At 47.4% G+C, this 72,089-nt stretch overlaps 1 protein-coding gene and 1 pseudogene across 1 annotated transcript; one reads left to right on the top strand and one right to left on the bottom strand.

Moving 5' to 3' along the window:
• Positions 1–14,222: 14,222 nt before the first annotated feature.
• LOC143986494 (transforming protein RhoA-like) lies at positions 14,223–39,676 on the bottom strand. Its single transcript, XM_077484836.1, has 5 exons — positions 39,512–39,676; positions 29,103–29,260; positions 18,419–18,539; positions 16,977–17,107; positions 14,223–15,453 (listed from the first exon to the last, which is right to left on the bottom strand). Exons 2-5 carry the CDS (start codon positions 29,256–29,258, stop codon positions 15,280–15,282), a joined length of 582 nt encoding a protein of 193 aa, XP_077340962.1. The 5' UTR covers positions 29,259–29,260; positions 39,512–39,676; the 3' UTR covers positions 14,223–15,279.
• A 2,412-nt stretch (positions 39,677–42,088) lies between these two features.
• LOC143986521 (U2 spliceosomal RNA) lies at positions 42,089–42,269 on the top strand (annotated as a pseudogene).
• The last annotated feature ends 29,820 nt before the right edge of the window (positions 42,270–72,089 follow it).

Below are 72,089 nucleotides of genomic sequence, written 5' to 3'. Positions count from 1 at the left end.
TAGACACTTTGTGTGCACTTATTGTGTAAACGTCACACTATAGATATAATAAAAAATTGTGATGGATAAAAACTGCTCCCCTCGAAGGGTAGACAATACTAACTTAAAGTGGTTGTAAACCCTTTACAACCACTTTTTAGTACAGGTAAGCCTATAAGACTTACCTGTAGCTACCCCAGTTTAGGAGATATCCCCTTTATCAGCTGAGCGTTACCAGCGGCTCCCACATGCAAAGGAGCGGGAGTGATGTTACCAGCCAATCACAGCGCCGGAGTCTATAATACCCAGAACTCCGGGAGACATGTCGCCGGGTTCCAGGACTGCTGCGGGGGCTTCGATCCAAGGTAAGTATATCATAATGAGCTAGTATGCTATGCTGAATCCTGAGCCAGGGACAACTCAATCTTCGGTGAAAGAAGAATTTTTCTATTCAGACATTGTGGGAAATTTAGGAGTGGAAATTAGAAGAGGGCGGTGTTCTTAAAAAAAAAAAAAAGAACATGGCTAAACGCACATTAAAGCCAATGCAAAGCGCAGCTAAAAGCGTGTTTTTTTATGCCACTTTCTCCTGGTGTCAGTACTTGCTTTGAAGCTCATTTATTTTATTTTTTAACACCCTGTGTGCATGAGGGCTTAGACCTCATTCACACCTGAGCGTTTTGTAGCTTGAAGCCTGAAGCTACAAAACGCTGGAGGGGAAAAAATGTATTATTCTCAATAGAGATGGTTCACATCTCCACTCCATGTCGCCTGAAGCCGAACGCCTGAAACTCGAACAAGTTCCGGACCCTTTTTTGTCGCTCAAATTGAGCGGATTTGGGCGTTTTTCTTCTTTTAACATTGGTGACCTTTTGCCCTGCACAAAATCGCGGTAAAAAACGCCGCGAAACGCAGTAAAAAACGCCGCAAAATTGCGCGTTTTTCTGCTTGAAAACTCTACGCTCAGGTGTGAATGCAGCCTTAGGCCTCTTAGTCCTGCTTAGTCCGTGTTTCAGCGGACAATCCGCTCGTGTGTGGGCTTCAGCTGACTTTTTCAGCGGACAGTCTGACGGACTTAGTCTTTCGGAATTTCCGTAATTTTGTCCGTCCAAACTTGGTTTCAGCGGACAGTCCGCTCGTGTGTAGGCAAGTTGGACGGACTAAGTATGGCGCATGCTCAGAAAGGATTTACACGGCCGAAGGTTGCATTGCAGTGTATTGGACGTCGTATTTCTAGTCCCGTCGTACGTGCTGTACACGTCATCGCGCAAGCTTTCAGCGGACTGTCTGTTCATCGTGTGTGGTCAAGTCCGTTCATTCAAAAGTTGAACGGACTGTCTGTTGGATTGTCTGATGAACTTAGTTGGGCAGACAATCCGCCCGTGTGTACGCGGCCTTAGGCTCCATGCACACTGAAGCTCAAAAAAGCTTTTTCTGCACGCCAGATTGCTGGCAGAAAACGCTGGTTGAAAAACTTGCTTTTTTTTTTTTTTTTTTTTTTTAATCTTTATTTAGTTTTCTTTTATCTTTTTTTCCCCTTACAAATAGAATAAGACAAAAGGTACAATGGAAATACATTCAATCCATATCTCATTCTTTTCTTAAAATCTTTTTCATACATACAAAATAGACATTTCCTTTCCCTCGTCCACCCCCCCCCCCCCTCCCTGCCTTGCAGTGGGTTTGGAGAAATATCCTCCCTAGCCAACCCTATATTTATCTTACCCCGACTTATTTTACTATTTCTTCAACATACCTCCATGATTTTTTGAACTTTATCCATGCTGCCCATTTATCCTTACGCCCCTCATCAGCTACCCATTCTTCCTCCTCTCCCTCTGAACATTCTATATTCTGTATTTCATTTACCCTAAGTATCCAGTCCCGTATCTTAGGACTGTCCGTCTCCCCCCATTTTTTAGGGATTAGACTTTTTGCGGAACTGAGCAGTATGGGGATTAAAGAGGACGTATATTGTCTCACAGGGCTCTCGGTCCCGTGAAACAATACAGACCAGGGGTCTTCTGCTATGTCTTTATTTGTAACAACTTTTATTAGCTCTAACACCCCCTTCCAATACTTTTTAATTTTCGGGCAGTCCCACCAGATGTGAGCCATGGTTCCTATTGTCTTACACCCCCGCCAACACTCTGGGGATTGCGCGGTTACGAATTTACCTAGTTTGTCTGGGGTCGCATACCACCTTGCGAGGCACTTATAATTTAGTTCCGTCAACTTGTGGTTAACCGTCGCACTGTGTGTTAGTTTCATTATTTTCTCCATTGTCTGTATACAACATCGAGTCCCCAACTCTCTTTCCCATTTTTTAATGTAGGGTGGACCCTCCCAACCTTCTGCCGCAGATAGAATTTTGTATATTCGACCTATGTTGTTTTTTGATTTCTCTCTACGGCAAAGCCGCTCGAGAGGCCTATAATCTTCCTCGCCTCTAATTGGATGGGGCAGTTTTAATATAAAGTGTCTTAACTGAAGGTACCTCCAAGTGTCTATACTCATAAGTTCCGTGCTCATTCTCAGTGCTTGAAACGTGTTTATTTTACCTCTGTAAATAATATCTTTTACTTGTGCATTGTTATTTATTATCCAGTTTCCCCCCACCTCCTGTTTCCCCGGCATAAAAAAATCATTGTCTTTTAAAAAAATCAAAGGTGAATTATAACTCCATTTATTTTGTGCATGTGTTCTGTCCCATAATCTAAGAGCAATCCGTGTTATTTCGTGTGTGTTTGGCCCTATTGTCCTGTATTGGGGGGGGTTCCAGATGATACGTCCTAACTGTGCTTGACTCAGTGCCTTTTCTACTTTTACCCACCTTTTATTATTTCCCTCTTTTCCCCATTCCACCACTCGAGTGAGTACTACCGCATTATAGTATTTTTTAAAATCCGGAACGGCAAGGCCCCCCTCTTTTTTTTCTCTGCTCAGTACCGCAAAGGCTATCCTTGGTTTTTTATGTTGCCAAATATACCCTGAAATTAACCCCTTCAACATCCTGAAGAAAACTGGGGGGAGCGATATGGGCAGCATTTGAAACTTATATAGAATCTTTGGGGTCAAAACCATTTTGACTGCATTGATCCGCCCTAACCAGGAGAGGTGGCTGATTGTAATTTTTTTTAGTTCTCTTTTTATTTCCTCTAGTAGGGGGATGTAATTGTTAACATATATTTTCCTGATGGTGTTGGAGAGGTAGACTCCCAGGTATTTGATCTCCTTTCGCCATGGGAACCTAAATTCCTCCTGGAGTCTAATCTTTTCCTGTCCTGCAATGTTGATATTTAAGACTTCGGACTTGTTGAGGTTTATTTTTAAATTCGAGACTTCCCCATATTTTTCCAGTAGCCTCAACAAGTTCGGAATCGTGATCCTTGGGTTGGAGATATAGAACAGCACATCATCCGCGTAAGCTGCGAGTTTGTGCTCTTCCTCTCCGACCGTGATCCCTTTTATGTCTGGGTTCTCTCGGATAGAGGCCAATAAAGGTTCCATAGACAAGACAAATAAAAGAGGGGACAACGGACACCCCTGTCTGGTGCCGTTCTCCATTTGAAAGAGGGAGGAAGACACCCCATTCACTTTTACTGACGCCTGAGGGTGATTGTACAGCACCTTGATCCATTGGATCAGTCTTGGTCCTAGACCCATCACCTTCAGAGTTTCAAACATGAATCCCCAGTCTACCCTGTCGAATGCTTTTTCGGCATCTATCGACAGGAGTAGTCCTGGGGACCCATTCATTTTTAAGGCCTGTAGCAGGAGCAGCGAGCGTACTCCGTTGTCCCGACCTTCCCTCTCAGGGATAAATCCGACCTGGTCCGGGTGCACCAGGTCGGACATCCTGTCCTTCAGCCTCGATGCTAAGACCTTGGCGAATAATTTGGTGTCAGCGTTTAATAAGGCTATTGGCCTATAACTAGAGCACAGCGTGCTATCCTTACCTTCCTTTAACAATACCGTAATAGAAGCCCGCAGGGCCTCACCTCCCATCGCACAGTCTTTACCTAAGCCATTCATATGCTTACAAAGCTTGGGGACCAGCGTCTCTTTGTATTTTTTCAAATATGAAATCGTGAAACCGTCTGGTCCCGGGCTTTTCCCAGAGGCGGTATCTTTCAACGCCTTGTAAATCTCTTCTTCTGTAATGGGTCTGTCTAAATTATTTCTATCGTTCTCGTCTAAGGTCGGTAATTTCACTTTGTTCAGAAATTCCTTAATTTTTCCTTTTTTCCCTACATCTTTTGCCCCTTTCTGGCTTATGTTATACAGAGCTTCGTAGTATTGCTTAAACACTTCCGATATCTCCCTGGATGTGTGGGTCATCTTACCATCCTTATCTTGAATTTTATCTATAAAATTGTTCCCACTCTTCCTTTTCAGCTGCCTAGCTAGATGTCTACTTATTTTATTTCCCTGATAGTACCTCTCTCTGGTTCTCCTATCCAATGTCCTTTTTGAGTCCTGTTCCATCATATCTTTAAGTTCATCTCGTTTAGTCACCAGTGGGTGGAAATATTTCTGCTGTTGCCCCCCTGTTTTTTTATGGGCCTGTTCTAATTTATAAACCTCTTCTTTTAGACTTTCAATTTTTTCTAGTCTTTCTTTTTTTTTCCTTGTGCCCATGGAGATGAGGATACCTCTAATATATACTTTATGTGCCTCCCATAGAGTGGCACCCGAAATTTCTTCTGTATCATTAACAGAGAAATAAAATTCAATTTCCCTTAGTACTGCCTCCGCAATTTTCTCGTCCTGCAATAGGCTCTCGTTCAGGCGCCACGTGAACGGTGGCCTCTGCATTTCGAGTATCCTCATCCTCACCGACACCGGAGCATGATCTGACAGTGTAACTATTCCAATCTTGGATTCTGTTACGAGATCCAACAACCTGTGGTCGACTAGTATATGGTCCAACCGGGAGTACGTCCCGTGTACGTGGGAAAAGAAGGTGTAATCTTTTTTTTTTTCGTGCTGTAACCTCCATACATCCATCATTTGGTGTTGTTTCAGCCATAGTTTAATCATCTTCCGTACCTTCATATTTAACCCCCTAGCACAAGACGTACTATCCCAAGATGGATCCATACAAAAGTTGAAATCTCCTGCAAGGACCACATCCCCTATCTTAAATTCCTCTAACTTCCCCAGCACTGTCTTCAAATATCTTATAGGGTTTTTGTTGGGGCAATATACATTTGCTAGGGTGAGGATCTTGTCCCCTAATTTTCCCTTTACAAACATATAACGGCCGTCAGGGTCTGTCTTCCTGTCAATCACTGTAAACTTTAAGCCTTTCTCAAACCCGATTGCCACACCCTTAGCCCTTTTTATCGGTGAGTCCCCATATAGCCAGTTTGGATAGTTAGCCGAATATAGTTTAATATTTGAGTCTTGCGACAAGTGAGTCTCCTGTAAAAATACCACCTCTGCTCTGTACAGCTGAAGTTCCTTTAACAATTTGTGCCTCTTACCCACAGAATTCAGACCCTTTACGTTATACGACAAGAAATTTACATCTAACATTTAAATTTTTCAGATAAGATAAAAAAAAGAACAAGGCGTGATCTATAACACCTTGGTTGACTCTGCAAGACACCTCCCTCCCCCCCTAACCTCCCCCCATCCCTACCTTCCCTCATCCCTCCCTCCCAACCTCCCCCCCTCCCACCCCCTGGCCAATTCCTGGCCTCTTTTCTGCAGCTGAGGATCTCCTCCATTCTGCAGACTTCTCCCGCTAGGGTGTGACTCCGACTGAGGCCCCCCGTGTCTGGGTCCCCCCTGCCTCCTTCCCCTAAGAAGGCAGGGGGTCCCCCCGCAGATGGGGTATGATATCCCGGGGTCCCAAATGATCCTTCCGCCACCCTCACCTCCCACCCCTCTCACCCCCTCCCCCCTTCCACCCCGCAAGAAAAATAACCATCCAAAAGTCATACTCCCCCGTCACAAACCCCCGTGTCCATCCACTAGGGAACTTTGATATTCGTTGGTACTGGGATCCCTAGATTATTGCAAAAAACCTCCAACTCATCGAGGAATTTTAATCTGAATGTTCGTCCATCTCTTTGGACCAATAGGGCCGCAGGAAATCCCCAGCTGTATCTGATATTTGCCGCTCTCAATAGTTCTAATAAAGGTTTTAAGAGTCTCCTTCGGGCCAGTGTACCTGCCGACAGGTCAGAGAAAATCTGTATAGAGACCCCTTCATATATTAACGGGGGCGACCCCTTAAGCCTGTTCCATATCTTAATTTTATCGTCATAGTGGCTGAATTTGATGATTACGTCTCTCGGGACCTCTTCCCTCAGACCTAGGGGTTTCCTCACCCTATGTACCCGTTCGATCTTTAAGACCTCTCCTATTGCTCTTCCCAAAATGGGGTTGAAAATTTTTCCCATCTTAGCCTCTAGATCTTCTCCCTGTTGTTCCGGCAATGCTCTGACCCTCAGATTTTGTCGTCTATTCTGGTTTTCTTGTTCATCCAGTTTATACAAAGTGTCCCGCTGATCTATTTGCATTTTCTTTACTTGCGTTTGCAGTTCTAATATTTCGTGGGCCTGTTTTCCTGTTAATTCCTCTGCCTCTTCCACTCTCCTCAGTAAGTGGCCCATGTCCATCCTGACATTTGAAATTTCAACTTTGATGGTGTTTTCAAGTTTGGCGAACATTTCCAACATTTCGCTTTTAGTGGGGATTTGGGCGATGTCCCTCTGCCCCCGCGAATTACCATCTATTTCTGGGTCCGTATCCTCCCCTGAATTAGCTCCCGGGGCCCCTGCTATCTTGGATCCTTCTCTCTTTTTCTCCTTTGCTCCCTGCTGTTTTTTTTCTATACCGGGGCTTTTTAGACTGGTTTCCTTCAAGTATTTCTGAATCGTGCTTGTATTCAGATTCTCTTTTGGATCGTTCACCTTTTGATTTCTTCCCCTCATGTTCACCCCTTTTGTCCTTTGCCTCCCCAGGTTTATTAGGGCCAAAAAAACAACACACAAAAAAGAAAAGCAACAATTCTTTGTACAGTCTCTCCTTAGTTGTGGTACCTGTCCTGCGCTGAAGGCTCCAGCCTCAGACCGTTTTCACCTGCTCTATGATTTTAAGCAGGGTAAACTCTCCCATATAGCTTTTGCTGCGATTTCACACGCTTTCAAGATGAAAATTGCAGTGCGATTCCACGGCAAGGGCCACACGTTTAACCCGCTCAGCCTTCCGACACTTGACCACTGTGCTTTGTGCTCAGAGCCGCTGCATCAATTTTTAGGTATATTACCTCTTACACATCCTTTATGGTTACATTCCGTTTGATCCTGTTTTACATCTTGGTCTTTAATATGTATCCTCTGACATCAGTTCACCAGCCCATGTTCCGTGGGCACTCAACAGGTTTAGACAGTCAGGGAGAGGATCATGTAAAATTCCACGAATGTTCAGCAACTAAAAATCAGGGTGAATAATAATCAGAAAAATAAATACCTGGAGAGGCAGGGGGGTCTTGTCCGGAAGGCAGTAAGCAGCAAATGTCTACTTAGGGCTCCGCTGTCTTCCAGTGCTTCAGGGTGAACTTGAGGCTTTGGTTTAATTTACCTTTCCTTCTATTCCTGGAGCATGACTGCTCTCGTTTCCTCTTACAGCACGCACTTTGCGGGGAGGTGAAGGGGGAAATCGGCGTTAAGGCTCCGCCACACTATAATTGTACTCTTCTGCTCATACCCGCCGTATGCGTCGAGATGCGGGAGGGATTAGGTGGTACGGGCCGGGCGGCTTCATGCATGGAGCTCGGCGTCCTTTCCCCTCGCGCTGCTCCAGCTGATCATTAGGACCGCCCCCATCTGCTCACGCTGGCGCCGTCATCGGGTCCCTCCCCTCTCTCACGGACAACGCTCCATCCCCGACCCGCCCAATTCCACTTGAAAAACTTGCTTTTAACAACGTTTTGTACTATCGTTTATGAGCGTTTATTAGCGTTAGCGTTTATGGGCGTTTTCAATAAAAATACACAGAGGACACTCCAATAATCCCACAGTGCATTCCAAACTTCCACAATGCATTGAAAAAATAGAATGCTGAACACTAATTAACGCGTGTTTATGAGCGTTTGTCGTTTTTTGGCGGTGAAAAACGGCACTTTGAACGCGAATTTCTGGCGTTCAGAAAAAAGCCCATAAACTCCACTGCTCATTAAAGCTGAAAAACGTCCATGTGTGCATGGACACATAGGCTGACATAGAGTGGAGTTTATGGGCTTTTTAAAAAAAAACACCCAAACTCCAATAAACTGCAGTTTATGAGCTCCAGTGTGCATGGAGCCTTAGTGTGTTCAAGGATTGAACCAACATGTCCAATGACGACAGGACGTTGTGTTGTACAGTACTATTCTATCTGCAGGTCATCTAGATAACACACAATGGTGAAGATCTGGGGTGCAGAAGACGGGCTGAATGGAAGTGCAAAACAAAGGAATAGCTGATGTTGATGTGCTGGAAAAATGGAAATGCAGGTCTGCGTCCTTACTGTCCACAGACTCCACAAAGTCACTGTGAAGAAGGGAGGCTATGACAGGGCCCAAAATTAAGACATTTAAAATGTACCATTAACTTTTGTAGTCAAATTTGAGAAAACCCCAATTTATGTTTGTTAGTTTAAAAATATATATCTTACCTTTTAGGCATTTCTTAGAAGGGTGTCATAGAGACTGCAAGGATTTTTGAACTACGTCTGTACTCATTAACATGCAATGCAAGGAGCCTAGCCTCTAAACCAGCCTCTAAACCAGCCTCTCTCAACCTTTTGAGGAACCCTTGAAATAACTTTCCACTCTCAGGAAATCCCTGCTAATAATTACTATATCTTATCTACAGCTCATTACAAGTACATTTACATTAGCTTGATGGTCAATAGCAAGAATTTGCCTTAAATTTGCGGTCAACAGAACATCTAAAAAAAAAAAAATAAAAAAAAAAAATAAATAAAGGTAAGCTGAATTTTTTATATTTTTAGGTTATGCAATTATAACAAACATAATGCAAAGCGTTCTCTTGATTTGGCTGTGAAAGTGCAAAATACATGTTGAGACTTGAGATTCAAAACTGAGCAGATGCCCCTCTATGGTTTGGAAATTGAACAGGTTGGAGGAAAAGCCCTGGAGCCATTCTACCACAAAGACTGAGGCAATGACACCCTCTAGGGCCGCATAGAAATCTGTTAATCTGTGCGATGACACAAGCAGGTTGACAGGAACAAATCGTGAAGAGGCTGGAAGTGAATTTCTAGCTTGTTGCTCCTGGAAACCACCTGCAAGCTAACAGACGCCCCCCTCCCCCCCCACTTTATAAAGTAGGAGGCCATCTTATGTTGAAAACGTATCTGAGAGTTTGGGCGATTTGGAAGTCCGGGGCTTGTGTTCTGCTTGGGATTCAGACTTGAGCACCAGATCTATGATCCTAGGATAGTATAATGATCAGGTCCCCTCCTATCGAAGAGAGCAGGAGTTCTAGATAAGGACCCCATCAATACGTGGTGGGAGGCTCTAAAGACAGGTGAATTCTTCACTAAGATGGTCAACGCTTTGTCAAGACGGGATAATGCCATATCCACAGAGGGGCAGGCCACTTTTTTTTTTTTTTTTTTTTAACAAACTCCTCCACAAAGGGGTATGATAGATGCTTTGGAGGGAAAAACAACTTGTCCGGGTTCTATAAAGGAAGACTGAGGACAGCGAGTGCACTGGAAGGGTCTTGGTTTAAGGGAGCCTATACTGGGGACAGCACTGGCAGAGGTTTCAGGCTAATCCTCAAGTTATAAAGTGGTGCATACTACTACATTAATATTGCATGATGGACCACAGGTTGGACTTGAATCTTTTTTCAACCTCACCCACTATATATATATATTTATTCTTATTTCTTCTAATTTCAGAGTGATGGCAGAAGACTTAAAGTGGTTGTAAACCCTTACAAACCACTTTGACCTACAGGTAAGCCTAGATTAAGGCCTAGATTAAGGCTTACCTGTAGGTCCAAGAAATATCTCCTAAACCTATATGGTTTAGGAGATATTTGCCCGAAAACGGGCACCGCTGTCTACGGCGCATGCGCCGTAGACAGCGGCGCGCAGGCGCACTGAGCGCGGCATTTCCAAGAATGGAGCTGCCGCGCGTGTCGACTCCCGTGCTCATGCGCAGGAGTGACGTCATCGCGGGTTCGCCGAATGACAGCGGCGGAGCTGCGAGACGCCACCAGCAAGATGGATGCGGCGGACTACAGGGGACAGCGGCGACTTCGCTGGCTCCTGTGTCAGGTAAGTGACACATAATGGGCTACTATGTGATGCGATGCGATGCATAGTAGTCCATTATGCTTTGCCTTTGCAGGGAATGAAAGAGGAAGTAACACCCATCAGGGTTTACTTCCTCTTTAAGAGACTTTTCATCAGACAGCGTCTTGATGGCTGAGGGCTCGAAAGGCGGATCAGACAAATATTCTGCTGGGAAAGGTGTTGAAGTGTGCTTATGTGGTCAAAGATAGCAATGAAATGTGCTATTTAGCTCACAAAATCCTGCATTACTGAGAAAAAGCTGTAAGGTGAACTTACACAGGACCCCCCCCCCCCCCCCCACCACCACCACTGACCTGCAGCGTGGCGATCTCCCGGTCTGAGGCCCGCTATCGCTGCCTCACCGGGGCTTAGAAATCACCTTGGCTTAATCTCTAAAACGTCCCCCCCGTTAGGAGAGACGTTTGAGCATTCTAATTGGTCAGTACCGTCACATGGGTGGCGCCAACCAATCGGATTCCTGCGTAGCCCGTCCTGTCAGCAGGGAAGAAGTAGAGAGAATGCCAAGGGGATTTCGAAGCACTGATCCAGTGAGGTGGTGATAGTGGGGCTCAGAACGGGAGAGCGCCACGCTGCAGGTCAGCAGGATGGGGTCCTGTATAAGTTTACCTTATAAATTCCTCTGTAAAGGTGAACTTACACTTTAAACAGAATAGGAACTCGCTTTTGTTGAGAAAAATACATTCCCCTCTGGGTGATCTGTGGACAATGCAAAGATTGTAAGAAGCGGTTACAGATTCCTACCTTTTGTTGCTCTGAGGAAAGATCCTTTTGTCCCTCTGTGTTTTCGGACGGGTTCTGAATGGGAGTGACCAATTGATTTTTATCAGCTGGTGCATTTGGACTACTTTGATAAGAAACGCTGCAGTGTCAATTTCTCTTTAGATGTGATTAACCCTTAGGAATAAAGGTAATCAACAATGAGGTTTTTATTGCAGAGGATGACTTGTACCGTAGTGTAGAGTTCTTCACACAAATAGGAAATTACATTTCTGGAGGCATTCCGTACAACTGCACCGCCTCCACGAGCTATAGAGCCATAGAGCGCCATAGAGCCTTAGAGCCATAGAACCATAGTGCCATAGAGCCTTAGAGCCATAGAACCATAGTGCCATAGAGCCTTAGAGCCATAGAGCCTTAGAGCCATAGAACCATAGTGCCATAGAGCCTTAGAGCCATAGAACCACAGAGCCATAGAACCATAGAACCACAGAGCCATAGTGCCATAGAGCATCGACTTCAGGAAATGACTGCAAGTGCAGTTTGAAAAGGAAAGATCGTTTGAAATAACATTAAAATTACAATATGGCTTGCATAGCCATTTTATATGATACATTCATTTTTTTTTAAATTGCTGTTTTTTTTCTATGAAAGTGGAGTATAAGGGCCCTTTCACACTGTTCAGTTTTTTTGATGCATTTTTGGTTTTTAAGAAGTGGAACAAAAATGCATGAAAAATGTGTTTTTGAATCACATGTCCATATTTCGCAGGTGTATGATTGGAGTCGGGCACCCAGAAAACACGCACTAAAATGTGTTTTTTTGGTGTGTGTTTTTTTTTTTATTGTTTATTGATTTTATGAAAACAGACAAAACGTTGGGTGTGTCTGTTGGACACATCCACAGGCCAACTGCTGTCTAACAAACAACAACTAACTAGTCCAACTCCCCCCCCCCCCCATCCCAAGAGTCACAGCCCGACCGGACTTCATGTACCACGTACATCTCTCCTTACCCATATATTAGGGGTCTGGATCACACAATAAGAATTAAGGAATAAGGTACCTGTCAGAATGGCCTCCCGACCTATGTTCTTGTTATCTGAAGTAGGGCTGAAACAACGATTAATCGATATTATCGATAATAATCGATAATGAAAATCGTTGTCAACGATTTTCATTATCGATTAGTTGGTCCGCACCATGTGATCCGCAGAGCGGGCCGCGGCCTTAGGAAAGACCGCGGCTTTGGCCTAGCTTCGGAGCTGGCGGCCATCTTGGTACACCCGGCGGCGGCGAGCTGCTCGCTGATGTCACCTCCAGCGCGGCGTTCAGCCTGTGTCAGCCCAAGTGAATGAATTCTGGAGGAGTCACAGAGTTCTTCTGTCCCCGCACATCCCCCGTCTTCTTCTGTCCCCGCACATCCCCCGTCCTCTTCCTCTGTCCCCGCACATCCCCCGTCCTCTTCCTCTGTCCCCGTACATCCCCCGTCCTCTTCCTCTGTCCCCGCACATCCCCCGTCCTCTTCCTCTGTCCCCGCACATCCCCCGTCCTCTTCCTCTGTCCCCGCACATCCCCCGTCCTCTTCCTCTGTCCCCGCACATCCCCCGTCCTCTTCTTCTGTCCCCGCACATGCGTGCATCCATCTCCCCGCTTCAGGGTGCCCTTCGCTTCATTTGGAGGAGTCGGCCGAGTCACGTGTGGCGGGGACTTCTTCTGTCCCCGCACATCCCCCGTCCCCTTCCTCTGTCCCCGCACATCCCCCGTCCTCTTCCTCTGTCCCCGCACATCCCCCGTCCTCTTCCTCTGTCCCCGCACATCCCCCGTCCTCTTCCTCTGTCCCCGCACATCCCCCGTCCTCTTCCTCTGTCCCCGCACATCCCCCGTCCTCTTCCTCTGTCCCCGCACATCCCCGCTTTCCAGCGCTGCAGTGATTGGAGGTTGTGCTCTGCACATGCGTGCATCCATCTCCCGGCTTCAGGGTGCCCTTCGCTCCATTTGGAGGAGTCGGCCGAGTCACGTGTGGCGGGACCGGACAGAGACTCCGCCCCACACCACACCGAGGAGGAGCCGCTGTCACCATGAAGGGGTGAGAAAACCCGAGACACCGGAGGGGAGCGCTGAGAGGAGGTGGGGCAGTGACACCATGTGAGAGGGGAGGACACGTGTGTGCGCACGCGTGTGTATATATATATATATATATATATATATATATTTCTCCCCCCCCCCTTTTTTTTAAATCCGATTAATCAAAAAAATAATCATCCGATTAATCGATTATGAAAATAATTGTTAGTTGCAGCCCTAATCTGAAGACTCTTACCAAGAACAATCCCCTCCCCCTTTTCCAACCACTCGTCCCGATGTCATTACCCTACCGTGGAACTGGAATTAAACCATGAGTGCCAGACTTTATCAAATTTTTTTTCATACACCCTCCGGCCTCATAGGTGTGATTGTAATACGGCAGCATTGAGTTGATCAGGCCTTTCCAAAAATAAACGGTCGGAGCCCCTGCTTTTTTCCAATGCAACAGAATGGATTTTCTACCGTAGAACAACAGGGACATTCAGCATGGTTCGCATAGCCCTCGTGGGTACCGCCTCGTCTACCAGGTAGACTGCGATAGTCTTGGGGACAGGTACTTGAATCAGTTCAGAGATGCACAATGTTATGTCTTCCCAAAATTCCTGCACAAGGGGGAAGTCCCAAAAAATATGATGAACAACCGCCGGGGAGTGGGAGCATCTCCTAGTGTGCGTTTTTTTTACCGAGTTTACTAAACAGAACAGTATGAAAGGGCTTAACCCCAATCCACAACCACATTAAGTTCCATCAGACTCCTTGAATCAAGACAAATCTTTCGGAGGCTTTACGGTACCACCGACAGCCTCGTTCACATAAGTATATATATTTGTGAATGTGTGTCTCCATGTTTGTTACAAATAATCTTTCGTTTACTTTTGCGATATTACAGCACATACCCCCAAAGAATAATTTAAATTTACATTGAAGCTCGTTGACCTTTTTAAATGTTCTGTAACATATATCAAAGTAGTCCTTGACCTCTTTGAAAAGATCTGCAACAGGGCAGCATGGTAAGCAGGAAATGATACCGGACACACAAGTTAGTCATTGCAACAGATAAATATTTCAGTATCTGTAAAAGGAAAGAGGCAATTTACTAAACATGACTACAACATTTTATTGTGAAATTCTGCTTGCTGAGAAAACGGTGTATTCAGTAAATTTTTATCTTTGAAAAAAGAAAAAAAAAAAAAAAATATCAACATTAAAAAGAGGAATAAAATTAGACATCTTTAAAACACACAGATATAGCGGTGGCCAGGTTCAAACTTCGAGGAGGCAGGAGGAAAGAGGATGGAGCATTAATGGTACAGAAACAATCAGAACAAAAAGCACTGATCGCCAACGCCTGGCTGTGATAACCACTTCCTTTTCCTGTTTCTGAAACCCCATCCTGACAACGCAGGACATACAGCAGAGCCTGCAAAGCTAAAACAACCATCTGCTTTAAAACAGAGACTGCCAGCTTTTGACTCTTATGATGCAAAGGAATTGGTGGAGAGCCCGCACGCCGACGACAGCTAGAGAGACTGGGCCCGGCAAAGCAATGTACAAACATCTGAGACATATATATTTATATAGAAAGGGAAGATCAGTTTTTGTGAAGCAGAATAAAGTTTCCCCCCCAAAAAATAAAAATAAAAATAATTCTGCTGCTATGCACCCCAGAACAAGCACAAGCTTCCAGAGAGGCCAAAACAGCATTGGGCGCTGCCCTTCAACCCCCCAAAAAGAGATCCTGCAAAAAAAACAAAAAAAAAAAACAAAGAAAGAAAAAAAAAATGGCACCTGCCTACCCAACTCCTTTCAGAGTCCTAGAACACATGGCACACATGGCACAGGAGAGCAACCCTTGCTTGATAAAGGTCCTGTAGGATGGGTGGTGGAGCAGATCTCCTCACCTGTGTCCAACGTGGAGAGGACCCCGCAGAAGGTGGCACTGGCTTCCCCTTCCCCATCGTGGAGGCTTCCTCAGAATAAGGCAGTGTGGCTGACATTGAAGGAGGGGCACGCAGCTTTGGCAATGGACCCCTCGTCGGCCCACTTTGCAGGTGGGAGTTGCATTGGCAGAGAGGGGAAGCAGGTGGAGTGCATGAGGAAAAGGGGTGGTGGGGGGAGGTTGTTTCCTTTTTTGAGACTCGGTTGCATCTTAAAGCAGATTGCACGTGTTTTTCTTACGCCCTCGTTTGGCCTGTAGAGCAGCTCTTGTCGCCATCTCAAACACTTCCCGCACACCGTCCTTTGTTTTGGCAGAGCATTCCAGGTAGCCAAACGCTCCAATCCTATTAGCCATGTCTCGGCCTTCTTCTGGCTTCACTGGTTCCTGCACAAAAACGAAAGCCAGAGACAGAAACAACTGTCAACCATCTTATTTTCCTTCCCTAAATAAGAGGTATGCTAGACACGCGCATGCACAATACAGGTAACAGTGACATCATCTATGACTTAAAGAGGAGCTCCAGTCTCCCCCCCCCCCCCCCCCACTCCAAAAAAAAAAAGAAAAATCAACAGCTACAAATACTGGACACTTGTCTAGCGATGCCAGCACCTGAGCCAATTCTTCAATCAGCTTTGGGTGCAGGTGATGGCATCTTCACTAAGGGAAACAGGCAGTGAAGCCTTCAGGCAGTAGTATCCTACTGCACATGCACGAGTTGCGCTGCACGTTGTAAATTATCCTACCGTTTTCTGGGACCTGTGTCTGTCCTAGAAGGCCGCGGGGGGTTTAGGAAGAGGGGCCGGAAATACTCCTAGATTGCCGTGACGATCTTACCCAGAAGTGGGAACGGATACCTGTCAAAGCCAGGTACCCGCACCCTAAAAAGTGCCAAATGTGGCCAGTGGAGGGGGGGGGGGGAGCGAACAAGAAGAGACTCCCCTTTTGGGTGGCGCTCTGCTTTACGGGCCCCTTCACACCACAGAAACTGCTGTAATGTGTTCCAGTCCGTTTTTGATGCTTTTTGACACATTCTAGTGCAGTTCCTTGCAGTATGTTCTACTTTTGTTGACTGTACTGGAACGCACTGCAATGGTGTGAACTTTGCTATTGATATCCACTGATGGAGGAAAAATAAATAAAAAAATGCACTGAACGACACGTGCGAACCAGCTCTTAATGCATCGGGAAACATGACTTGCCCGTTACATCTTTTCTTTTTCCAGATCAAAAGCATTCCCCTCTTTCTACCTCTCGGGTCCCAGGGCCCATGCCTCTCTCCTCCTCTCGGGTCCCAGGGCCCATCCCTCTCTCCTCCTCTCGGGTCCCAGGGCCCATCCCTCTCTCCTCCTCTCGGGTCCCAGGGCCCATCCCTCTCTCCTCCTCTCGGGTCCCAGGGCCCATCCCTCTCTCCTCTTCCCGGGTCCCAGGCCCCATCCCTCTCTCCTCTTCCCGGGTCCCAGGCCCCATCCCTCTCTCCTCTTCCCGGGTCCCATCCCTCTCTCCTCTTCCCAGGTCCCATCCCTCTCTCCTCTTCCCCGGGTCCCATCCCTCTCTCCTCTTCCCCGAGTCCCATCCCTCTCTCCTCTTCCCGGGTCCCATCCCTCTCTCCTCTTCCCGGGTCCCATCCCTCTCTCCTCTTCCCCGGGTCCCATTCCTCTCTCCTCTTCCCCGGGTCCCATTCCTCTCTCCTCTTCCCCGGGTCCCATTCCTCTTGCCACCTCCCGGGTCCCATCCCTCTCTCCTTTTCCCGGTCCCATTCCTCTTGCCACCTCCCGGGTCCCAAGCCCCATCCTTTTTCCACTTCTCTTACCAGCCTACTCCTCTGGTTATGCACAATACTATCCCTCTTCCTTCCTTTAACGATTTCTTAAGAAGTATAGCATTATGATCATTTGTTTTTCACACACCTGCTTCATTTTAGCCAGCTCACGACGAGTGTGTTCATCGTTCCTCAAGTCCTTCTTGTTTCCCACCAGAATTATAGGCACATTGGGGCAAAAATGCTTCACTTCCGGAGTCCACTTCTCTGGGATATTCTCTGCACAAAACACAAAGAGAATCATTACAGTATGTTATTAAACAGCAGCTACAAAACTACAAGGAGTAACAGGAAAACAACTGTAGGGCTTCATTGGGGTGTTTGAAATAAGACCTGCCTGTATTGCCAACAGCACCTTCAGATTCACACTTCATCTTCAAGTCTCATTTTCCAGCCCAAATATTTGGTTTCTTATAGTAGGCCTGGCTCTCACTATTGCAGGTGGTTGCTTGTACGGGACTCACACCTGTTCCTGCACCTTCAACCACCCACAGCCAAAACGCGCTGCTGTTTAAAAATGCACAGGGCTGCCTTCCATTCTTAATGACCCCCCCCCATGCATCTAAAAACACAGAGCGTTTTCAGGAACCATTGGAAAATCGCATGGTGCAAAAAGCACAACTTCCCACCCACTGAGTTTTGAAAATGCCATGTACAGCTGTCCTTCTCCCCCTCCCCTGCACAGATCACCTTCTCCTACCCCGTCCACAGCTCATCCAACCTCCAAACCACAGCTCACTATCTCCACCCCCCCCCCCCACATTCCACAACTCACCTTACCATGTGCCCCTGCCCCCCCCCCCATCCACAACTCCTCTTTTTACCCTGTCAACATGTCACCTCTGCACCCCCCCCCATCCACAGGTCATCTCTCCCCCATACACACTTCACTTCTGCACCCCTATCTACAGCTCCCCCCACAACACTCTGAACAAATTTCCCTTTGCATAATCTAACCCCCCTCTGACCTCTGCAAAACATCCACAAGTTCTCCACAGCTGTCAATCTGCATTAATCGTCAGAAATCCATCCCCCCCCCCCCAGCTCTCTCACCTCTTAAGGGTTTCTTAACAGTGGTGCAGCTGCCTCCATTCTTTTAGGCAGTGCAGGCTTTTATTTTTTCTCCATCTACTGCAGTCTCATCCGTGCAGCTCCGCCTGTCATATCCGTGTAGCACAGAGCCGAGGACGACTTTCAAAGCGCTTCAATCGGCTCAGTGCCACGCAGATCTCACAGATCGGTATAGAAGCTGCCTCTGGAATCCCCCAGAACATGCAGACAGCTGCAGCATCTGGACCTGGTCCTGGGGCACCCATCAAACATATGTGGGGCACATGCCCTGGATGCCAGCGCTAGCATATAGAAGCCAGTGGAGGAAATGTGTTAAGGATATGTCTGCTGGAGTTGGCAGAATGCCGTTCCAGCAGAAAAAAAAGCCATGAGAATACCATATTCTAAAAACGTATCCAATTATGTTATTTTACAGGTACGATGGACATGTAAGAGGAAGGACTTGTTCTGTATGCTCACCCAAGCTATCAGGGCTGTCTATGGAGAAGCACATAAGAATGACATCAGTATCGGGATAGGACAGGGGTCGAAGGCGATCGTAGTCTTCCTGGCCGGCTGTATCCCACAGTGCTAGCTCCACCTGCACAAATTTAAAAGAACATGTTTTTCGGCATTTTTTAAAAATAAACTATCCAAGATAGCTAAAATACATTCACAATTCTGTTTAGAAAGCCTTGCAAATTACAGAGAATTCATTCACTGCAAAGAAGGCAACTTCAATATTCTCTTGTCTCCCTGCTCTTTTCTGTGTCACCTCCCTGTCTACAGGACTATAAACTACATCACAGTGCATTATAATAGCAATAATTATAAAAAAAATTTAAATAAAAAAATAAAATTGTAATGCTAGAGTTCCAATTTGTATCCCAAGCACTGGATGGCACCTAGAGTACTTCACCGCTACAGTAACCACCAGCATCAATAGTGCTATGCATGTTCAGGACTACACAAGCAGCCGATCAATATGGTCCCAATCACATTCTAACCCCCCTATGCTGCGAGATGGTCTCTGGGGCTGTAAGCTAACAAAATCGGGCTTAGATCATAGTTCTGTTCTGACAAAAATAAAGTTCAGGTAAGCCGGTATGCTAGCAAATTGATGAATACGGGGTTCAGAAACTGAATATAAGTTTTTTTCTAACTCGCTGTAGAATCCTTTTCTTGAAGTCCAATAAAAAGACATCTTGTGTTTCTCACCATCCGGTTTTTCTGATGCCTACAGGAGGTTTGGAAAATGGCAAACAGAAAAAAACTGAAGCCAAGCGTTGCCCCTCTGACTACCAGAATATCTGTGTGCCTCAATGGATTTTCTGGCGACTACAAAAAGGAGGGAATTTTGACGTACCTGTATATTTATTATTTTGGAGTACAGTACAGGACACAGGATTTGTGGTCATAGACTACATATGTTATATGCTTCTACCTTCAGATGACTGAACACTAGCAAAGACTTTGCTGGGAGCACCTCCATATAACCCCACCCACATCATGGGACTCCAACAGAAGGGAAGAACTTGTGTTCTGTACTATACTCCGAGATATAGAATTTACAAGCAAGTCAAAATTCCAATTCTCTTAAAGTGGATGTAAACCCTTACAAACCACTTTGACCTACAGGTAAGCCTAGATTAAGGCTTACCTGTAGGTCCAAGAAATATCTCCTAAACCTACACGGTTTAGGAGATATTTACATGAAGACAGCGGCGCGCAGGCGCACTGGGCAGGCCCGCAGCAATATGCCGCGAGTGTCTGCTCCCCTGCGCATGCGTGGGAGTGATGTCATCGCGGATCCGGCGAATCACAGCGCCGGAGCAGTGAGACCCACCAAGAAGATGGAGGCTCCGTACACAAGGGGACAGCGGTGACTTCGCTGGCTCCTGTGTCAGGTAAGTGACACATAATGGACTACTATGCGATGTGATGCGATGCATAGTAGTCCATTATGCTTTACCTTTGCAGGGAATCAAAGAGGAAGTAACACCCATCAGGGTTTACTTCCTCTTTAATCGTACAATACATCATCTGTAGTCATAGATCATGAGAGGTCCACAAGCAATTACCTGAGGAGTGGGCAACACTTTAGTAAAAACATCAGAAAACCTCACACAAGAAAGCAAGGATCAATGGGACCAAAACCTTTAGATGACATCTCGAAACAGCTGGCGGCCAAAGCTTGCAGGAGCAGAGGCCTGGAGGTCCTTTGGGAAAAACTTCCAGAAGTTATGAACAGAAAACCAGATGGCGATTTTGCAGGATGCTTGATGCTGAAAGGACCAAATAAAAACCAATAGATCTGGTGGAATGGGCTCCGATAGGGAAGAATAGAACCCTTTCTTTAAGAGCATGGAAATAAGCTGCCTGAGATATGGTGAAAAAGGAGAAGGGAACCTTCAAAAAGGGAATCCGGCTTTCAGCAAAAAAAAAAAAAAAATGTTGCAGCTAGGTAAACTCTAACTGCCCTGACCACATCCTGACAATGGAGTGAATTCTCCTTGGCATATTTAGGGGCAGGACAGAATTCTCATAGAGATGAAATAGAGACGATCTTGGGAAGGAAGGAGGGTTTCCGAAGCACTTGATTTCTATGCAAGTTAAGAAAGGGTTCTTAAAGAGGAAGTAAACCCTGATGAGTGTTATTTCCTCTTTGATTCCCTGCAAAGGTAAAGCATAATGAACTACTATGCATCGCATCGCATCGCATCGCAGTCCATTATGTGTCACTTACCTGACACTGGAGCCAGCGAAGTCACCGCTGTCCCCTTGTATACGGAGCTGTCATCTTCTTGGTGGGTCTCGCTGCTCCGGCGCTGTCATTCGGCGAAGCCGTGATTATGTCACTCCCGCGCATGCGCAGGGAGCCGCCACTCGCGGCATATCGCCGTCGACAGCGGCGCACTGTGTTTTGGCAAATATCTCCTAAACTGCGTAGGTTTAGGAGATATTACTTGGACCTACAGGTAAGCCTTAATCTAGGCTTACCTGTACGTCAAAGTGGTTTGTAAGGGTTTACATCCACTTTAAAAGAAAGGGGCACTAATTTGGAGAAACATCTGACAGAAGTAATGGCCACCAAAAAGCCCACTTTGCTGGCGAGATCCTCCAATGGGATATATTGGATCAGTTTAACCACTTCTGGGCTGCCCCACGCAGATATACTATGGGCAGGGCAGCCCTCCTGCATGAAATTACATACCTGCACATGATTTCGTGCACTGGGTCTAGGGTGCGCACGCCGCCAGTGAGCCACTCCCACTGTGATTGGAGACAGTTAGAGCCTATCAGTGGGTCCGGCTAACCCAATGTTCGCCAGTGCCTCACGATCGTTCTAAGGAGAGGCAGAATAGCGGTCTGCCTATGTAAACAAGGCAGACTGCCATTCTGTGAGAGGGGAAGATGGAGATCGTGTGTTCCTGCTAAGTAGAAACACGGATCTCTGTCTTCCCCCAGTCAAAGCATCCCCCACACTGTTAGAAAGCACTCCCTGGAGCACATTTAACCTTTTGATTGCCCCTGTTAACCCCTTCACCGCCCCCTTCCCCGGTCCCCAAAAAGTGTCACTAAGGCCGCATACACACGGGCGGACTGTCTGTCCAACTTAGTCCGCTGAAACGTGTTTCAGCGGACAGTCCGCTCGTGTGTGGGCTTCAGCGGACTTTTTCAGCGGACAGTCTGGCGGACTAAGTCTTTCGGAATTTCCCGCTCGTGAGTAGGCAAGTTGGACGGACTAAGTATGGCGCATGCTCAGAAAGGATTTACATGGCGGAAGGTTGCATTGCAGTGTATTGGACGTCGTATTTCTAGTCCCGTCGTACGTGCTGTACACGTCATCGCGCAAGCTTTCAACGGACTGTCTGTTCATCGTGTGTGGTCAAGTCCGTTCATTCAAAAGTAGGACGGACTGTCCGACGGACTTAGTTGGCCAGACAGTCCGCCCGTGTGTACGCGGCCTTAGTGTCAGATTTGTCCACTGCAATGTCGCAGTCCTGCTAAAGATAGATGATCGCCGCCAATACTAGTAAAAACAAGAAAATAAAAATTCCATAAATATATCCCATAGCTATAACCTTTGCACAAAGCAATCAAAATACGCTTACTGGGATTATTCATTTTTTACCAAAAATATGTAGCAGAATACATATTGGCCTAAATTGATGAAGAAATTCCTTTTTATTGGGTATGTTTTATAGCAGAAAGTAAAAAAATATTGTTTTTTTTTTCAAAATAGTCTTTTTTGTTGTTTATATCGCAAAAAAGACAACAAAAAATAAAAAAATTTAAAATGCAGCGGTGCTCTAATACCACCAAAAGAAAACTATTTATGGCAAAAAAGGACAAATTTTATTTGAGCACAGCGTCACATGACCGCGCAATTGTCAGTTAAAGTAACGCAGTGCCGTATCACAACAAATGGCCTGGTCACGAAGGGGGTAAAACCTTCCAAGGCTGAAGTGGTTAAAGGGAGGTCTTTGCAGAACTGAAAACACCACATTGAGATCCCAGGGAGACATATGAGGTTGAATGAGCCACAGGTATGTGTGAAACCAAAAGGTCATTGGAACAGAATGGATGGGGCAGAACCCGTCTCTTACGAGTACCAAGAGCCAGATGCTGGTTTAGACCAGATCAGATGGGAAGTAGGGCAGGAGGGAGGGAACAGAAAAATTCCCAAATTTTGATGTGTTTTCGTACTAGCTGAAGTAGGCCTTTGACACGCCATGGTAGATCTTGGGAGAAGTCGATTCACTTGCTTGGAACAAGGTGGGAATGACAGAAATACGTAATGCTCCTGCAATGCTGTTAAAGTGGTTGTAAACCCTTACAAACCACTTTGACCTACAGGTGAGCCTAGATTAAGGCCTAGATTAAGGCTTACCTGTAGGTCCAAGAAATATCTCCTAAACCTATACGGTTTAGGAGATATTTGCCCGAAGACAGGCACGGTTATCTACGGCGCATGCGCCGTAGACAGCGGCGCGCAGGCGCACTGAGAGCGGCGTTTCCAACAATGGAGCTGCCGCGCGTGTCGGCTCCCGTGCGCATGCGCGGGAGTAACGTCATCGCGGCTCCGCCGAATGACAGCGGCGGAGCTGCGAGACCCCACCGAAAAGATGGATGCGCCGGACTACAGGGGACAGCAGTGACATCGCTGGCTCCTGTGTCAGGTAAGTGACACATAATGGACTACTATGCGATGCGATGCATAGTAGTCCATTGTGCTTTGCCTTTGCAGGGAATGAAAGAGGAAGTAACACCCATCAGGGTTTACTTCCTCTTTAAAGCCAGTGACAAGTAAAGGGTCTTCTGGCAGGACGTCTGTCCGGTTTGGAAGAGGCAAAGGCTTGTCCACCAGGTGTCGTCTGTGTTCCAAGCTCTCCTAGGCCAATTGGGGGCAAAAAGGATTAACAGAATCCATTTCCTCTCCATCTTCCCGAGAAGTCAAGAGAGAAGTTTCACTAAAGGCAATGCATACAGACTAAACAGAGTCCAAGGAATCACCGGGGCATCCACCTGGAATGTCAAGGGATTCCTGGATCTGGTTACAAATGTTCATTTTCTTGTTGAATCTGGGAGGCCATGATGTCTGCAGCTGGCGTTCTCCATTTTTGACAGAGCATCTGGAAGATCTTGGGGGTGAAAGGGCAACTCCTGAGTCCAGGCATTAACAAATCCACTAGATGATCTTCTACTCCCGCTATGTAGGTAGCTGAGGGTCTCGAAACGTAGTTCTCTGCCCAGAGAATCGGGTTCACCTTCTTCAGAGCTGCCGGACTTCTCTTTCCCCAATGGCTGTTTATTTAGGCCAAAGACACAGTGTTGTCAGACTGCACCCTTCCTGGGTGATCGTAGAAGAGAAGTCCAGTGTAGGAGAGCAAGTCTTATGGCTCTTGGTTCCAGAATATTGATGGGGAGTGTTGAGAGGCTGTTGTCCCCATAGTTAGCGCCTCCCAGAGGAAGGGAAGGAAGGATTTCATGGATTTTAGGGACAAGTTGGAAATCAACAATGCAAAGGTGATTTTTGGCTGCTTAAACAGAGCTAATGGCCGATTCAGAGAAAGGATCCATTTGTCCAGTGTTGTGAGACTGTTGAGCTGGAAAGGTTTGGAGCGGAACTGAGCCTTGTCCTGAAGAAGGCTACCATGAAGCCAAGAACCCCCATGTGGAAGCGAGTTGAGGGTCTCCTGGTTGATCGGAGAGTCTGACAGCTAGACCCCAGAGAAGCAATCTTTGTCTGGGGGAGAAACATTTTATTAGCATATTATATGCCTCAGAGGCTATTGGTCATCTACCCCACATCTGATGCCCTCTGCCCACGATGTCGAAAAGAGGCCATTTTTTTCGGCATAGGACTTCCCCTTTAAGTCCATACCAGGTGACGGGGCCAGCGACGCTTCACTTGCTAGTCCCGGCTACCTGGAGCCGCGCTCAAAACGAACGGACTTTTCTCCATGCGGGAAAGTCCGTTCATTTCAAAAGTACAGCGGACTAGCACACACACGGCCGTATTGTCCACCCAACTGTGAGTCCGGTGGACAAATTTTGGTGCAAAACTACTTTCTAGGTCCGCCGGACTTTTGGGTAAAAAAAAAAGTCCGCCGGAGCCCACACACGGGCGGATTGTCCGCCGGACTTTTCCACCGGATTGTTTGATCGTGTGTACGTGGCATAAGAGAAAAGCTTGGGAACAAATGAAGAAAATTGCTGAACTGCTATGGTTACCACTGCTCAGTTTTGCAGTTATATTAAGCAGTGGTGGGCAACGCATGACATACAGGGGGGACCTTAGCTGCAGCCCCTGACATCAAAGGACCGCACATAATATTAATGCGATCTAATGCTAGTAAGGATACATATGAGAGGAAAGGATGGTGAGGGACTGTGGACAAGATACAGGTTAGGGTGCGAACATGTTGCAGAAGACAGAGACTGGAGACATGATACAAGAGGCCATCAGAATCCGCTGCTATTAACCCTTTCCACACCAATGTTTGTACTTTACTATAGACTGCTGGGGGTCCTAAAGCCACACAACAAGGGCTACAGGTTGAGTACCAGAGATGTAAAGGTAAGTCTACTCAAAGGGATCATTTAGTTGTGGTTTAAACCTGTTAAGCTGAGTCTGAGGCAGGGTTTTTTTTTTTTTATATGTCCAAGAGCAAAATCTCCCTGCCATTGTTCTTGACTGTATTCCTCCCCACTGGGGAGCTTTGGGCATTCATACCAACCTTTGTGTTCTGGCTCCAGTATATAACCTAATGTAATAATAAAAATAATAATAAATAATCTAGGAGGGATGGGGGCTCACAATGACAAAAGCAGCTGGGAACTCAGCACAGTGATCTCACCAATAGCATTCCTGAGAGATTAAAAAAAAAAAAAAATAATAATAATAAAAAAAACACCTCAGGTGATTTAAAGAGGAAATCCACCCAAAAGAGGACATTTTATCAGGTACCCGCTCCCACTTCCAACCGGATCGCCTAGGCCAATGTTTCTCAACTCCAGTCAACAAGTCTCTCTCCCCCCCCCCCCCCCCCCCAACAGGTCATGGTTTCAGGATTTCCCTCCGATGAAACGGCTGTGGTAATTACTAAAGCCGCGTACACACAGGCGGACTGTATGGCCAACTTAGTCCGTCAGACAATCCGACGGACAGTCCGTCCTACTTTCGAATGAATGGACTTGACCACACACGATGAACAAACAGTAAATAGGACGTCCAATACACAGCAATGCAACCTTCCGCCGTGTAAATCCTTTCTGAGCATGCGCCATACTTAGTCCGTCCAATTAGCCTACTCACGAGCGGATTGTCCGCTGAAACCAAAGTACGACGGACAATATTACAGAAATTCCGAAATACTTAGTCCGCCAGACTGCACGCTGAAAAAGTCCGCTGAAGCCCACACACGAGCGGACTGTCCGCTGAAATGTGTTTCGATGGACTAAGTTGGCCAGACAGTCCGCCCGTGTGTACGCGGCTTTAGGCAGTGAAACTGAACAAATCACCTGTGCAAAATAATGGAAAGCCTGAAAAGAGGACCTGTTGGGTAAGTTTGCACCGATACTGGTATCGGTGCCGATACAGAGTATTTGCACAAGTAACGGTACTCGTGCAAATGCATTGATACTTAAAACCGAAACTTTCAGGCTCGGTTCTCTGAGCGGTCAGCGGGTCTCCCCAGTGTAAGCCCCCGTACACACGGTCATAGATTCCGTCAGAATGTGTCCTATCGGACCGTGTTGCCGGATAATCCGACTGTGTGTGGTCTGCATTGGACTGTTTCCGTCTGAATATCCGTCGGACCAAATTTTCAAACTTGCTAGAAATATTTTCCGACAAACTGGTCCGATGGGACATACTCCGATCATGTGTAGAGAATTCCGATCGGACAAAGTGCCACGCATGCTCAGATCAAATTCCTACACCAAAGCTATTGGCTACTAGCCTGAACGTAGTCCCGTCGTAACGAAATAACGTCATCACGTTCTGAATGATCGGATTTTCCGACAACTTTGTCCGACCCGTGTGTATGCAACAGTTTTGGACAAGATCCGATGGACAAAAACCGACGGATTTGGTTGTCGGAATCTCCGACCGTGTGTACAAGGGCTTAAAGTAGTCCAGTAATTGGAGCTGTTAAAAAAAAATAAAAAATAAAAGCAGCGGGCATTGCTTATTAACAACAATACTCAGCCCTGAAACACTAAAATAAAAAGAAACATTGGGGGTTATTTACTAAAGGAAACTCCACTTTGCACTACAAGTGCACATGGAAGTGAAGTCGCTGTAGATCCGAGGGGGACATGCAAGGAAAATAAAAAAACAGCTTTTTAGCTTGCACATGATTGGATGTTAAAATCAGCAGAGCTTCCCCTCATTTCAGATCTACCTCTCAGATTTACAGCAACTGCACTTCCAAGTGCACTTGCAGCGCAAAGTGGATTTGCCGTTCATAAATAACCTCCATTGCTTCTTTTTGTATATTTCTGTTTCTTCATCTGCAGATCAAAGGGATTAACAAATGTTCATCTGTTTAACCGCTTTATAACCCTTAATTTACTCTAATCAGCCTTACTTAACTCCCTATTCTCCTCCATTTAATTATTATTTTGCTGCTTTTTTTTTCTTTTGTTCACGTCTATTTTATAAACAATTAAAAAAACTTTTCTTTTTTTTTTGTTTGCTTTTTTAGTGAATAATAATTTTACACATATATATATTAACATATATTTACACATTTTACATTGAAAAAACACAAAAATAAAAATAAAAAATCTATTTATTTAATTTGTAAATAACTTATCAATGCTTTGCACCATTGCTGACAGCTGAAGTTAAAACAAAACAGTTGGGGTCTGTATCGGTAATTGATATTGGCAGTACAAAAAAAAAAGAAGTCTTGGTACTTGTACTCATTGTAAAAAAAAAAAAAAATGGTATCGGTGCATCCCTACTGTTGGGGGGACTTGTGAACTGGAGTTGAGAAACATCAGCCTAGGCGACCTGAGCAGCAGAAGTTCCCCTCCCCCCATGTCCAAGACTGTGGAACCATTTACAATGCGCAGCGTGGCTCGTGTATGTGCAGTGGGCACCTGTCTGGGAAGCAGCAAGCTGTCACCGGAGGGTGCCAACAGTTAGGAACACGGTCCTCGGTGCCGCCACGGCAGGTGAGCAGTGCTGGATCCTTGTACTGGTCAGTGTCTAATTATTAAAAAAGTCAGCAGCTACAGTTTTTGTACCTGCTAAGAAAAGCACATCTTTAACGCTCCAGCATCCACCAAACACTGAATTATCTCATTTAAAGGGGCAGTCCACAAAGAATTGATAACGACTTCTCCTCTCCCTCAGGCTAACCTTCTGCTGCTGCTCTAGTACCTACCAAGCTGACATAAAGTGTGTGATAACAGATGAATAAACTGTATAATAGGAGCACATGATCACACATCCAAAATACATCAACTATCACTGGTCAAAAAGCTAAAGAAAGTGCCCCCCTCCTGACTCTCCTTCAGCACCAGGGTCTATAACAAGACAACAGGTGCCTTTAACCACTTGAGATCCACGCTATAGCCAAATGACGGCTACAGCGCAGATCTCCTTTTCCGGGACTACGTCAATAGACGTCGTCCCGTGCACGAGCGCCCTGCGCGCCCCCTGAGGATCGGCGAGTCTACGAGACTCGCCTGATCACCGATCCGTGCAAGGGGTCGATCCCGACCCCTTATCACGTGATCAGCTGTCAGCCAATGACAGCTGATCATGTGATATAACGGAGCTGGTAATCGGCTATTATTCCTCCTCGCGCTGACAGCGCGAGGAGAAAAAAAAAAGCCGATCACCGGCGGCTGTGATCGGGACATCAGTCCCGATCATGGCCAGCCCTGCTAGTGCCCACCTGCCCCCTGCCAGTGCCACATTAAAAAAAGTAAGTGCCCCCCGTCAGTGCCCATAGTGCCACCCAGCAGTGCCCACAGTGAAACCCAGCAGTGCCACCCAGCAGTGCCCACAATCTGAATCAACAAAGGTGCTGCACCCCAGTGCCACATATCCGTGCCCATCAGTGTCATCTACCAGTGCCCAGCAGTGCCGCCCATCAGAGCCACCTATCAGTGCCCATCAGTCCCATCTATCAGTGGTACCTATCAGTGCCCATCCGTGCCACCCATCCATGCCACCTTATCCCATCTTTGCCCATCAGTGCCGCCTTATCTGTGCCCATCGGTGCCGCCTTATCTGTGCCTATCAGTGCCCACCAATGCAGCCCATCAGTGCAGCCCATCAGTGCCCACCAGTGCAGCCCATCAGTGCCACCTCATCAGCGCACTTCGATGAAGGAGAAAAATGACCTGTTTGCAAAATTTTATAACAAACTATTAAACGTGATTTTTTTTTTGCATCTTTTTTTGTTTGTTTAGCAAAAAATAAAACTCCGAGCTGTAATTAAATACCACCAAAAGAAATCTCTATTTGTGGGAAAAAAATGATAAAAATTTCATTTGGATACAGTGTTGTATGACCGCGTAATTGTCATTCAAAGTGCATCAGCGCTGAAAGCTGAAAATTGGTCTGGGCAGGAGGGGGGTTTAAGTGCCCAGTAAGCAAGTGGTTAAACGAGGCCCCAACCCCCACATCTTTCCTTACCTGTTTGGAATCAACTTCGATGTCGGCGACGTAATTCTCAAACACGGTGGGCACATAGACTTCGGGGAACTGATCCTTGCTGAACACGATGAGCAGACAGGTCTTCCCGCAAGCTCCATCTCCAACAATCACAAGCTTTTTACGTATGGCAGCCATTACTGCAGGTAGAGAGGGAAAAGCAATCATACAGAGGAAGTACAAAGAGGAAACAAGTAAAGCTGGCCAATAACTGCACCAAAGGAAAACTAGCACCCAATCAGCTTGCGGTCTATCTTCCCCTCACTCGTCTCCATGTCAGGCCAGGGACAGGGATCGCCGTGACACGGACCCGGCTCCTAACTTTTTTAGCTGGCTCCTAGATTCCAAGCCCTGCATTAACTGCTTCTCGACCAGCCGCCGCAGTTATCCTGCAGCAGGTTGGCTGCCCTGGGCGAGCCGTTGTATCTGTATGTTGGCCGCTTTAAGAGCTCTAAGGGGCGTACCGATGAAGCCGATGCGCGTGCCTGGTGGTCGCGCTGTCTGCCGGGCCCCCCCGCGATCGCTCCAGGAGACAGAACGGAGGTCTGTCAATGTAAACAGACAGATCTTCATTCTGTCAGGAGAGAGGAGACATATCTGCCAAGTATGAACAGCGATCAGTCTCCTCTGCCCAGGCAGTCCCATCCCCCCCACAACTAGAAACACTCCCTAGGACACACATTCAACCCCTTGATCAATATACGCTCATTGCGATTTTTGACCAAAAATATGTAGAAGAATATATATCAGCCTAAACTGAGGAAGCAATTTGTTTTTTTGAGGATATTTATCATAGCAAAAAAATTTTTTTTTTTTTCAAAAGTGTTTTTTTTTTGTTGTTTATAGCACAATAAATAAATAAATAAATCGCAGAGGTGATCAAATACCACCAAAAAAAAAGCTCTATTTGTGGGAAAAAGCAAGACGTCAATTTTGTTTTTGTACAATGTCACACGACCGCGCAATTGTCGGTTAAAACGACGCAGTGCCGTATCGCAAAACATTGCCTAGTCAATAAGGGGCAGAAGTGGTTAATGTCTAAACCGCTGGCAACAAAAGTCAGTACACCCCTAAGTGAAAATCTCCAAATTGGGCCCAATTAGCCATTTTCCCTCCCCCGTGTCATGTGACTCGTTAGTGTTACAAGGTCTCAGGTGTGAATGGGGAGCAGGTGTGTTAAATTTTGTGTTATCGCTCTCACTCTCTCATACTGGTCACTGGAAGTACAACATGGCACCTCATGGCAAAGAACTCTCTGAGGATCTGAAGATAAGAATTGTCGCTCTACATAAAGATGGCCTAGGCTATAAGAAGATTGCCAAGACCCTGAAACTGAGCTGCAGCACGGTGGCCAAGTCCATACAGCGGTATAACAGGACAGGTTCCCCTCAGAACAGGCCTCGCCATGGTCCACCAAAGAAGTTGAGGTCACGTGCTCAGCGTCATATCCAGAGGTTGTCTTTGGGAAATAGACTTATGAGTGCTGCCAGCATTGCTGCAGAGATTGTAGGGGTGGGGGGTCAGCCTGTCAGTGCTCAGACCATACACTGCACACTGCATCAAATTGGTCTGCATGGCTGTCCCCCCAGAAGGAAGCCTCTTCTAAAGATGATGCACAAGAAAGACCACAAACAGTTTGCTGAAGACAAGCAGACTAAGGAGATGGATTACTGGAACCATGTCCTGTGCTCTGATGAGACCAAGATAAAGGTATTTGGTGTCAGATGGTGTCAGGCGTGTGTGGGGGCAACCAGGTGAGGAGGACAAAGACAAGTGTGTCTTGTCTACAGTCAGGCATGGTGGTGGGGGTGTCATGGTCTGGGGGCTGCATGAGTGCTGCCGGCACTGGGGGGCTACAGATCATTGAGGGGACCATGAATTAGAGGTTGACCCATACGGGTTTTTCTCTGGCCGATGCCGATATTTAGAAATCATGGCGGCCGATATATGATGCCGATTTTTTTTATCCCCCTTCATCTCATAAAACCTAACAGACACCTTTCCCACTGGGGTGTTTTTTTTAGGCGCTTTTGGGCTAAAAATAGCGCCTGTAAAGTGCCTGCAAAAAGGCTCCCCTGCAGTCTGTATGGAAGCCCCGAGTGCTGTCACACTGAGGCGACGCGCTGGCAGGATGTTAAAAAAAAAAAGTCCTGCGAGCAGCACGTTTGGAGTGGTGTATATACCCCTCCCCCCACCACTCCTGCCCATTGAAATGAATGGGCACCGCTGCCGGAGCACCTGCAATGCGATTTGGCAGCGGTGCTTCACGGGCGCATTTAACCTCTTCCTCGGCCGCTAGCTGCGTTATATGCGCCCCACTAGCAGCCGAATAGCACCGCTAAAATGACGGTAAAGAGCCATTAAAACTAGCAACATTTTACCATCAACGCCTCCCCCGCTCCAGTGTGAAAGCAGCCTATAAAATAAATACAGGTAGTCAAAACTTTTGGACGAAAAAAAAAAAAATTTGCTAACTTTACTGTTTTAGGTTTTTTTTTTTTTTAAATCATTTAGTGTATTTTTTTCCCCCAAAAAAATGCATTTGAAAGACCTCTGTGCAAATGCCGTGTGACATAAAATGTTGCAACAACCGCTATTTTATTCCCTAGGATCTCTGCTAAAAAATATATATTAGTGATGCACCGAAATTTCGGCCGCCGAAACATATCGGCCGAAAATGCCCTTTTCGGCAATTTGCCGAAAGAGAAAAACGCCCGATAATGGAGCCGAAAATGGGGCGTGGCCTGGGTGGGGGCGGGGCTCCGCCCCCGCCCTGGTGACGCCCATCATGGGGGGTGTGAAGCGCAAGAGAGCCACCTCTGCCGCTTGTTGGATCACAGCGCCGGGAACATCACAGCTTTCATTTCAATTGCTGTGTGTTCCCGGCCGCGCACCGTCACACGCAGCCCCTCCCCCTTGTCCGGGCACTTTGATAGACAGATCATCCGCAGGATTGGACGGATGATCTGTCTATCAAAGTGCCCGGACAAGGGGGAGGGGCTGCGTGTGACAGCGCGCGGCCGGGAACACACAGCAATTGAAATGAAAGCTGTGATGTTCCCGGCGCTGTGATCCAACAAGCGGCGGAGGCGGCTCTCTTCCCTACACAGGCTGGCTGCAACAAAAGGGGACACACAGGCTGGCTGCAAAGGGGGGACACACAGGCTGGCTGCAACAAAAGGGGACACACAGGCTGGCTGCAACAAAAGGGGACACACAGGCTGGCTGCAACAAAAGGGGACACACAGGCTGGCTGCAACAAAAGGGGACACACAGGCTGGCTGCAAAGGGGGGACACACAGGCTGGCTGCAAAGGGGGGACACACAGGCTGGCTGCAAAGGGGGGACACACAGGCTGGCTGCAAAGGGGGGACACACAGGCTGGCTGTAAAGGGGGGACACACAGGCTGGCTGTAAAGGGGGACACACACGCTGGCTGCAAAGGGGGACACGCTGGCTGCAAAGGGGGACACGCTGGCTGCAAAGGGGGACACGCTGGCTGCAAAGGGGGACACGCTGGACACAAGGGGACACGCTGGACACAAGGGGACACGCTGGACACAAGGGGACACGCTGGACACAAGGGGACACGCTGGCCGCAAAAGGGGACACAAGGGGACACACTGGCCGCAAAAGGGGACACAAGGGGACACACTGGCCGCAAAAGGGGACACACTGGATGCAAAAGGGGACACACTGGATGCAAAAGGGGACACACTGGATGCAAAAGGGGACACACTGGATGCAAAAGGGGACACACTGGATGCAAAAGGGGACACACTGACTGCAAAAGGGGACACACTGGATGCAAAAGGGGACACACTGGATGCAAAAGGGGACACACTGGATGCAAAAGGGGACACAAGGGGACACACTGGATGCAAAAGGGGACACAAGGGGACACACTGGATGCAAAAGGGGACACAAAGGGACACACTGGATGCAAAAGGGGACACAAGGGGACACACTGGATGCAAAAGGGGACACACTGGATGCAAAAGGGGACACAAGGGGACACACTGGATGCAAAAGGGGACACAAGGGGACACACTGGATGCAAAAGGGGACACAAGGGGACACACTGGATGCAAAAGGGGACACAAAGGGACACACTGGCCTGCAATGGGGGACACTGGCCTGCAATGGGGGACACTGGCCTGCAATGGGGGATGCCTCCTGTACCACGTCCTCTGTCTCTGACCATCTCCTGTACCGTGTCCCCAGTCTCTGACCACCTCCTGTACCGTGTCCCCAGTCTCTGACCACCTCCTGTACCGTGTCCCCAGTCTCTGACCACCTCCTGTACCGTGTCCCCAGTCTCTGACCACCTCCTGTACCATGTCCCCAGTCTCTGACCACCTCCTGTACCATGTCCCCAGTCTCTGACCACCTCCTGAACCATGTCCCCAGTCTCTGACCACCTCCTGTACCATGTCCCCAGTCTCTGACCACCTCCTGAACCATGTCGCCAGTCTCTGACCACCTCCTGTACCATGTCCCCAGTCTCTGACCACCTCCTGTACCATGTCCCCAGTCTCTGACCACCTACTGTACCATGTCCCCAGTCTCTGGCCACCTCCTGTACCATGTCCCCAGTCTCTGACCACCTCCTGAACCATGTCGCCAGTCTCTGACCACCTCCTGTACCATGTCCCCAGTCTCTGACCACCTCCTGTACCATGTCCCCAGTCTCTGACCACCTCCTGAACCATGTCGCCAGTCTCTGACCACCTCCTGTACCATGTCCCCAGTCTCTGACCACCTCCTGTACCATGTCCCCAGTCTCTGACCACCTACTGTACCATGTCCCCAGTCTCTGACCACCTACTGTACCATGTCCCCAGTCTCTGGCCACCTCCTGTATAAAAATATTTTTTAAAAACAGTCATTTTCGGTATCGGTTTCGGTTTTCGGCCTAGTGTATTTTTCATTTTCGGTATCGGTTTCGGCACCAAAAAACCCATTCGGTGCATCCCTAATATATATATATATATAATTTTGGGGGGTCTAAGTGATTTTCTGGCAGAAAATACAGGATTTTTACTTGTAAGCAACAAATGTCAGAGAAGATTTAGTCTTTAAATGGTTAAACTGATAACTCTACACACAGAGATGATTTCATTCAGAAGTATAAACATTTGTATCTTTTTGTTCTTTTCTTGGCAGAGCCCAGAGAGGAGGAAAGTCTCTTCTATGACGACTCCGGCAACTTACACTGACTTCTATTACAGAAATCATTTCTAAGTCCCGCTATTCTAAATCGGCCTTTTTATCAGCACAATTGGCCGATGCCGATTAATTAAAAAAACGGCAAATATCGGCCAATATATCGGTCGACCTCTACCATGAATGCCAACATGTACTGTGACATACTGAAGCAGAGCATGACCCCCCTCCCTTCAGAGACTGGACCGCAGGGCAGTATTCCAACATGATAACCACCCCAAACACACCTCCAACACCACCACTGCCTTGCTAAAGAAGCTGAGGGTGAAGGTGATGGACTGGCCAAGCATGTCTCCAGACCTAAACCCTATTGAGCATCTGTGGGGCATCCTCAAACAGGTGGAGGAGGGGAAGGTCTACAACATCCACCAGCTCTGTGATGTCATCATGGGGGAGGGGAAGAGGACTCCAGTGACAACCTGTGAAGATCTGGTGACCTCCATGCCCAAGAGGGTGAAGGCAGTGCTGGAAAATAATGGCGGCCACACAAAACATTGACACTTTGGGCCCAATTTGAAGATTTTCACTTAGGGGTGTACTGACTTTTGTTGCCAGCGGTTTAGACATTAATGGCTGTGTGTTGAGTTATTTTGAGGGGACAGGAAATTTACACTGTTATACAAGCTGTACACTCACTACTTTACATTGTAGACAAGTGTCATTTCTTCAGTGTTGTCACATGAAAAGAGAGGAGAAAATATTTACACAAATGTCACGGAGGGGTGTACTTACTTTTGTCAGATACTGTATATGGAGAGAGTGGTGATGTGACACCTGTAGTATATAATGTATATGGAGATTGGTGATGTCACACCTGTAGTATATAATGTATATGGAGATTGGTGATGTCACACCTGTAGTATATAATGTATATGGAGATCGGTGATGTCACAACTGTAGTATATAATGTATATGGAGAGATCGGTGATGTCACACCTGTAGTATATAATGTATATGGAGAGTGGTGATGTCACACCTGTAGTATATAATGTATATGGAGAGTGGTGATGTCACACCTGTAGTATATAATGTATATGGAGAGATCGGTGATGTCACACCTGTAGTATATAATGTATATGGAGAGTGGTGATGTCACACCTGTAGTATATAATGTATATGGAGATCGGTGATGTCACACCTGTAGTATATAATGTATATGGAGAGATCGGTGATGTCACACCTGTAGTATATAATGTATATGGAGAGTGGTGATGTCACACCTGTAGTATATACTGTATATGGAGAGATTGGTGATGTCACACCTGTAGTATATAATGTATATGGAGAGTGGTGATGTCACACCTGTAGTATATAATGTATATGGAGAGAGTGGTGATGTCACACCTGTAGTATATAATGTATATGGAGAGTGGTGATGTCACACCTGTAGTATATAATGTATATGGAGAGTGGTGATGTCACACCTGTAGTATATAATGTATATGGAGAGTGGTGATGTCACACCTGTAGTATATAATGTATATGGAGAGTGGTGATGTCACACCTGTAGTATATAATGTATATGGAGATCGGTGATGTCACAACTGTAGTATATAATGTATATGGAGAGTGGTGATGTCACACCTGTAGTATATAATGTATATGGAGAGTGGTGATGTCACAACTGTAGTATATAATGTATATGGAGAGTGGTGATGTCACACCTGTAGTATATAATGTATATGGAGAGTGGTGATGTCACACCTGTAGTATATAATGTATATGGAGAGATCGGTGATGTCACACCTGTAGTATATAATGTATATGGAGAGTGGTGATGTCACACCTGTAGTATATAATGTATATGGAGATCGGTGATGTCACACCTGTAGTATATAATGTATATGGAGAGTGGTGATGTCACACCTGTAGTATATAATGTATATGGAGAGTGGTGATGTCACACCTGTAGTATATAATGTATATGGAGAGTGGTGATGTCACACCTGTAGTATATAATGTATATGGAGAGTGGTGATGTCACACCTGTAGTATATAATGTATATGGAGATCGGTGATGTCACACCTGTAGTATATAATGTATATGGAGAGTGGTGATGTCACACCTGTAGTATATAATGTATATGGAGAGTGGTGAGGTCACACCTGTAGTATATAATGTATATGGAGAGTGGTGATGTCACACCTGTAGTATATAATGTATATGGAGAGATCGGTGATGTCACACCTGTAGTATATAATGTATATGGAGAGATCGTGATGTCACACCTGTAGTATATAATGTATATGGAGATTGGTGATGTCACACCTGTAGTATATACTGTATATGGAGAGATCGGTGATATCACACCTGTAGTATATAATGTATATGGAGATTGGTGATGTCACACCTGTAGTATATACTGTATATGGAGAGATCGGTGATATCACACCTGTAGTATATAATGTATATGGAGAGAGTGGTGATGTCACACCTGTAGTATATAATGTATATGGAGAGTGATGTCACACCTGTAGTATATAATGTATATGGAGAGTGGTGAGGTCACACCTGTAGTATATAATGTATATGGAGAGATCGGTGATGTCACACCTGTAGTATATAATGTATATGGAGAGTGGTGAGGTCACACCTGTAGTATATAATGTATATGGAGAGTGGTGAGGTCACACCTGTAGTATATAATGTATATGGAGAGATCGGTGATGTCACACCTGTAGTTTATAATGTATATGGAGAGATCGTGATGTCACACCTGTAGTATATAATGTATATGGAGATTGGTGATGTCACACCTGTAGTATATACTGTATATGGAGAGAGTGGTGATATCACACCTGTAGTATATAATGTATATGGAGAGAGTGGTGATGTCACACCTGTAGTATATAATGTATATGGAGAGTGGTGATGTCACACCTGTAGTATATAATGTATATGGAGAGTGGTGATGTCACACCTGTAGTATATAATGTATATGGAGAGTGGTGATGTCACACCTGTAGTATATACTGTATATGGAGAGATCGGTGATATCACACCTGTAGTATATAATGTATATGGAGAGTGGTGATGTCACACCTGTAGTATATAATGTATATGGAGATCGGTGATATCACACCTGTAGTATATAATGTATATGGAGAGATCGGTGATATCACACCTGTAGTATATAATGTATATGGAGAGATCGGTGATATCACACCTGTAGTATATAATGTATATGGAGATCGGTGATGTCACACCTGTAGTATATAATGTATATGGAGAGAGTGGTGATGTCACACCTGTAGTATATAATGTATATGGAGAGTGGTGATATCACACCTGTAGTATATAATGTATATGGAGAGTGGTGATGTCACACCTGTAGTATATAATGTATATGGAGAGTGGTGATGTCACACCTGTAGTATATACTGTATATGGAGAGTGGTGATGTCACACCTGTAGTATATAATGTATATGGAGAGTGGTGATGTCACACCTGTAGTATATAATGTATATGGAGAGTGGTGATGTCACACCTGTAGTATATAATGTATATGGAGAGATCGTGATGTCACACCTGTAGTATATAATGTATATGGAGAGATCGGTGATGTCACACCTGTAGTATATAATGTATATGGAGAGTGGTGAGGTCACACCTGTAGTATATAATGTATATGGAGAGTGGTGATGTCACACCTGTAGTATATAATGTATATGGAGAGTGGTGATGTCACACCTGTAGTATATAATGTATATGGAGAGTGGTGATGTCACACCTGTAGTATATACTGTATATGGAGAGATCGGTGATGTCACACCTGTAGTATATAATGTATATGGAGAGATCGGTGATGTCACACCTGTAGTATATAATGTATATGGAGAGTGGTGATGTCACACCTGTAGTATATAATGTATATGGAGAGTGGTGATGTCACACCTGTAGTATATAATGTATATGGAGAGTGGTGATGTCACACCTGTAGTATATAATGTATATGGAGAGTGGTGATGTCACACCTGTAGTATATACTGTATATGGAGAGATCGGTGATGTCACACCTGTAGTATATAATGTATATGGAGAGATCGGTGATGTCACACCTGTAGTATATAATGTATATGGAGAGATCGGTGATGTCACACCTGTAGTATATAATGTATATGGAGATCGGTGATGTCACACCTGTAGTATATAATGTATATGGAGATCGGTGATGTCACACCTGTAGTATATAATGTATATGGAGATCGGTGATGTCACACCTGTAGTATATAATGTATATGGAGATCGGTGATGTCACACCTGTAGTATATAATGTATATGGAGATCGGTGATGTCACACCTGTAGTATATAATGTATATGGAGAGAGTGGTGATGTCACACCTGTAGTATATAACGTATATGGAGAGTGGTGATGTCACACCTGTAGTATATAATGTATATGGAGAGTGGTGATGTCACACCTGTAGTATATAATGTATATGGAGAGATCGGTGATGTCACACCTGTAGTATATAATGTATATGGAGAGTGGTGATGTCACACCTGTAGTATATACTGTATATGGAGAGTGGTGATGTCACACCTGTCGTATATACTGTATATGGAGAGTGGTGATGTCACACCTGTAGTATATACTGTATATGGAGTTCGGTGATGTCACACCTGTCGTATATACTGTATATGGAGTTCGGTGATGTCACACCTGTAGTATATAATGTATATGGAGAGTGGTGATGTCACCTTTGTATTATAGATTGGGTGACACCGCTGCTCGGTAATCCCCTCTGGTGTCACCTGGAGGTGTTGGGATAGGTCGGGTGATGGGGTGTAATTGGGGTGACGTCACACGTCTCTGGGTTGGAGGTGATGACTGCAGCACATAGTTTGTAGGGGTGTCATCCTCTGCCCCTCCCCCATGCCCCGCCCTCAGACGTCATCGAGAACTTTTGGCTTCACATTCAACCGGAAGTCCGGAAATAACAGGCCGCCGCCGTCCCGGACATTCCAATCCCTCCACCTGTGTCCCCATTGACGTCATACCCCCTCCTATGACGTTACGGCGCCCTCGAGCGGGAAACACCCGAAACCTGCGCACCCGGGTCACCCGAGTGGGCTCCTCTCCGCCGCGCAGTGCCCGTGACTGGCACAGGACGGGGAACACTCGGATTGAGCCCGTGTTTCCGGGGAGAGAATCCGCTTACCGTCAGCTCTATCCCGCTGCTTCCACCCGTCCGACCAGCTGTGACGTGTCCAGCGTCCCGCCCCGCCCGCCAATCGCAGCCTGTACCGCCCCAAACTGACAGACCCAGAAGCCAATGGCGAGGGCCAGAGCGCGAGCGTACGACTGACAGGAAGAGGGCGGGGCTAACGCCTCGAAGACACCAATCCAAAGCCTGACAGACCCGCCAGTCCCGATGGGTTTTGGGCGGCGACGTCAAAGGAAAGCGCCGGTCAGGTGACCCGCGCCATGTTGGAATGTGAAAGTCGTCTATAGGAAGCAGTAGGGCCGGTGTCTTGTCAAATAGGGTCCTCCATCGGATGCTGTCCTCTGCGTACTGCGCATGCGCAGTACACAGGAGCACAGATTCCGAAAATTGCCGAGGACGAACGGCGCCTGCGCCGTGAGTCCAGGTTCTATCCCCACTATCCAAGTGGACATAGAGTTAGAATAAAAAAGAGCCGAGCGCAGCGAGGCCGAGCCCGAAGCGTGGCGAGCGAAGCTCGCCCGCGAGGGGCCCTCTAAAATTCTAAACCCTATGTCCGCTTGGATAGTGGGGCTACCTCCTCCACTCACGGCGCAGGCGCCGTTCAGCTTCGGAGATTTTCCGAAGCTTCGTCTGCTCCGTACTGCGCATGCGCAGTACGGAGCGGACACATATGGATGGCCGGACTCTATTAGGCAGAACACCGGGCCTGGTGGTGAAGCGGCGAAGAGTCCTGACAGGGTGGAGTCACTTCACTCCCATTTCTTTGCTGAGCAAAATGCAAACAGCAGTCGCTGGAAAACACCCATGGCGGCTCCTGGCCTTTCCTTCTGGAAATGCCGGTTGCCTGGCTATCATCTTTTCACACATGAATATGAATTATGTTTCTCCGCCTCCCTCTAACACACTTTGTACAAACAAACAAAACATTTCATTGTTTCCCGTTACCTTCCTTCCCCTCGGTGGCGCTGAGGCGGTGCACAGAAATGTCGGCGCTCTGTAGGACCGCGTCCGTCTCATTTTCTCGGGTAGCTTTGTGGAAGTACTCAGGCCAGGCCGATGTGTCTGGGGGAGCAATGGAGCCACAGACCCAGCAAGCGCCTGCGATTGGGGCGAGATCGGTGACTGATGGTCTGTGTGAGGGAGATCTATGAGTGATGGTGGAGTGAGGAGGACTTTCAGTGACTTCTGCGACCTGACCGGCTCCTTTCACATGAGAGACTTTGGCGACTTGAGCGTCTCCATCAACGACCCGAGCGGCTCCATCGGTGACCTGAGCAGCTCCATCAACGACCCGAGCGTCTCCATCAACGACCCGAGCGTCTCCATCAACGACCCGAGCGGCTCCATCAACGACCCGAGCGGCTCCATGGGCGACCCGAGCGGCTCCATGGGCGACCCGAGCGGCTCCATGGGCGACCCGAGCGGCTCCATCAACGACCCGAGCGGCTCCATCGATGACCCGAGCGGCTCCATCGGCGACCCGAGTGGCTCAATCAACGACCCGAGCAGCTCCATCGGCGACCCGAGCGGCTCCATGGGCGACCCGAGCGGCTCCATCGATGACCCGAGCGGCTCCATGGGCGACCCGAGCGGCTCCATAGACGACCCGAGCGGCTCCATCGATGACCCGAGCGGCTCCATCGGCGACCCGAGCGGCTCAATCAACGACCCGAGCAGCTCCATCGGCGACCCGAGCGGCTCCATCGGCGACCCGAGCGGCTCCATCGGCGACCCGAGCGGCTCAATCAACGACCCGAGCGGCTCCATCGGCGACCCGAGCGGCTCAATCAACGACCCGAGCGGCTCCATCGATGACCCGAGCGGCTCCATGGGCGACCCGAGCGGCTCCATCGATGACCCGAGCGGCGGCTCCATGGGCGACCCGAGCGGCTCCATCGGCAACCCGAGCGGCTCAATCAACGACCCGAGCGGCTCCATCGATGACCCGAGCGGCTCCATCAACAACCCGAGCGGCTCCATCAACGACCCGAGCGGCTCCATCGATGACCCGAGCGGCTCCATCAACAACCCGAGCGGCTCCATCAACGACCCGAGCGGCTCCATCGGCGACCCGAGCGGCTCCATCGGCGACCCGAGCGGCTCCATCGGCGACCCGAGCGGCTCAATCAACGACCCGAGCGGCTCCATCGGCGACCCGAGCGGCTCAATCAACGACCCGAGCGGCTCCATCGATGACCCGAGCGGCTCCATGGGCGACCCGAGCGGCTCCATCGATGACCCGAGCGGCGGCTCCATGGGCGACCCGAGCGGCTCCATCGGCAACCCGAGCGGCTCAATCAACGACCCGAGCGGCTCCATCGATGACCCGAGCGGCTCCATCAACAACCCGAGCGGCTCCATCAACGACCCGAGCGGCTCCATCGATGACCCGAGCGGCTCCATCAACAACCCGAGCGGCTCCATCAACGACCCGAGCGGCTCCATCGGCGACCCGAGCGGCTCCATCGGCGACCCGAGCGGCTCCATCGGCGACCCGAGCTGTTCTCTGCCTCTTGAGTTTGCTGATCTTGTGGACCTAATAGGGCCGTCCATTGAGGCAGCTTTACTGGCAAGGCTTCTCGGCCTTTTGGCTAAGATCAAGTGTAGTATCTGTTCTCATCAGTTGCCAGGAGGTGGCGCTTGCTTCCGTCCCTGTCTCTACGGCGAGGTGGAGCAGGGGTGGCGGTTGCTATGCAAAACCTGCTGGTGTAAAGGTGACCCGGAGCAGTTCGTAGCCGAAAGGGAAGCCTTCTGATGGGGACGGAGAACCACTGGTCGGTGCCAGGGGAGGGGACCCTGGATTGGGGCAGCTCTAGCTCGGGTCAGTTTTTCGGTAGGGAACGCTGGTTCCCCTTTCTCCCACCAGGGAAACGGCCAGTACTTCCCGAATGTAATTAGGTAGGAGTGATGGGAGCGAGGGTGAGGCCTGATGGTAAAGGGTCTCACTAAGCTCCTGGATCTCCATGCCTTTCTGGCTGGGGTGGGGGCTGCTGTGGTCTTGGCTGGGGGGGTCGGGGTTTCTTTTGAAAAGCCTGTGGTGATGTGCCCCTGAAGTGGCAGTTCAGGGGTGCCTTACTTTCACTGTGATTTATCACTTTGATGTTTGGCACCATGGCCACCTCACCAAAACACATGCCTTTTCATACCTGCCTCTAGGGCCAGGCCTTTTGGCTGGGACCAGAGGAATTTTTGATTCCTGGCCGGAGGGCCTGGTCATTGTGTTACACAATGGCCACCTTTTCACTCTCCTCTTCACTATCCCTTCCCCACTATTTATTTTTATGTGTGTTGTGTGTCACGTTTTTTGTTTGTCACTGCACGTGTGATGAGTAGGGTGTCGGTCCTCGGGCCAACCCTGAAAGTCTTGTGGGAGGGTGGACATAGGCCTTCTGGCTTGGTTTGCCCTCTCTCTCTTATAGGCATCCCCTGCAACAAAAATGTCATTTTTCTGTGAGAATATCCCAATGGGAAATCATGTCTAAAGGGATGCAGATCCAACAGCTTTCCTCATTAGTGCCCTGCAGGTGCTGCAGCTGATTGAGAATAATAAAACCACTCCCATTAGATTCATTTTCCCACAAGGGTGCAGACACACAGGGATTTCTTCAGAATAACAAAATGTAGGAATCTGCAACAAAGTTTGTAAACATCCTTGTAATGTACATGGATCACCCAGAGAGGAATTATTATTTTTTTCTCAACAAAAGTTGAGTTACGCTTTAAGGTAAAGAATCTTCTGTGTCCAGGATTACCCCCTTCAGCTCCCCCTTACGCTTACCTGAGCTCAATCTTGAACCAGTGCTGTGCCCGGGAGAAGCATCTCTCTCCGCACAGGGCAGATTGATAGCAGCGGGATGTCAATCAAATCCTGCGATTGGGGGGGGGGGGGGGGTAGGGCTGAGCCCCGCTGCCTATGTCTATGGATGCAGGCAGCTTCCAATAGGGCCAATGTCTAAAGAGGTGGAGCCATGAGAGCCAGTGTGGGATCCTAGAAGAGGAGGATTACATTGCTCTATGCAAAACCATTGCACAGAGCAGGTAACTATAACATGTTTATTCTTTTCTAAAAAAAGTTAAAGGATTGCAATCACTTTAACCACTACAGATCCGCGCTATTGCCAAATGACGGCATTAGCGCGGACCTACATTTCCGGGACAACGTCTATTGACGTCGTCCCGGATACGAGCGGCCTGCGCGCCCCCTGAGGGGCGCGCGCGGCGCGCTCTGTGATCGACGAGTCCGTGAGACTCGCCTGATCACCGATCCGTGCAAGGGGTCGATCCCGACCCCTTATCACGTGATCAGCTGTCAGCCAATGACAGCTGATCATGTGATAAAACGGAGCCGGTAATCGGCTATTATTCCTCCTCGCGCTGACAGCGCGAGGAGAGAAAAAAAAAGCCGATCACCGGCGGCCGTGATCGGGACATCAGTCCCGATCACGGCCAGCAATACAGCTGACCACCTGCCCCCTGCCAGTGCCCACCTGCCCACCGCCGTGCCATCCTGAATAAAAGTAAGTGCCCCCCATCAGTGCCCATAGTGCCCACAGTGCCACCTACAGTGCCACCCACAATGCCACCCACAGTGCCACCCACAGTGCCCACAATCTGCCTCAAAGGTGCTGCGACCCAGTGCCGCCCATCAGTGCCCAGCAGTGCCGCCCAGCAGTGCCACCTATCAGAGCCACCCATCAGTGCCACCTATCAGTGCCCATCAGTCCCATCTATCAGTGGTACCTATCAGTGCCCATCCGTGCCACCCATCCGTGCCACTTATCTGTGCCACCCATCCATGCCATCTTATCTGTGCCCATCTTTGCCCATCAGTGCCGCCTTATCTGTGCCCATCGGTGCCGCCTTATCTGTGCCTATTAGTGCCGCCTTAACTATGCCTATCAGTGCCCACCAGTGCAGCCCATCAGTGCCCACCAATGCAGCCCATCAGTGCCCACCAATGCAGCCCATCAGTGCCCACCAATGCAGCCCATCAGTGCCCACCAATGCAGCCATCAGTGCCGCCTAATCAGCGCACTTCAATGAAGGAGAAAAATGACCCGTTTGCAAAATTTTATAACAAACTATTAAAACATGATTTTTTTTTTTTTTTTTTTTTTTACATCTTTTTTTGTTTGTTTAGCAAAAAATAAAACTCCGAGCTGTAACTAAATACCACCAAAAGAAAGCTCTATTTGTGGGAAAAAAATGATAAAAATTTCATTTGGGTACAGTGTTGTATGACCGCGCAATTGTCATTCAAAGTGCATCAGCGCTGAAAGCTGAAAATTGGTCTGGGACTGAGGGGGGTTTAAGTGCCCAGTAAGCAAGTGGTTAAATGACAAGTCTTGAGTTAACCATTTTCTGACCGACATATGTATTACAGCGCTGCAAAGCCCCCACACCCAATCATCACTGATTCATAGATGTTTTAGTCCCTCAAAATCTGGGCTCAACAGCCATGCTGCCAGGAGTCTGGTCACGTTGGAGTGCCACATCTGCCTGAGCCAATCCAGAGCTATGAAGATCACCGGAATGCGCTCCATCTCAATCAGTCTGACCAAGGATTGCACAGGGTGTTGTGTTGTAAGGGTCTGGAGTGAAACTTTGCAAATTGGTTTTCTTCAAAGGAAACTACCATCAATCCCATAACTTTCATGCAGAAGCGAAAAGTTGGGCGACTCCTGGACTGAAGAATCTGAACCTAGGAGCAGAACCACGTGTACCATTTCTTCTGGGAAGAAAGCCTCTGGCTTGAGCCATATCTAGGATTAGACACTAATAACTTAAGTGAGAAATCACGTATAATGCTTCTAAAGGTGCCCAGCAGAACCTCTGCAAAGTCTGGACAGTCCAGGCTAAGTTTTTCACCAGAACTTGTGCTGTTTTCTCAGCAGGAGGTAATCTGGATATCACACAATAGTGATGGCTTGAGAGTGTAACAAACTTAAAAGGAGGGCCGGCTTTAAAAAAAATGTTTTTTAAAAGTCAGCAGCTGCAAACACTGTAGCTGCTGACTTTTAATAAGCAGACTTACCTGTCCAGGGCGCCCGCGATGTCGGCCGCCCGAGGCTGACCCGTCCCTTGGCTCTCAGATCCCGGCGCCGCCATTTCAACTAAGGGAAACAGGCAGTGGAGCCTTGCGGCTTCACTGCCCGTTTCCTACTGTGCATGCGCGAGTCGCGCAGCGCTTTGTGAATGGGGCGCGCTGTGTTCTGGGACACACAGTTCCCACAACACACAGCGCCCCATTACCCAGAAGACGCCGCACGGAGGAGAGAAGACCGAACATCACCGCGGAAGAGGCAGATTAGGACAATATGCCTAGCAACAGGCATTTCTGGTAAGTTTAAAAAACCATTTTTTTTTTCAATTTATTTATTTATTTATTTTTTCAGATTTTTTTATTTTTTGCTAATTTTTAATGTACTTTTGTTTTTCAGGGTAGCCCTCCACTTTAACACAAGCCAATACCTGAACACCCAATGTGCAGTAGACAGGCTGAGTGGCTGGGCCACAAACTGGAAGTGCAGTGGAGCCACAGCTGAATAGATGAATTGCTGATGTTCTAGAAATAGCTAAACAGTTGGCATTAATGCCTCAATACCCATGAATAGCAGGCAGCCGGGACACCAGCAGACATGCTTTTTGTGTTCTTGTCAGAATTGTCAGGCGGAAGTGCATCAACCAGAATGCATAAACGAATTGCGTCACCACCTAAACAGCAATGCTGTGAGGGGAGAAAACCCCCAAACTTAAAAAAGGTAAACATGAAAATAATGTTACTTACCGCCAATATAGTAGAAACATGGGGGGGTGGTTAGCACAATAAAGTGAAAACACCCCACATGTAAAAAACAGAACCCTGGCTAACTATGTAACCCTGTTTTACCTTATCCATGCTGTAGGTTCCCAAATGGGACCAAACTTCACCTACCATGGTGGGCTTTCCCCAGAAGGGGTCTTCGGACCGCTATAGGAATGGACCACAGGACTCGACTTGTATAGCACCCTGTAGCTAACTACGCTTGTTGCACCACGTGTTAAGGTTTGGCACATTTGGCATCTTTTAGAGGGGGTACCTGGTTTTGGCAGGTACCCTCTCAGTTCGCTGCGGTGAACTAAGCCAGAAGTTCAGCCCTCCCTCCTTCCCCTGCAGCCTTCTGGGACGATTCACAGGTTCCAGAAGACTATGGCCCATTCACAAAGCGCCTCTTTAAGGACATCAATAAATAACTGAAGTCTCACAGAGTGGGTAGGGTTATGAGAGTGCACTAGGCCTGTTCTCAGAAAAGCCTTTTACAGTGTCCAATCAAGTGAAGGTATAACCCATGGTCTTTCTTTCTGCCCTATACCATTAGATTAAGATAACTCTGTTACATTCCTGTCTGGGTGTAGAAGCGAGATGCATAGAATTACTACAGTAGTGACCGATTCGTGTTTCCATGAAGACACTTCTTGTCACCTACCAGCGTGTGTAGAGAATTGAAGTTAACTTTACCCAAAAATGATCAATCTCAGTCTACCTCCACTTAGATTGTTGTCCTGTGAGCTGGAAAATCTCTGTGCAGTAAAGAGCTGAAAGTGTAATGTTGCCACAGGCTTGGGTCTGACAAACTAATGTCATGGCTAAGATAGGTCACACTACAGGGCTTGTCCGGGAGAACAGAATTTTAGAAAGGATCTGCAGCCCTTTATTGACGAAGTCCTTAACCACTTGAGATCCGCGCTATAGTCAATTGACGGCTACAGCGCGGATCTCCTTTTCCGGGACTACGTCTATTGACGTCGTCCCGTGTACGAGGGGCGCGCGCGGCGCGCTCTGTGATCGGCGAGTCCATGAGACTCGCCTGATCACCGATCCGTGCAAGGGGTCGATCCCGACCCCTTATCACGTGCTCAGCTGTCAGCCAATGACAGCTGATCAGGTGACATAACGGAGCCGGTAATCGGCTAGTATTCCGGCGGCCGTGATCGGGACATCAGTCCCGATCACGGCCAGCAATGCAAGCGCCCACCTGCCCCCTGCCAGTGCCCACCTGCCCCCTGCAGTGCCACCCTAATAAAAAGTAAGTGCCCCCCGTCAGTGCCACCCAGCAGTGCCCACAGTGCCACCCAGCAGTGCCACCCACAGTGCCCACAATCTGCCTCAAAGGTGCTGCACCCCAGTGCCGCCCATCAGTGCCCAGCAGTGCCGTCCAGCAGTGCCACCTATCAGAGCCACCTATCAGTCCCATCTATCAGTGGTACCTATCAGTGCCCATCCGTGCCACCCATCCGTGCCATCTTATCTGTGCCCATCTTTGCCCATCAGTGCCGCCTTATCTGTGCCCATCGGTGCCGCCTTATCTGTGCCTATTAGTGCCGCCTTAACTATGCCTATCAGTGCCCACCAGTGCAGCCCATCAGTGCCCACCAATGCAGCCCATCAGTGCCCACCAATGCAGCCTATCAGTGCCGCCTAATCAGCGCACTTCAATGAAGGAGAAAAATGACCCGTTTGCAAAATTTTATAACAAACTATTAAAACATGATTTTTTTTTTTTTGCATTTTTTTTGTTTGTTTAGCAAAAAATAAAACTCCGAGCTGTAACTAAATACCACCAAAAGAAAGCTCTATTTGTGGGAAAAAAATGATAAAAATGTCATTTGGGTACAGTGTTGTATGCCCGCGCAATTGTCATTCAAAGTGCATCAGTGCTGAAAGCTGAAAATTGGTCTGGGACTGAGGGGGGTTTAAGTGCCCAGTAAGCAAGTGGTTAAAGACAGGACACACATCCACAGAAGAAGTCCACTTTTTAACAAAGTCCTTCTCATATGGCTAGAGTGGACACTTGGGAGGGAAAAAAAACTTGTCAAGGTTTTTTCAGTCTCCAAACAGGAAGACTGAGAAGAGTGGGTGCACCTGCTTGGCAGCCCTAAGGAAGCCTAGACTGAGGACAGCACTACAGGCTGATCCTCAAGTTTGTGATGCATATGGCGTTAATGATGGCCCAAACTGTCTCCTTTAACCACTTCAGCCCCGGAGGATTTGGCTGTTCAATGACCGGGCCATTTTTTGCATTACGTCACTTTGTCGATTTGACTGACAATCGCGTGGTCATGTGACGTTGTATCCAAACAAAATTGACGTCATTTTTTTCCCCACAAATAGAGCTTTCTTTTGGTGGTATTTGATCATCTCTGCGATTTTATTATTTTTATTTTTTGCTATAAACATAAAAAGAGCGACAATTTTCAACAAAAAAACAATATTTTTTTGCTGTAATAAATATCCTCAAAAATTTTTTTTTCCTCAGTTTAGGCCGATACGTATTCTTCTACTCTATCGTGACTGCGACATTATGGCGGACACATCGGACATTTTTGACACTATTTTGGGACCAGTGTCATTTATACAGTGATCAGTGCTATAAATATGCATTGATTACTGTGTAAATGACACTGGCAGTGAAGGGGTTAAGTGTATCCTAGGGAATGATTCTAAAACTGAAGGGACTGGGCTTGAACACACAGGACAGTGATCACTGCTCTTGATGACAGAGAGCAGTAGATCGCTGTCCTGTCACTAGGCAGAATAGGGAATGCTTTGTTTACAAAAGCATCTCCCCGTTCTACCTCTCTGCGACACGATCGCCAGGAGACCGGCGGACATCAAGTCCACGGGACCCGCGGGCACGATCACAGGGCCCGTGACGGGGGCGCACGCCGCAACGGCAAGAAATTCAAAGGGACATACAGGTACACCCATTTGCCCAGCCGTGCCATTCTGCCAATGTAAATGTACATGCGGTGATTGGCAAGCGGTTAATTGTGAAGTCATGGCAAAGGACTTTGGCTCATCCACCGTCTAAGGGGTAGCGAATACTGCAAGAAGATTGGTTGAGGGATTCTGCATAGGAAAGCGTGGAAGTGCGCTTATGGCCTCTGCGATCAGTTAACATTTAAATGTGCTATTTGACCCATGAAATCCTGCATGACTGGAATGAAATGCTTCCAGGATGGAGCAAAAGTGGCGGTCATACCTGATGGAGGTGGACTTTAAAGATGGCAAAAACCTAGCAGAGAGCGAAATTACAGACTGTTAGTTTAGACCAGGGATATGCAATTAGTGGACCTCCAGCTGTTGCAGAACTACAAGTCCCATGAGGCATAGCAAGACTCTGACAGGCATAAGCTTGACACTTAGAGGCAGAGCATGATGGGAATTGTAGTTTTGCAACAGCTGGAGGTCCGCTAATTGCATATCCCTGGTTTAGACGAATCGGGCAATACACTACTGGCAGCGCTAAAACAGTTAGTGGAGTGTGTGCTGAAGACCCCTGGAACAACCAAGCTGTCCTACAACACAAGGCAGACACAACATACAGTAGATCAGGGTACAAAGCTAGGCCTTAGATACTCACAAACCTGGCTGCTGGTAACAGGAATAGGGTAAGGCAGTCTAAGGTGACCATGTCCCTGTAGACAGGCAACAGAGAAGAATCAAGATTTCAATGCAACACTTGCAATCAGGAGCGAAAGCTGGAAGTTGCTTCCTCAACACTGAACGCTGGGGGATAAAAATGCGCACACACACACACATTTCACCTAGGGTTACCACCTGTCCAGGATTCACCCGGACAGTTTGGGTTTTGAATCATGTGTCCAGGTTTCAGTCCCCCTGAAACCCGGACACATTATTCAGAAAGGAATGTGGCTCAGAACAGGGCTTGAGAGGAAGTTGAGGGGGCACTATGTGCACCACATTACCATTCTCTTTGGAGTGCCCAAAGGTTTCCCAGGTCTTTTACAATCCTATAGTGCAGGGATATGCAATTAGCGGACCTCCAACTGTTGCAGAACTACAAGTCCCATGAGGCATAGCAAGACTGACAGCCAAAGCATGACACGCAGAGGCATGATGGGACGTGTAGTTTTGCAACAGCTGGAGGTCCGCTAATTGCATATCCCTGTCCTATAGCAACTTCGTGTAGATAAACAATTCTTTTTTTTTTAGATCCTCAGAGAGTTCTTTGCCAAGAGGTGCCATGTTGGACTTCCAGTGACCAAGAGTGAGAGCGATAACACCAAATTTAAGACACCTGCTCTCCATTCACACCTGAGACCTTGTAACACTAACGAGTCACATGACACCGGGAAGGGAAAATGGCTAATTGGGCCCAATTTGGACATTTTCACTTAGGGGTGTACTCACTTTTGTTGCCAGCATTAATGGCTGTGTGTTGCGTTATTTTGAGGGGACAGGAAATTTACACTGTTATACAAGCTGTACACTCACTACTTTACATTGTAGACAAGTGTCATTTCTTCAGTGTTGTCACATGAAGAAATTGAAGAAAATATTTACAAAAAGTGAGGGGTGTACTTACTTTTGTAAGATACTGTGTGTGTATATATATCTCATACATGCTTCAGTTAAATTATCCAATCAATGTGAGATTAGATCAAAACAAAGACTAAAGGTTTAGATTGGATTTGAGTAAATTGTCATTGTTTTGCATCAAAAGGCAGGTCCAAAATCCCACCCCCGGCCCATTTAGCCCGAAAGTGGTCAAAAATGACAAAAATCAGCCTCCAGCAGAAGAGCTGGTATTAGGGCCAAACTTCACTGCGCTCTGCCCAGCACCAACAGCAGTATCTGTTGAATTGCAAGGAACTTCCCCAGCTGAAGCGATGGTCAGCGGACAGGGGGTCCAAGACCTCTGCCCCACACCCGTGCCAGTTCCGGAGGCTCAGGGTATGAAAGTGGCAATCACTTTCCAGCAGTGGATACAGGGGGAGAAGGGAGAGGAGTTGTTTGTCGTCCCTCCCCAACAGTTGACCAGGGTGGAGGAAGTGGTCTTTCCTCCCCAGCAAAGATCCGTGCAACTGAGAGACAATACCACAGACATGTCGTCCCAGCAGCCAGATGAGGGAACGGAACAGGAAGCAGCCGGCTCACCTCCCCAATGGCAGCTACACAGTTTGGGAGTGGAGAAATCCAGCCTCCTGCCCCAATGGTTAGCCGGAGCAGAGGATGTGGAGTCCCCAGAAGAAGTGCTGGCAACAGGGCAGAGTGCTACCAACCTCTGCCCAGCACCGGCAACAACTGTAGAGAAACAGGGAGTCGGGGCAGTCCTCCCCTCTCTCCAGCGACAAACGGATGTAGTGAAGCTGCTACTCCCAGCTGAATCGCTGGCAACAGGGCAGAGCACCGCTGGCCGATGCCTAGCACCTACAGTTTCTTCTCAACTTCAGGGAACTGAGGCAATGGACCCCTCCCAGCAACAGGCCAAGCCATGGAAAGGTAAACACCACCCAGCTGAAGCGCTGACAGCCGGACATAGAGTCAATGACCTCTGTCCCACACCTACTGGTGTCAACTTTTCCTTACAGCCAAGATTGGAGATCATGCGGACAGACTATATGAGTTCACTCTGCCCGACTAACGCATGTCCAGACCAGGGGGAGGTCTGGGGCCTGGTTAGTCAACTTTTGATGGGGGAGAAATGTGACAGACTCACCCGGGACAGAGGATTTTGGAAAGGACTGAATGCCGGCCTCTTGTGTTGTGATTATGGTCCCTGGCATTTGGGGGAACAGTTCTCTTTGTGAGCTGTAGGCCTGGGGACCCCTGAGGTGGTGTTACTTTGGAGGCAGGCCAAGACACACAGACTCAGAATCGTACTATTGGGACACAAACTCTTATGCCCCGTACACACGAGAGGGATTAAGTCTGACAGACCTCCAAAGGAGTTCCGCCAGAGTTCCGACGGAGTTCTGGCGGATTTTTCGACCGAACGGACTTGACCACACACCATCACACCAAACTCCAACGGAGTCGAACGTGATGACGTACGACTGGATTCGACGTAGGAAGTTCATAGACAGTAGCCAATAGCTGCCCTAGCGTCGGTTTTAGTCCGTCGGAGTAGCACACACACGAGCGAATTTTTCGAAGGGGACCGGGTCCGGCGGAGTTCCGACGGGAAAATTTAAAGCATGCTTCATTTCTAAAGTCCGTCAGACTTTGGCAAATCAAAAGTCCGTTGCAGCCCACACACGATCGGATAGTCTGACGGACTCGGTCCGTCGGAGTTTGGATGTCGAAAAGTCCGCTCGTGTGTACGGGGCATAAGATGCTAATATCATCAACTCCAGCTACCTGTCTGTTGTCTTGTATAACGTAAATGAGTCTAGTCTGGCTTGACACAGATTCTAAAGAGTATTTCACCTTTCACCTAATTGACCCTGCAATTGAATGAAGGAGTCCAGTGTTGATTTAGATAATTAGCTCATGTTAATTCTGTTTCTGGCTACAGTTGTATTGTTAGAATAATATGACCAGGAGGGGGGACCTCCTCTTCTACTGTATTATAAATACTTGGCATTTTGGATCTAATAAATCAGTCCATGTCAGCAGATAAACAAGTCTTGTCTTGTTTTGTGCTTGGGAGCCGTTGGAATGTCTTATATCTATATTCAGACTGGGAGGAAGTGGTATATGACGAAAGCACTCAAGCGGAGTGTAGGGACGTTTCGTCACACAGACTATTCTACAGACAACGCCATCCGCCATTATTTATAACCTAACCCCCCCATACACCCTCTGGCCACCATTACCCCCATTTCATCCACCCACTTACTCCATGCACCCCCTAGCCCCATCAACCCTATTCCATCCCTCCATCACCGCCTTCACTCATACACTCTCTGGCCCCCATCACCACCTTCACCCATACACCCCCCATCATTACCCCTATTCCATCCATACACCACCCTTCACCCATAGACCCCCAGCCTCCATCACCCACATTCCCCCCATACACCCCTCAGACCCCCATCACTCCATTCTATCCCCCAACTTCCCCCATATAACCCCCCTTCCCCATGACCCACCATTACATCCCTCTATTTCCTCGTATACACCCATCACATCCATTGTATCTCCCTATTTCCTCCATCGCCCCCCTTCTCCCAGACCCCCATTCCATTCGACTAGTCCCCCCATACACCCCAAGACCCTCATCACCCCTATTCCATTCCCCTATCCCCACCACCATTCCATCCCCCTACTCTCCCCATACACCCCCATGCACAACTCCAGACCTCCACTCCCCTATTCTCACCAGCCACCATCATCCTCCCATTCCCCCTAAATAGCCCCCGCCACCATCACCCCCCCCATTCCATCCACCCATTCCTTCCATCCACCCCCCCAGCCATCATCACCCCCCATACACCCTCGGACCACCATCACGCCCATCCCCCTATTCCCCCATACACCACCGTTCATCCATACACTCCTTAGGCCCCCATTAGATCCATATATTCCCCCATTGCATATCCCTATCCCCCCATATGCCCCCATTCCGTCCCCCTTATTCCTCATCATTCCATCCCTCTACTCCACTGATACACCCCCTAGGCCTCCATCTCCCCTATTCCATCCCCCTACTCTCCCCATACATAACTCCATCACCCCCATTCCACCCCCTATTACCCCATTAAGCCCCCAGATCCCTATTCTATCCTATTCTACCCCCATTTCATCGCCCTACCACTCCCCATAAACCCCCCCAGATCCCTGTTTCATCTTCTTATCCCCCCATACACCCCAATTCCATCCTCCCATACACCCCCAGGCACCCATCTCCCCCATTACATCCCCCTACTCCTCCTATACACACCCTCAGACCCCCATTTCATTCCCCTTATTATCCACATATCTACCCCATGCCCTCATCACCCCTAGTCCACCAATACACTCACATTCCATCCTCCCATACACCCTCAGGCACCCATCTACCCCATTAAATCCCCCTACTCCTCCTATACACACCCTCAGACCCCCATTTCACTCCCTTATTACCCACATATTTACCCCAAGCCCTCATCACCCCTACTCCACTCCCCATCTCCCCCAATACACTCACATTCCTCCCCCCTAATCCTCCATAACACCAACTTCCCCAATCCTACGTCCAGTGTGATCACAGAGCTGTCATATTGGACAGTAGAGAACAATGAATTGGTCTTCAACAAGATGGTGGCCTCGGTCATCCCAGGATAAAAACTTCTACGAACAGCAAGTTCTTCTATTGCTTCCAAAATGGGGAGATTTTCAATAAAAATGTGTTCGCTGTGGACATGACACATTGAGCTCCTTCCCGTACCTGGATTGTATTGGGGAAAGTTAATATTCTATGTGGGACCTTCAGAGGGAGTCATACCAGGTTCAGCCACCAGATAGCAGCATTTTACTGTAATATAGTGTGATACCACATTTATCCACAAGGCAGCGACTGAGTACCAGTTATAGTCAATGCATAGAAAATCAGTGTGAGCGCTACCAGGATCAGCCAGCAGGTGGCAGCATAGTGTTTTGTATGAGATACGAGGCTGCGCGCGTTTCAGCAAGCTAATCGAGCCTTTCAGTGAATCCAGCCTAGGCTGGCGCTCTATTATGAATAATCCCGATGTGTGGGCTAGATTAGAATCCTCCAGTAGATACATCCCCGGAATTCGTACTCAGTGTAAGTCTCTTGCTACTACACCATTACTATTTTCTATTATATATATATATATATATTTTGTTACTAGTATTATGGGCAGATGTGAGCCGCTGAGATGAGTGATATTTTAGTGATCTGGAGATACTATTATTTTTATGATCTTTCAGTAGTATAGATAGATATCTAATGGGTTTGAAAATTAAATTAAATCATTTTTGATCCTTTTTTTTTTATATATTTTTTTATTTTTATTTTTTGGGGTGTGGTCCGTGGGGGTGGTTTGGGTGGATCTCTGTGGTAGTTTGGCCACATGCACTTAGAGACCCACAACACACACTTATATATATATACAGTGCCTTGTGAAAGTATTCACCCCCCTTGAACTTTTCAACCTTTTGCCACATTTCAGGCTTCAAACATGAAGATATAAAATGTTTATTTTTTGTGAAGAATCACCAACAAGTGGGACACAATTGTGAAGTGGAACGAAATCTATTGGATTTTTGAAACTTTTTTAACTAATAAAAAAATGAAAAGTGGGGCGTGCAAAATGATTGGGCCCCCTTGCGTTAATACTTTGTAGCGCCGCCTTTTGCTGCGATTACAGCTGCAAGTGGCTTGGGGTGTCTCTATCAGTTTTGCACATCGAGAGACTGAAATTCTTGCCCATTCTTCCTTGCAAAACAGCTGGAGCTCAGTGAGGTTGGATGGAGAGCGTTTGTGAACAGCAGTTTTCAGCTCTTTCCACAGATTCTCGATTGGATTCAGGTCTGGACTTTGACTTGGCCATTCTAACACCTGGATACGTTTATTTGTGAACCATTCCTTTGTAGATTTTGCTGTATGTTTGGGATCATTGTCTTGTTGGAAGATAAATCTCCGTCCCAGTTTCAGGTCTTTTGCCGACTCCAACAGGTTTTCATCCAGAATGGTCCTGTATTTGGCTGCATCCATCTTCCCCTCAATTTTAACCATCTTCCCTGTCCCTGCTGAAGAAAAGCAGGCCCAAACCATGATGCTGCCACCACCATGTGTGACAGCGGGGATGGTGTGTTGAGGGTGATGAGCTGTGTTGCTTTTACGCCAAACATATCGTTTTGCATTGTGGGCAAAAAGTTGGATTTTGGTTTCATGTGACCAGAGCACCTTCTTCCACATGTTTGGTGTGTCTCCCAGGTGGCTTGTGGCAAACTTTAGACGAGACTTTTTATGGATATCTTTGAGAAATGGCTTTCTTCTTGCCACTCTTCCATAAAGGGCAGATTTGTGCAGTGTACGACTGATTGTTGTCCTATGGACAGACTCTCCCACCTCAGCTGTAGTTCTCTGCAGTTCATCCAGAGTGATCATGGGCCTCTTGGCTGCATCTCTGATCAGTCTTCTCCTTGTCTGAGCTGAAAGTTTAGAGGGACGGCCAGGTCTTGGTAGATTTGCAGTGGTCTGATACTCCTTCCATTTCAAAATGATGGCTTGCACAGTGCTCCTTGGGATATTTAAAGCTTGGGAAATCTTTTTGTATCCAAATCCAGCTTTAAACTTCTCCACAACAGTATTACGGACCTGCCTGGTGTGTTCCTTGGTCTTCATGATGCTCTCTGCGCTTTCAATAGAACCCTGAGACTATCACAGAGCAGGTGCATTTATACAGAGACTTGATTACACACAGGTGGATTCTATTTATCACCATCAGTCATTTAGGACAACATTGGATCATTCAGAGATCCTCGCTGAACTTCTGGAGTGAGTTTGCTGCACTGAAAGTAAAGGGGCCGAATAATTTTGCACGCACCACTTTTCAGTTTTTTATTTTCTAAAAAAAGTTTAAATTATCCAATAGATTTCGTTCCACTTCACAATTGTGTCCCACTTGTTGGTGATTCTTCACAAAAAAATTTAAATTTTATATCTTTATGTTTGAAGCCTGAAATGTGGCAAAAGGTTGAAAAGTTCAAGGGGGCCGAATACTTTCGCAAGGCACTGTGTATGTGTATATATATATATATAACATTATCCTCTAGTGAGAAACCATTGCCCGTCTAGGCTCTGAGGAAAGGGGTTCTCCCCCGAAACGCGTCAGCCATTGTATTGGGGTATCGGTCGATTTTACTTGACATTAGAACCGGGCTGATTGATGTTCGGTGAGGTGGACCCGGCTGTATTGATTATGCCTTTTATCAATACTCGTTTGTGAGTAGCCATTTTGCTATATGTTTGGTTTGAATAAAGCTCTGTCTATGGTAATGCACTAGGTTGGTGCGCCCTCCATTTTTGTTTTGTATGAGATACAGCGCATGCCCAGTCCGCCCGCCATTATATGGGAGATAAATGTTTTTTGATCTTCAGGAAAATGGCGCGAGGAGGACTTTTCTGTTTAGTGTAATGCAGTGACCAGAGCAGCTGCGCCTGCCATTATAAAGAGCAGAATGCGGTGGGCGTGGCCATGTCCGAGCGGCTATGGTTCACAAAGGCGGGAAAGTGGCCAGGCTCCACCCCAACAATCTGATAGGACAGTTTATGATGTTTCTTAGACTTGGGCATTATTGTGTTGTGGAGAAAATAACCCGCATGGAGTTTACTTTGACATAATGACCCCGGAGCTACGAGAAGTGGGCTCTATAGGACGACAAGTCCGCCATTTTATCGAGGACCAGTATTTCGTCAGATTAGGCGACCCGTTAGAATGTGTAACGGAAGTGACGTTCATCGCCGCCATCTTGCTACACCCAGCACTCCTCCAAAGTAAGGAAACGCTGAGAAAGGAGAAAGCGGACATCTTGTTACACCCACCGGAGTTTTACATTTTATACTTATTTTATTTATGAGTCCCCCCTCAGTCCATTACCAGGCCCTTCAGGTCTGGTATGGATTTTAAGGGGAACCTGCGCCAAAATCCATACCAGACCCTTATCCGAGCACGCAACCTGGCAGGCCGCAGTAAAACAAGGGGGCGAGAGAGCGTCTTACCCTCATGAACCATACCAGACCACATGCCCTCAACATGGGGAGGGTACTTTGGGGTCCCCCCAAAAAAAATTTTTTTTTTTCGGTTGTCAGTGCTGTGATTGAAGATGGATTTACATCGCGGGACGCTTTTTTTTTTAAATAAAGGACTTGTCAAAAACTGTCTCCTGTCATTTTTACTTTTTGACACTTTTTTGGGTGAATGGGTAGGGGTCCCCTGCCCGCAGACCCCTACAACGGGCAAGGGTTGTGGGGATGAGGCCATTGTCCCCATCAACATGGGCTCAAGGTGTTTTGGGGGCATGTGGCCTGGTACAGTTCAGGAGGGGGGGTGCTCTCTTGTTCCCCTCTCTTTTCCTGTGACCTGCCAGGTTGCATGCTTGAATAAGGGTCTGGTATGGATTTTGGGGGGGACCCCACGCCATTTATTTTTATTTTGGCATGGGGGTTCCACTTAATATTTATACCAGACCCAAAGGGCCTGTTAATGGACGGGGGGGCATTTTTTTCAATGATTTTTATGTATATTGCTGGGATCTGACAATACATTACAGCCGTGAGCAATTTTAAATGACCTTTTTTCCTTTAGAAATCTAATTTGGTACTCTTCTAAACACGGGAAAGATGCGCTACTTTACAGGCAGACTAAGGAGACCCCCAGGTACGATATTTAAAGGAATATTTAATTTTTATTGTTTCACTGTAAGCATTATTAAAATCACTGCTCCGGAAATAACGGCTGTTTTTAAAACTTTTTTTGCATTGATATATGTCCCCTGGGGCAGGAGCCGGGTCTCCAAACACTTTTTATGACAATAACTTGTATATAAGCCATTAAAATTAGCACTTTTGATTTTTCACGTTCGTGTCTAATAGACTTTAATGGTGTTCACACAAATTTGCATTTATGGCAACGGTGAGTCTGCATTCATGGCGACGGTGGGTCTGCATTCATGGCAACGGTGGGTCTGCATTCATGGCAACGGTGGGTCTGCATTCATGGCAACGGTGGGTCTGCATTCATGGCGATGGTGGGTCTGCATTCATGGCAACGGTGGGTCTGCATTCATGGCAATGGTGGGTCTGCATTCATGGCAACGGTGGGTCTGCATTCATGGCAACGGTGGGTCTGCATTCATGGCAACGGTGGGTCTGCATTCATGGCAACGGTGAGTCTGCGTTCATGGCAACGGTGGGTCTGCGTTCATGGCAACGGTGGGTCTGCGTTCATGGCAACGGTGGGTCTGCGTTCATGGCAACGGTGGGTCTGCGTTCATGGCAACGGTGGGTCTGCATTCATAGCAACGGTGGGTCTGCATTCATGGCAACGGTGGGTCTGCATTCATGGCAACGGTGAGTCTGCATTCATTCATGGCAACGGTGGGTCTGCATTCATGGCAACGGTGGGTCTGCGTTCATGGCAACGGTGGGTCTGCGTTCATGGCAACGGTGGGTCTGCGTTCATGGCAACGGTGGGTCTGCGTTCATGGCAACGGTGGGTCTGCGTTCATGGCAACGGTGGGTCTGCATTCATAGCAACGGTGGGTCTGCATTCATGGCAACGGTGGGTCTGCATTCATGGCAACGGTGAGTCTGCATTCATTCATGGCAACGGTGGGTCTGCATTCATGGCAACGGTGGGTCTGCATTCATGGCGATGGTCGGTCTGCATTCATGGCAACGGAGGGTCTGCATTCATGGCAACGGTGGGTCTGCATTCATGGCAACGGTGGGTCTGCATTCATGGCAACGGTGAGTCTGCGTTCATGGCAACGGTGAGTCTGCGTTCATGGCAACGGTGGGTCTGCGTTCATGGCAACGGTGGGTCTGCGTTCATGGCAACGGTGGGTCTGCATTCATGGCAACGGTGGGTCTGCATTCATGGCAACGGTGGGTCTGCATTCATGGCAACGGTGGATCTGCATTCATGGCAATGGTGGGTCTGTGTTCATGGCAACGGTGGGTCTGCATTCATTCATGGCAATGGTGAGTCTGCATCTATGCAATGGTGGGTCTGCATTCATGGCAACAGTGGGTCTGCATTCATGGCAATGGTGGGTCTGCATTCATGGCAACGGTGAGTCTGCATTCATTCATGGCAACGGTGAGTCTGCATTCATGGCAACGGTGGGTCTGCACTCATGGCAACGGTGGGTCTGCATTCATTCATGGCAGCGGTGAGTCTGCATTTATGGCAATGGTGGGTCTGCATTCATTCATGGCAACGGCGGAGCAGCATTTATGGCAACAGTGGAGCAGCATTCATGGCAACGGTGGGTCTGCATTCATGGCAACAGTGAGTCTGCATTCATTCATGGCAACGGTGAGTCTGCATTCATGGCAACGGTGGGTCTGCATTCATTCATGGCAACGGTGAGTCTGCATTTATGGCAATGGTGGGTCTGCATTCATGGCAACGGTGAGTCTGCGTTCATGGCAACGGTGGGTCTGCGTTCATGGCAACGGTGGGTCTGCGTTCATGGCAACGGTGGGTCTGCGTTCATGGCAATGGTGGGTCTGCATTCATGGCAACGGTGGGTCTGCATTCATGGCAACGGTGGGTCTGCATTCATGGCAACGGTGGATCTGCATTCATGGCAACGGTGGGTCTGTGTTCATGGCAACGGTGGGTCTGCATTCATTCATGGCAATGGTGAGTCTGCATTTATGCAATGGTGGGTCTGCATTCATGGCAACAGTGGGTCTGCATTCATGGCAACGGTGGGTCTGCATTCATGGCAACGGTGAGTCTGCATTCATTCATGGCAACGGTGAGTCTGCATTCATGGCAACGGTGGGTCTGCACTCATGGCAACGGTGGGTCTGCATTCATTCATGGCAGCGGTGAGTCTGCATTTATGGCAATGGTGGGTCTGCATTCATTCATGGCAACGGCGGAGCAGCATTTATGGCAACAGTGGAGCAGCATTCATGGCAACGGTGGGTCTGCATTCATGGCAACAGTGAGTCTGCATTCATTCATGGCAACGGTGAGTCTGCATTCATGGCAACGGTGGGTCTGCATTCATTCATGGCAACGGTGAGTCTGCATTTATGGCAATGGTGGGTCTGCATTCATGGCAACGGTGAGTCTGCGTTCATGGCAACGGTGGGTCTGCGTTCATGGCAACGGTGGGTCTGCGTTCATGGCAATGGTGGGTCTGCATTCATGGCAACGGTGGGTCTGCATTCATGGCAACGGTGGGTCTGCATTCATGGCAACGGTGGATCTGCATTCATGGCAACGGTGGGTCTGTGTTCATGGCAACGGTGGGTCTGCATTCATTCATGGCAATGGTGAGTCTGCATTTATGCAATGGTGGGTCTGCATTCATGGCAACAGTGGGTCTGCATTCATGGCAACGGTGGGTCTGCATTCATGGCAACGGTGAGTCTGCATTCATTCATGGCAACGGTGAGTCTGCATTCATGGCAACGGTGGGTCTGCACTCATGGCAACGGTGGGTCTGCATTCATTCATGGCAGCGGTGAGTCTGCATTTATGGCAATGGTGGGTCTGCATTCATTCATGGCAACGGCGGAGCAGCATTTATGGCAACAGTGGAGCAGCATTCATGGCAACGGTGGGTCTGCATTCATGGCAACAGTGAGTCTGCATTCATTCATGGCAACGGTGAGTCTGCATTCATGGCAACGGTGGGTCTGCATTCATTCATGGCAACGGTGAGTCTGCATTTATGGCAATGGTGGGTCTGCATTCATTCATGGCAACGGTGGGTCTGCATTCATTCATGGCAATGGTGGGGCTGCATTCATGGCAAAAGTGGGGCTGCATTCATTCATGGCAACAGTGGAGCAGCATTCATGGCAACGATGGGGCTGCAGATGGGCACTAATTAGGCTGCATTCATGGGCACTGACCCTTATTTTGCTTCACAGTTCATTATTTAAAATGTAGGTTTTGTTTCCTGAAAGTTCCCTCTTAAAGTGAAGGTGCGTGTTATACTTCGATAAATACGGTATATCCAAATAACACGCCCGAGCTCATCTCTTCCCCACACACAGCCACAAAGGCGAGAGAATTCTTGTCGGGCCGTGTATTAGTGTTCGGATGAACACACTTAGACCGAATTTTAATGGTTCAAAGAATGTCAGGTAAAATGATCGGCCCTCATGCACGTTCACTCCATCAAATCTGGCCCTCTTTCGAAACCCCTGTCTTAGTCCCTTAGGTTTTCCATTCTATGGGCAGCACAGTGGTGTAGTGGTTAGCACTTTCACCTAGCAGCAATAGGGTCGCTGGTTCAAATTCCGACCACGACACCATCTGCCTGGGGTTTGCATGTTCTCCCTGTGCCTGCGTGGGTTTCCTCCGGGTACTACAGTTTCCTCCCACACTCCAAAGACATGCAGGTAGGTTAATTAGACCTTGTCTAAACAAAATTGGCCTTAATATGTGTATGTCAATGTTTTATGTGTTTATAAGCATGTCGGGACCTCACGGGGTAAAGGACCACGCAAAGCCGCAGATGGACTCTGGTGGCAAGAAAGCGCCCTGAGGCGATTCAGTTCGCATAGGTAGCGCTATACAAGTCACTCACTCACTATGGGCAGGGGTCACCTAGGCGGTCACTAACTCCTGCGTTTTTTCTTCTCTCCTTGGTTTTCTACTTTGCTTTTCTTACCTCGTCCTTCGCCTTTTCTTTTCTTTCTCTTCCTAACTCTTTTTACCCCAGATGCTTGGGGGTTCCTTTTGGCCCATACACGCGGTTGGAAATTCAGACGGAAAAAGTTTGATCGGATTATGTTGTCGGAAAATCCGATCGTGTGTGGGCTCTATCGGACTTTTTCTGTTGGAATTTCCAACGGAAAAAGTTTGAGAGCTGGATCTAAAATTTTCCGACAACAAAATCTGTTTGGACTTTTTCTGATCGTGTGTAGAGAATTCCGATGCACAAAGTGCCACGCATGCTCCGAAAAAATTTGGAGACGAAACCTATTGGCTACTGGCCTCTACGTAATCCCGTCTTACATTTTGTACTTCCCCTCATTCCGAACGATCGGATTTTCCAACAACTTTGTGCGACCGTGGGTGTGCAAGACAAGTTTCGGCCAAAATCCGGCGAAAAAAATCTGACGGATTTTGTGGTCGGAATGTCCGACCGTAAGTATGGGGCATTTTTCTTTTTTTTCTTCTCAATAGCTACCCAAGATAAACTGTAATGCCCCATACACACGGTCGGATTTTCCAACGGAAAATTTATAGGGATTGGAGGAGAGGGTTGGTGGACACTGATTGGAGACCAGTGTAGGGATTGGAGGAGAGGGTTGGCAGACACTGAATGGAGACCAGTTTAGGGATTGAAGGAGAGGGTTGGCAGACACTGAATGGAGGTCAGTGTAGGCATTGGAGGAGAGGGTTGGTGGACACTGAATGGAGGTCAGTGTAGGGATTGGAGGAGAGGGTTGGTGGACACTGAATGGAGACCAGTGTAGGGATTGAAGGAGAGGGTTGGCAGACACTGAATGGAGACCAGTGTAGGCAATGGAGGAGAGGGTTGGCAGACGCTGAATGGAGGTCAGTGTAGGGATTGGAGGAGAGGGTTGGTGGACACTGATTGGAGACAAGTGTAGGGATTGGAGGAGAGGATTGGCAGACAATGAATGGAGGTCAGTATAGGGATTGGAGGAGAAAGTTGGAGGACACTGATTGGAGACCAGTGTAGGGATTGAAGGAGAGGGTTGGTGGACACTGATTGGAGACCAGTGTAGGGATTGGAGGAGAGGGTTGGTGGACACTAATTGGAGACCAGTGTAGGCATTGGAGGATAGGGTTGGTGGACACTGAATGGAGACCAGTGTAGGGATTGGAGGAGAGGGCTGGTGGACACTGAATGGAGACCAGTGTAGGGATTGGAGGAGAGGGCTGGTGGACACTGAATGGAGACCAGTGTAGGGATTGGAGGAGAGGGTTGGCAGACATTGAAAGGAGACGAGTGTAGGGGTTGGAGGAGAGGGTTGGCAGACACTGAGCGGTTGGTAAGGTGGATAAGTCTGGCAGCAGCATTCATGATAGACTGAAGAGGGGAGGAGCCTATAGAGAGGCAGGCCAATGAGAAAAGAGTTGCAATAGTCAAGGCGAGAGATAACGAGGGAGGGAAGGGGGAGCTTGGTGGTTTCATTTGATAAAAAGGGGCATGGTTTAGAGATGTTACGGAGGTGAATTCTACAAACTTTTGACAACGATTGGACTTGAGGCTGAAATGACAAGTCAGAGTCTTGGATTACACCGAGTACCCTGGGGGAGGGGAGGGACTGATGGTTGCATTGTTGATTTTGATGGAAAAGCCATGGAGGGGGGCAGGGGCGGGGGGAATATTAATAGCTCGGTTTTAGAGAGATTTAGTTGGAGGAAGTGGTGGGACATCCATGCTAATATATCTGTTAGTAAGTTAGTAATGGAGAGGAGACTGAAGGAGTGAGGTGAGGAGAAGACGGATAGATTTGGGTGTCGTCGGCGGTGGTATTGAAAGCCGTGGGTAGTTATCAAGTGACCAAGGGAGGAGGTGTAGATGTAGGTATAGAAGAGAAGGGGTCCGAGAACAGAGCCTTGGGGAACCCCCACAGAAAGGGGCAATGGAGAGGAGGAGACAGAATTGTAGGTGACACTAAAGGAGCGCTGTGATAGGTAGGCAGAGAACCAGGATAGAGCAGAATCTCGGAGGCCAAGGGAATGTAGTTTATTGAGAAGAAGCGGATGGTCAACAGTATCAAACTCCGCAGAGAGCTCACAAAAATGGAACCTCTGCTTTTCGGAACCCCCCCTCCGGTGTAACATTTTGCACCTTTCAGGGGGGAGGGGGGTGCAGATACCTGTCTAAGACAGCAGCATCCGAGGACCGAGGGACGGTTCGGCCTCGGGTGCCGACATCGCTGGACCCTGGGACAGGTAAGTGTCCTTATTTTAAAAGTCAGCAGCTGCAGTATTTGTAGCTGCTGACTTAAAAAAAAAAAAAATTGCGGGACTTCTGCTTTAAGTAGTAGGAGTATGGAGTACTGGCTGTTGGTTTTAGTAGTTAGTAAATCATTAGTGAGTTTTAGTAAGACAGTTTCAGTGGAGTGCTGCGAGCGTAAGCCAGACTGTGAGGGGTTAAGAAGGTTATTTCCACTGAGGTAGGAGCTAAGACGGTTGTAGACTAAGTGTTCTAGAAGTTTAGAGGTGAATGGGAGCAATAAGATGGATCTTAAGTTGTTCAGGTTGGTGGGGTCCAGTGAGGGCTTTTTAAGTATGGGGGTGATCTGCGCATGTTTTAGAGGGGGTGCCACTAGAGAGGGAGAGATTGAAGATGTGAGTGTGGGAGAATAGGATAGAAGAAGAGAGTGACCTTAGTAGTTGTGAGGGAACAAGTTCCAAGGGACCATTGGTTAGGTGAGCATCTGACAAAAGATTTGTAATCTCTTCAGTAGTAGCCAATTCAAAAGAGGAGAGTGTTGAATGTGCTATTTGGCAAGGTATGTTGGGTGGGGAAGATGTACGCACAGCGGAGGTCTCCTCACGAATTGCATCAATCTTGTCTTTGAAGTGATTGGCAATCTCTTGGGCAGTGAGTGAGTTAGTGGGTAGAGGGGGTGGGGGACGAAGCAGAGAGTTAAGGGTTGAGAAGAGCTGATGGGGATTGGATGACAAAGTATTAATAAGAGAGACAAAGTAGGCTTGTTTGGCAGCATGGAGGCAGGAATGGCATTTTAGGAGGGCAGATTTATATAGGGTGAAGTCTTGCAGGCATTTGGATTTACGCCACAGTCATTCAATGTCTCTTGAGATTTCTAGTGTTGTCAGTTTGCCGGGGTTGTGACGGTCGGGGCTGATTCTGCATGTGGTTGGAGGAGCAAGTGCATCTAGTGATGATGAGAGTGAACTGTTGTAGACAGAGGTGGCCAGGTCAGGACAGGACGGGGGAGAGATTATGTCATAAAGGTGGTCAGTAGCAGAATAGAGAACAGAAGGGTTAAAGTGGGAAGGTTTCTACAAGTAATTGTTTGCTGCTTGGAATGATGGGTAGTTGGAGGAAAGGATACAGTGAAACTAATGAGGTTTTGATCAGAGAGAGGAAAGGGGGTGTTTGTGAGGTTGCCAGGATTGCAGAGATCGGAGAATACAAGGTCAAGGGTATTACCATTGGAGTGAGTGGAAGTATGTGTCCATTGGGTTAGGTCAAAAGATGAGGTTAAGTTGAGAAGTTGGGCTGTAGTTGGGCTGTTAACATTGACAGGAATGTTGAAGTCACCATGAATGATCGCAGGTATTTCAGAGGAGAGAAAGTAGGGTAACCAGTCAGCAAAGTCATCAAGAAAGCGCGATACGGGTCCAGGAGGCCGATAAATTGCTGCAATCCTCAGAGAAATAGGAGAAAACAGACAACACAAAAGAAGAGAGGGATAGATAGGGAGGGATAGGAAGGACTTGGAAGGTGTATTTTGGGGATAGAAGGAATCCAACTCCACCTCCTTTCTGTCCATTGGGTCTGGGGGAGCGAGTCCAATGGAGACCACCATGGGAAAGGGCAGCAGGAGAATCTGAGTCAAAATTTTGAAGCCTGGTTTTGGTTATGATGAGTATGTTAACGCCATGAGAGATGAAGAGGTCATGTACAGATGTTAGCTTGTTACAGATGGAGCGGGCGTTCCAAAGGGCGCATGAGATAGGTGGGCTGCTTTGAGAAATTAGATAGAAATTAAACTAAAATTAAACTGAAATTAAACTGAGTGGATTGCTGTGGTTGCCAGAGGAGGAGGGGTATTGGATATGTGGCTTGCAGTTGGAAAATGGCAGACCAGGGTTAGGAGAAATGTCACCTGAGACTAGGAGAAGGAGGGCGAGGAAGGCAAGATGGGAGTGGGATGTGCATGAGTGCACGTGTCTAGTGGCCCTGGTGTTTATGTCAGCATGTGGGTGCAGCAAATGCAGGAAATGATGGGTGCAGTAGTAGGGAGAGGGTAGGCGTGAGGGTGATATGAGCATGCTGCAGGGTAGCGAGGAGGGGTAGAGTAAGGATAATTTGAGGATAGAAGACACAGATGTAAGAAGGAAGAGAAGAAGGAGCATGTTAGTGGATAAAGAGTGGGAATCTGACTTATGACTACTATTGCCCTTTTTACCCTTTTTTACCCTTCAGGTTTATTGTTTTTAATGTATTGTCGGTCAGTGGTTGAAATAAAAAAGGAACTTTCCTGCAATGCTCACCTCCTCTCAGGTGCTGTACCCCACAATCCTGGCTGGAATTCTGTTTATATTTGAGCTAATGAGCTCTGTAAATTAAAAGCCTTCCTACGACCGTTTGTAAGATGGAGGAAAATGTAAGAAGCAGCTCTGCTTACTGGCTAGAAATATACAAAATATGAATCTGTAATATTTAGTAGACTAAAAAAAAAAAGAATAATAAATAAAACATGATAAACAGAACCATTCTAGATCCCATTTAAGTCTCTATTTGGTGAATTATTATGAAAGTGCTGTAGAGTCTGCTGAACATTTGCTGAGACGCCAGGCTGACCTATGGATGTCTACATCATCTGATGAAAGGAGCCGAGTCTAACCTGCAGGGAAATAAACACATATCCTTCATGGTGATGTTGAGCAGACCGGTTGCTACATTGGATGTGTTAGTAGCCAGCAATGTAGGAGCGGTCAGCAGCCACGGCACTTAGACATGCGTCATTTCCATCCTAGCCTAAGAATGTACTAATGGGGTGGGTTCCACATGCTGGGTTCTGTATTATTGCATTGGAAGGAGCTGGTGATTTCTGGAGAAGACAAACCTTGGAAAGTATGAACGAAATCACATGTTTAGTATTGGTATTTGGTCCAAACACTAATCCTTGTCATACAGATATGATAAAAGCTGCCTTCTGTCCTCATTTCCATTGGTACAGCAAAGTATTGTTCATTTCAAGTGTTAGGACAAAGTTCATGAAACATCTTCTTTATTACCTATGTTGTAAATAATCCGATTTACTAAATTAACAATTAATAATTTGAACATTCAATTAGCAAAATTCATTTTCACAGAACTTAGTGAGTAAGGTAACTGCAATCATCCAATCATGTGCAAGCAAAGCCGTGTTTTTTATTTGCCTTGTTCGTATTCAGGTATTCAACGTGAACACAGATTCCCCCTTATTTTGCTAAGTGAACATTCTCTATACCTTTGGTAAACTAACCTCATTTTGTTTCCAGATTTCATTTTATAGCTATTGGGGGGATTAAAACACATGCTATAACCATCTATGAAATAGCCCATAATTATAAATCATATGCAAAATAATTAATGAACGGCAATATTGCATTTTTAGTTGGGAAATAGGAACCACATGTATTTCCTTTCTTATGCTGCTTAATCACACTTTGTCAAAGCCAAAAAGTACAATTTGTAGACAATGAAATGAAGGCCAAAGAGTAATAATAATGTCCTGCTTGATCGTAGTTCTCAAAGGCTCCGTCCGCAGCCACAGGATTCCGACTTTCCCAACACCGGCCGACATCACATAACAGTGGAAACATTCTTCCCAAAGTCAACTCAAAGGTTTGAAGGAAATTATATTAAAAGTCCAATTTGTTAAGCTTTGAGGCAAATATAACAATTGAATGGTGAGATGTAATGCTAATGATAAATAGTATTTTTCTGCCTCTACTCTGGTGTAGACTTGTTGGGTTTAGCTGGTCTTTTCAGATGACGGGTTGGAGCTTTTTGTAATGTTATTAACCAAGAATTGTGATGACTAAAACAAGGAATATTTTTAAAGAGTCACCATTTGAAAAGCACAGAATAATCAAGTGTTTTAAATGCCTGCTTGCTTCTCCTTTCAATAAATGATTTTGATTAGCTTGCGGTATACATTTAACTTGCTAGAAAATGCGACTCCTCCGGGAAGAGCCGTATCCTTGGTACAGCCCTCTCCCTCCTTCTTACTGTCTGTGCTGGCCTAGTTCCTCCATTCCTCCCCTCCATACAAAACCTTTAAAACATAGCTAGGGGAGGAAAGAAGGGAAATACTATAGAGTGTCACTTGCAGGGCAGGACTTAGGGTGGTGGGGCCCCTGGGCTTGAGTCACTTTCGTGCCCTACCTTCTATACATTACCGTATTTATCAGCGTATAACACGCACCCCACGTTTAGGAGGGAATTTTAAGGAAAAAACTTTTAGGAAGGAAGTTTAAGGAAAAAACTTACATTTAAATGCCCATCAATGCAGCCTTATCAGTGTCCATCTGCAGCCTTGCCCATCCATCTGCAGCCTTGTCCAGTGTCATTGCAGCCTTGTCATTTGCAGGCTTGTCATTGCAGTCTTGAAGTTTAAAAATGGCGCCACCAAGATACAGAGTCCTGTGTATCTCGGCGGCTCTTGGGTCCTTTCGCAGTCCCGAACGTAGCCGAGAGTATTCGAGTGTACTCGGCGCGGCTCACAGTCACGCCCAGTAACTGTGAGCGGAGCCGGGTACACTCGGCTATGTATCTTGGCGGGGCCCCCTATTGGGTGGGGCCCATGGGCTTGAGCCAATGGTAAGTCCTGCCCTGGTCACTTGAGTGCTGGACTTCCATAGGCACTGGTGGCTGACCTGTTAGGTGGATTCACCAGACCTAAAATCAAATGTTGGCCTCTGCATTATAGGAATGGTAATGTTACTGGAGGTGGGACACTCACATAGTGGAGAAAAAGGTGAAAATGAAAACACAATACAAAAGGTGGTAGAGCAATTTATATGAAGAAAACTCTTTTTTCCAATGTGAAATTCCATGAATACGAGTATGACAGGTATATGAACAGGCATCTGCCACTACTGACAGGGAACAGGGTAGGGTGTTGTAGAGTTTTTTTGAGGATTGTACGATATCAGTGTAAATGATCGCTCTTTTTACTGGAAATGTGTAACAAATTACACGAGTTAATGGTTCTGGATGGTACATGTTTAAAGATGGAGGGAGGGAAAATGTTTACACAGTATGAATATTTTTCACATTGAATAATGATCGTGTCAATAAATGCATTTAGTTGTTGAATGTATATAGTTCAATCAAGCTGGATTTCACTATTTCTCTTCATGGACTCTTCCCAGAAATAGTGATTCCATGCCTTGGCATTCCAGCATGATGTACCTTCTGACATGTAAGCCTATAGACCAGACAGACACCTATCTATCTTTGCCCTGGTCCAAATCATTTGGTGGAGGGGGGATTATGGTGTGGGGGGGTGTTTTTCAGGAGTTGAGCTTGGTCCCTTAGTTCCAGTGAAGGGAACTCTTAAGGCGTCAGCATACCAAGACATTTTGGACAATTTCATGCTCCCAACTTTGTGGGAACAGTTTGGGGACGGCCCCTTCCTGTTCCAACATGACTGCGCACCAGTGCAAAAAGCAAGGTCCATAAAGATATGGATGAGCGAGTTTGGGGTGGAGGAACTTGACCGGCCTGCACAGAGTCCTGACCTCAACCCCGTAGAACACCTTGGGGATGTATTAGAGCAGAGAACGAGAGCCAGGCCTTCTCATCCAACATCAGTGCCTGACCTCGCAAATGCTCTTCTGGAAGAATGGTCAAACATCTCCATAGACACACTCCTAAACCTTTTGGACGGCCTTCCCAGAAGAGTTAAGGCTGTTATAGTTGCAAAGGGTGGGCCAACTCAATATTGAACCCTACGGACTAAGACTGGGATGTCATTAAAGTTCATGTGTCCCAATAATTTTGGTAATATTGTGTGTAAATATATATGTCATAAACTTTGGGCTGCAGCATGGCCCGTAGAACTCTGTGTTATAATGTTATCCTGAGCTGGTCACTAATTGCTTGTGGCTTATTATGCAAGTTAGTCCTATGGTGGGAGCCGGACTGTATAAGGAGGTCATTATTATGATAATAGGACTAGCTCTACTGTGTAAAGTCTTTGTCTGAGATAATGGGAGTCTCCCTTATCTGATAGTTTGCGGTATAAATTCAGTGTGTTTCTAAAAATAAAACAGTTCCATTTCTGGTGTACTCCAAGACTGGTGTTGTCTGGTCCTTGGGGTTTCTATAGCCAGATCCATTGGTCTTGTGTTTCAGGACTTGGGAAGCAGCTTCTTGGTAGAAATACCCAACAGGGTGTACAAACTTCGTCACATTTGGTTGGCAGCGGTGGGATGCTTACTTGTCCCTGGAACATTCAAACCACCAACGGCACCTTGTTAGATGGATCTTTGCTACTCCAGCCTTAAGCGAAGCACACTCAAGGGTCTGCTGGAATCAAGGGGACAGAACGCTAGCAACAAGTCAAAGGCAACTCTAATTGCCAAGTTGATGGAGGGTGACCAGGCCAGCGACCAAAAGCAGAGGGCCAGCCATGGAGGGGTCCAGGATGGCCGAGCTCCAGCGAGAGCAACACTCCTCCCAGAAAGGTGATCACCTAGGTAATTGCAGACACAATATGTCTGAAAATGCTTGAGATTCAGAAGTAGATCGGGGGTACTGCAGCTGCAGAACAGGGTAGCCGCAAGAAGCTTCCCTATGCAACATTCCGACCCTTCCAGGATGGGGTGGAGGAAAATGACCCGTACCTTCATGTCTTCGAGACCCAGTGTGATCTCCAGGAAATTGACAAAGCTGATTGAGTCACCATCCTCCTCAGCAAGCTTTCTGGTCGAGCACTGGATGCTTCTGAAGCCGTACCTAGGGTAGACAAAAAAGACTACAAGCGAGTCAAGGAGCGACTGCTGGCAAGATACACAATCACCCCCAAAGCTCATAGGTCCAAATTTCATAGCCTACAACGGAAAGAGGGCCAGCCCTATACGGAATGGACTCATCAGATGTCCTGATCGGCAGATGCATGGTTCTCCGGCTGTCAGGCAATTACCTTAGTGGATGCTGCCCAACTGATCCTACTGGAACAGTTTTACAACCAATCCCCTAGTGAAGTTTGCCAGTGGGTCCAAGACCAAAAGCCCTTGACAGTAGAAAAAGCAGTAGAACTAGCCGACCAGTATATGGATATCCAGAGATCCCACCAACCGGAGCCTCGCGGCATCTCCAGACCAGCGTCAGCACCTGCCCATATCCAGCCATCCATTCAGCAGTGAGATGCCCTCCCTGCAATGGCCCAACCGGCTATACCCATCAAGA

Source organism: Lithobates pipiens, unplaced genomic scaffold (assembly GCF_037356315.1).
Source record: "Lithobates pipiens isolate NorthernLeopardFrog02 unplaced genomic scaffold, aLitPip1_a1.2 Scaffold_166, whole genome shotgun sequence".
Lineage (NCBI taxonomy): Eukaryota > Metazoa > Chordata > Amphibia > Anura > Ranidae > Lithobates > Lithobates pipiens.
The sequence above is the reverse complement of the archived record's forward strand: the minus strand, read 5'-3'. Positions and strand labels throughout refer to the sequence as shown.

What these genes read in the sequence shown, in the direction of transcription:
- LOC143986494 (XM_077484836.1), bottom strand. Translation starts at nt 29,258, where the DNA reads ATGGCTGCCATACGTAAAAAGCTTGTGATTGTTGGAGATGGAGCTTGC. An exon ending in TCGAAGTTGATTCCAAACAG is followed by an intron (nt 18,540 to 29,102) that starts GTAAGGAAAGAT and finishes AAATTTGTGCAG; the next exon opens with GTGGAGCTAGCACTGTGGGA. An exon ending in AGCTGGCTAAAATGAAGCAG is followed by an intron (nt 15,454 to 16,976) that starts GTGTGTGAAAAA and finishes GTTTTTGTGCAG; the next exon opens with GAACCAGTGAAGCCAGAAGA.